Below are 72089 nucleotides of genomic sequence, written 5' to 3'. Positions count from 1 at the left end.
GAAGCCCCAATTCTAGTGGAAGCCGAATCGGCAAAGAGTTTTCATCTATAGTGACGCCTCCCTACTTGGGTTAGGTTGCGATTGATGCAAGAAGGTCGAGTTGTGGCCTATGCGTCGAGGCAATTAAAGCCACATGAGAAAAATTATCCGACCCATGATCTCGAATTGGCTGCCATCGTATTCGCCTTAAAGATATGGCGACATTACTTAGTTGGTGAGAAGTGCCATGTGTATTCGGATCACAAAAGTCTCAAATATTTGATGACTCAAAGAGACTTAAATCTGCGACAAAGACGTTGGCTCGAGCTGTTAAAGGATTATGAGCTGGTCATTGACTATCACCCGGGAAAGGCGAATGTGGTTGCGGATGCCTTAAGTCGTAAATCATTATTCGCTTTACGAGCGATGAATGTGCACTTGTCCGTTCGATCCGACAATGTGTTAGTAGCTGAATTGAAAGCCAAACCATTATTGATACATCAAATTTGTGAAGCTCAAAAAGTCGACGATGAGTTGGTTGCAAAACGGGCTGAGTGTGTTCCGAACAAGGAATCGGAGTTTCAGATCGATGATGACGATTGTTTGAGGTTCAGGGGTCGTCTGTGTGTTCCAAAGAATTCGGAACTTATTTCGATAATTCTGAACGAAGCCCATTGTAGCCGAATGGCAATCCACCCGGGGAGTACGAAGATGTACAACGATTTGAAACGCGTCGGTTTTGGTGGCATGGTATGAAACGAGACATCTCGACTTTGTTTGAGATGTTTAATATGTCAACAAGTGAAAGCGGAACATCAAGTGCCTTCGTGGATTACTTCACCGATCACGATACCCGAGTGGAAATGGGATCGAGTCACAATGGACTTTGTATCCGGACTGCCATTGTCAGCGAGTAAGAAGGATGCGGTTTGGGTCATGGTAGATAAATTGACTAAGTCGGCTCACTTTGTCCCCGTACGTACGGATTTTTCAATGGACAAACTAGCCGAATTGTACGTTTCTCAGATTGTGAGATTAAACGGGGTGCCTATCTCCATCGTGTCGGATAGGGATCCGAGATTTACCTCGCGATTTTGGAAGAAGTTGCAAGAAGCTTTGGGTACCAAGTTGCATTTCAGCACCGCCTTTCACCCCCAAACCGATGATCAATCCGAGCGGATAATTCAGATACTTGAGGATATGTTGAGATGTTGCATCCTCGAGTTCAGTGGTTCATGGGAACGGTATTTGCCTTTGATTGAATTCGCTTACAACAATAGTTTTCAATCAAGTATTAAGATGGCACCCTACGAGGCTTTGTACGGTCGTAAATTCCGTACACCATTGTTCTGGTGAGCTCCTGAAAGCAAAATTTTCGGGTGGATTTGATTAGAGATGCTGAATGTAAAGTGAAAGTAATCCGTGAGAGTCTCGAAGATAGCCTCGATCGTCGAAGTCGACGCGGATCTCAAACGTAACGACATCAGTATCGTGGGAGATAAAGTGTTTCTCAAGGTTTCGCCTTGAAAAAGATACTCGATTCGGCCGTTAGGGCAAGTTGAGCCCGAGGTTCATTGGGCCATATGAGATATCCGAGCGAGTCGGTCCGATTGCATATCGTTTGATTTTGCCCCGAACTTGAAAAGATTCACGATGTCTTTCATGTTTCGATGCTTCAACGCTATAGATCTGATCCATCGCACGTAATTAGTCCATCAGAGGTTGAAATTCAATCCGATATGAGTTATGAAGAAGAACCGATTCGTATCCTAGCTTGTGAAGTGAAGGAGTTGCGAAACAAAAGGGTTCCGTTAGTAAAAGTGTTATGGCTCAAACACGGATGGAAGAAGCTACTTGGGAACCCGAGAGCTCTATGAAAGAGCGTTACCCAAACCTATTTACCGTAAGATTTTCGGGGACAAAAATTTTTAAGTGGGGAGAGTTGTGACAGCCCAAAATTGACCCTAGTCGGAAGTGGTTTCGGACCGCTAAACCGAGTCACCAAACGTTTGAATGTAATATTTATTGTCTAGAATATGTAATTATGAATGTGTGAAAATTTCAAGTTCGATTTAGCCGATTGCATGTGAATTCAGTTAGTAGGACTTGTGTGACACTTTTGAAAAGTGAAAGGCTAATCTATAAGGACCTAATAGTGCATGTAGTCAAAGGGAGGACTTCCATGTCAAATTCCCCCCCAAGTTGTAGTGGCCGGCCATGACAAGGAATCATGGGCTAAACATGTCATGAAACATGTTTTGTTGGTGCATTAGGGAGAAACAATAAACAAATAAGTATGGGTAATAAAAAAAAATGTGTGTGTGTGAGTGAAACCCCCCATTGCCGTGCATTGTGGAAGAGAAAAGAAAAAAAATTGTTCATCCATCTTTTCATTCTCTCTTGACCGAAAATACTAGAGGAAGGAAGGAATTTTGCTTCATGTTTGTTTTGGAAGAGGATTAGGAAGAGGTTGGCTATACTTGCATCAAGATTAAGGTATGTTTGAGGTTGTGCCATGAGATTCATGCACGTTTTTAGTTGCTAGCTTGATGTTCTTGGTAGCCCATGGTTCAAATCTTTGCTATGTCATGGGAATGAAATTCGGCCAAAGTAAATGTGGTGTTAATGCCATTGCATGCTAAATATCAAGCTTGATAATGATACATGTGATGGGGATTGAGGACTCTTAGATTTTCTTTTAGCATTTTTGAATGAGATACTAAGTTCTTTGTTTAATCATGACCAAAATTATGGTGTTGTGATGTATTCGCCATGGTACATCCATAAGTGTGATTTATGCTCATTGCATGGAAAGTAAGATTTGTGTATTGAAATTTTGTTCATGTTTAGTTACAATCAACTTGAGATTCGGCTCTAGCATATATATATGTATATATGTTTGCACACGATGTATTGGTATGACATATATGCTATTTCAAGGTGTATATTTGCTTGTGATGATGTCTCGATTATGAAGTAAATGAGAGATGTGCATTGAGCTACGATATGTAATGCATTAGTAGTAAAATGTATGCCGTTTTTGTGTGGTAAGTGTATAATTGGCCTCAACATGGACATGTATATTCGGCCACATGAGGGAAATTATTGTGCATGCATTCGGTTAGAGGCAAGCTTAATGGTGCCTATTCTTGACTTAGGTAATCGGCTACCTTGTTGTGAGCTAAGGCCGAATGTGTGCGTAATTAAAGAAAATTGACTAAAGTGCTTAGTTATGTGATGTTGAGTCAATGATATGTGTATTCGGCCAAGGCTAGCAAGCGAGACTTTAATAAATTGAATTTGTTTGAATTAGCTCAAGAGCTTAGAGGGCCACAATTGGATAAGGGGAAGGAAAAAGTGATCGAATAGCCGTTGAAGCCGTTCGACAACATCCGAGGTAAGTCTTCAAGTAATGACCCTACTTGAATTATGTGAAATGAAATTATAGATGTGTAATGATTACTGATATACGTGTGTATGAGTATTTGAATGGTACCCGGGCTAAGTCCCGAAGGCAATTATGCTAGTGATTATATTTGTGTTTGAGCCTTAGTAACGAAAATGAAACATGAATGTGTAATGATTATTGATGTATGTGTGCATGAGCAATTGAATGATATTCGGGTTAAGACCCGAAGGCAATTGTGCTAGTGACTTTATCCGGGCTAAGACCCGAAGGCATTCGTGCAAGTTGTTATATCTGGGCTAATACCCGAAGGCATTTGTGCGAGTCGTTATATCCGGGCTAAGACCCGAAGGCATTCGTGCGTGTGGTTATATCCGGTTGTATTCCAAAGAAGCTTGGGTTGAAGGTGAGCGTTGGTTGCTGTAATAAATTTAATTAGTACGCTCGAAAAGCCCAAAGGATAAGGTATGTTTACATGTGCAATGGAAAAGTCGATACGTTTGAATAATATTCGTCAATCGACTAACGAATTTTCAGCTCTTGAATTGGTTGATATCTTGTGAATGTATATGTTGATGAAGTGTGAAGTAAGTATGATTATGTGAATGTGTATTAATGAAATGATTCATTTGGCTATATGAATGTAATGCTTTAGTTAAAGCCGATTTCATTGCTTGAGATTTACTAAGCATAAACATGCTTACCCCGTTGCTTTGGCTCTCTGTTTTATAGATTTTGCTCGCTAGCGATCGGATTCGGAATCATTGAAGTGAAGTCATCCACACTATCAAACCCCCTTTTTGGTACTCTTTTGGTTGAACTTTGGATATGGCATGTATAGGACTACTCTCGATTGTTTTTAAGTTCTTTGTGATGTATATGTGTACGGCCATGCGAAAATAGTTCGTAAAGGTGGAGGATAGAATTTGACCATTTGTGCTTTGTAATTATAATTGGTTTCATGATGTGATTATGGTTTGGAATGAGAGTGTTGGTCACATGATCAGCCATTGGAATGGCTAAATATGATCATAAGTGGACCTATGTATGTCAAAATTATAGTTGGCCCATGGAAACCACAAGATAGGTAAAGTTTACCTTGAAAATAGATGCTGGCAGCAGCAGTGGTGCGGATTTGAAAAATCATAAAAATTTGTAGGAATGATATTAAATAGTGAATAAGTTATGTAAACGAACCTTGACGAGTCTATTTTCATATGAAAGTAACGAAACGATCATATGAACTGTATACCAAGAGATATTAATGTTCTCGTGAGACAGGGCCAGAATGGTTTCTGGGTCCCCTGTGGCGACTTTGAAAATTTACTATAAATTATCCAGAAAGAATTAGAAGTCATGCCTTATATGTGCTGATTCCATTTTGAGTCTAGTTTCATTAGAAACAAACGGCACCGGTATTAAATCCCTGTACAGAGAGATATTCAAGTTGTAACGAGCGAAGGTCAGTGTAGTCGACCCCTGTAACATGGGTGACTTTAACTAATAAACTGTACCAATTGGCCCGACCAAAAATTCTAGAAATAAATTCATGGATGGATATGTGAGTCTAAATTCAGGGAAAATTTACGGAATCAGTTTCCAAGTTTTGAAACTCGAGATATGATTTTTAAGGCGACAGTGACGCAGTTTTCCAGCCTGTCTGGAAATGCCAAATTGGTCGGTACTTTAAGAGGATTTGTCTCGTTAACCCCTTGTGTCCGACACCGGCGATGGTCTCGGGTTCGGGGTGTTACACCAACGGAATTGAAGGAATTGAAAGCTCAGTTGCAAGAGTTAATGGATAGAGGTTTCGCTCTACCAAGTTTCTCACCTTGGGGTGCACCAGTATTGTTTGTGAAAAAGAAGGACGGAACCATGAGGTTGTGCATCGACTATCATCAGCTGAATAAGGTGACAATAAAGAATAAATATTCGATGCCACGTATTGACGATTTGTTTGATCAACTAAAGGGAGCCTCAGTGTTTTCAAAGATAGATTTGAGATCGGGTTATTACGATGTAATTCGAGATTCGGATATACCCAAAAGCGCTTCGAGCGAGATACGGTCACTATGAGTTCTTAGTGATGCCGTTTGGGCTCACTAATGCCCTGCGGTATTTATGGATTTGATGAATTGGATCTTCGACCGTATTTGGATCGGTTTGTAGTCGTGTTTATCGATGATATTTTGGTTTATTCGAGAAATGAAACCGATCATCTTTGAACACTTGGGATTAGTGTTGTAAATTTTACGGGATAAGCGGTTATATGCTAAGTTCGAGAAGTGTGAGTTCGGTTAAGAGAGGTTAGCTTCTTGGGTCATGTGGTATCCGCGATCGGTATTCGAGTTGACCCGAGCAAAATTTCAGCCATACTTAACTGGAAGCCTCAGAAATATTCTTGAGGTTCGAGCATTTTGGGACTTGCCGGTTACTACCGACGATTTGTAAAAGGTTTCTCGATGATAGCCACACCAATGACGAAGCTACTTCAAAAAGATGTTAAGTTCGAATGGACGAAAAAATGTCAGAAAAGTTTTAATCAACTGAAAACTTATTTGACTGAAGCTCCAATTCTAGTGCAACCCGAATCAGGTAAAGAGTTTGTCATTTATAGTGATGCCTCCCTACTTGGGTTGGGTTGCGTATTGATGCAAGAAGGTCGAGTTGTGGCCTATGCGTTGAGACAATTAAAGCCACATGAGAAAAATTATCCAACCCATGATCTCGAATTAGCTGCCATCGTATTCGCTTTGAAAATATGGCGACATTACTTATTTGGTGAGAAGTGCCATGTATTTTCGGATCACAAAAGTCTCAAATATTTGAGACTCAAAGAGACTTAAATCTACGACAAAGACGTTGGCTCGAGTTGTTAAAAGATTATGAGCTTGTCATTGACTATCACCCGGGAAAGGCTAATGTGGTTGCGGATGCCTTAAGTCGTAAATCACTGTTTGCTTTACGAGTGATGAATGTACACTTGTCTGTTCTATAAGACAATGTGTTAGTGGCGGAATTAAAGGCCAAACCATTGTTGATTCATCAAATTTGTGAAGCTCAGAAAGTCGATGATGAATTGGTTGCAAAACGGGCTGAATGTGTTCCGAATATGGAATCAGAGTTTCAAATTGATGATGACGATTGTTTGAGGTTCAGAAGTCGATTGTGTGTTCCAAGAAATTCAGAACTCATTTCGATGATTCTGAACGAAGCTCATTGTAGCCGAATGTCAATTCACTCGGGGAGTACGAAAATGTACAACGATCCGAGACGCCGCTTTGGTGGCATGGTATGAAACGAGACATTTCCGATTTTGTCTCGAAGTGCTTAGTATGTCAGCAAGTGAAGACGGAACATCAAGTGCCTACTGGTTTACTTCAGCCGATCATGATACCTGAATGGAAATGGGATCGAGTCATGATGGATTTTGTGTCTGGGTTGCCATTGTCGACAAGTAAGAAAGATGCGATTTGGGTTGTTGTTGATAGACTGACTAAGTCGGCTCATTTTATCCCCGTACGTACGGATTTTTCATTGGATAAACTAGCTGAATTGTATGTTTCTCAGATTGTGAGATTACACGGGGTACCGATTTTTATTGTGTCGGATAGAGATCCGAGATTCACCTCGCGATTTTGGAAGAAATTGCAAGAAGCTTTGGGTACCAAGCTGCATTTTAGCACCGCTTTTCATCCACAAACCGATGGTCAATCCGAACGGATAATTCAGATGCTTGAGGATATGTTGAGATGTTGCATCCTCGAGTTTAGTGGCTCATGGGAGCGGTATTTACCTTTGATTGAATTCACTTACAACAATAGTTTTCAATCAAGTATTAAGATGGCACCTTACGAGGCTTTGTACGGTCGTAAATGTCATACACCATTATTTTGGACCGAGCTCGGTGAAAGTAAAATTTTCGAGTTGATTTGATTAAAGATGCTTTGAAAGTAAAAGTAATCCGTGAAAGTCCGAAGGCAGCCACAGATCGTCAGAAATCGTATGCGGATTTGAAACGAAAAGACATTGAATATCAGGTGAGAGATAAAGTGTTTCTTAAAGTTTCGCCTTGGAAAAAGATACTCAGATTTGGCCGTAAGGGAAAGTTGAGTTTGAGATTCATTGGACCGTACGAAATATCCGAACGAGTTGGTCCAGTTGCGTATAGATTGATTTTTCCCCTGAACTTGAAAAGATTCACGACGTCTTTCATGTTTTGATGCTTCGACGTTATAGATCTGATCCGTCACACGTAATTAATCCATCAGAGGTTGAAATTCAATCCGACATGAGTTATGAAGAAGAGCCGATTCGTATCCTAGCTCGTGAAGTGAAAGAGTTCTGAAACAAAAGGTTCCTTTAGTAAAAGTGTTATGGCTCAAACACGGGATAGAAGAAGCTACTTGGGAACCCGAGAACTCTATGAAAGAGCGATACCCAAACCTATTTACCGGTAAGATTTTCGGGGACGAAAATTTCTTAAGTGGGGGAGAGTTGTGACAGCCCTAAAGTGACCCTAGTCGGAAAGCGGTTTTGGGACCACTAAACCGAGTCACCAAATTATTTGAATATGATATTTATTGTCTAAAATATGTGAATATGAATGTGTGAAAGTTTTAAGCTTCAATTTAGTCGATTGCATGTGAATTCAGCTAATAGGACTTATGTGTGACACTTTTGAAATGTGATAGGTTAATCTATAAGGATCTATTAGTGCATGTAATAAAAGGGTGGACTTGCATGTCAATTTCCCCCTTAATTTAGTAGTGGCCGGCCATGACAAGGAAGGAGGATAAAATGTTATGGGCAAAACATGTCATAAACATGTTATGTTAGTGATTTATGTTAGGAAAAATAAAATAAGGAGTATGGGTAATAAAATAATAATGCAAAGGGAGGAGTGATGAAAAAAAAAATTGTCTCATCCATGTTCCCCCCCTATTGCCGTGAATTGAAGAAAGAAAACAAAAAAAAAAGTGTTCATTCTTGAACATCTTTGACCGAATAGAGGAAAGAAAGGAAGGGAAAGAGCTTGGAGAAAATCGGCTATGGTGGTTTGCTAGACTAAAGTATGTTTGATGTTGTCCATGAGATTCATGCATGTTTTTAGTTGTTAGTTTGAGTTCTACCTAGCCCATGGTTTAAATCTTTGCTATAAGATGGAGATGATATTCGGCCATGGGTGTTGTCTTCTTGGTTGATGTTTGATGTTGTGGTGACGAGGCATGAAGATGAGTTAAGTTTCGGCTAAGGTGGATTTGTGTTGACGTCATTTGCATGCTAAGTGTGAAGCTTTGTAATGATACATGTGATGGCGATTGATGACTCTTGGATTTTCTTTTTGGCATTTTTGAGTTAGACATTAAGTTCTTTGTGTAACCTATGACCAAAATTGAATGGTATGGTGTCTTGATGCATTCGGCCATGGTAGAAAGTAGATGTGAAATGGTAGTAAGGTGAAGTGCAAAATGTTAGTATTTGATTACTAGTGTATATATGAGTATTAGCTGAGTTTTGAACTTGAAATAAGATGATATATAATCAATACAAGTAACCATACTTGTAGGAAGTATTAAGCATATAATCAGCCTCAACATAGACATGCATATTCGGCCATAGGAAGAAGCCATAGGAAGAAAGGATAGTGAAGTGAATAACACAAGCACCTTCAATACAAAGGCTATCACAGTTGGTCAACCTAAAATAGCTGCGGTTGAGCAACAAAGTTCTCAAAGGCAGGAGTCGGGTACAAGACAGAATTCTGAGAAGATGTAGTTCACACCTATCCCTGTGAAGTATCGTGAGCTTTATCAGAGCTTATACAATGCGTATGCTATTGCTCCTTTTCACTTGAAACCACTACAGCCCCCATATCCCAAATGGTACGACGCAAACGCCGGATGTGAATACCATGCTGAAATACCGGGACATTCGATTGAAAATTGTATCGGTTTTAAGAAGGCCATAGATAGGCTTATTAAGATAGGGGTAGTGAAGTTCGACAATACCCCTAATACTGAAAACCCATTGCCAAATCATGGCGATCAAGGAGTGAACGCCATTAGCAAAGCCAATGAGAGGAGAATGAAGGAAAATGTTGCTGAGGTAAGGATGCCTATGAAGGTGATTTGGAAGGAGATGATGAAGAAAGGTATGTTAACCTCTAAAAACGAGAGAAGAGAAACAAGGAACTATGGTGAGTTCCATGAGAAAGAAGGACATGAAGTTCAAGATTTTGAAAAATTCAAGGCCTTGGTGCAAGGCTTTATGGACAACAAAGAGCTACAAATTTTTGAAGGTAGCTCTTGCAGAAAACAAGTATGTGTGCTGGAGAATAAACAGGGCCAAGAATTATTATTTCCCTACTGGGGAATAATGAAGTGGGGGTACAAATGGTACCTAAGGTCATTATCCATAAGCCTACGCCTTTTCCTTATAAAGATAGCAAGAGGGTACTATGGAGTTATGACTGCAGTGTGACAGTGCCGGAGGAGGAGAATATAGCCAGTACGTCTAAAGATGTACAAGTTGAGGGTTCCCATACACGGAGTGGGAAGCGGTATGATACAGTGGGCATCAGAGAGGAGCCCACAAAATCAAAGAATGTTAGTGCAGAGAAGAAAAAAAGGCTGAAGTGCTTGTTAAGGAGCCAGTAAAAGAGAAGGAGGCTAAGGAATTTCTAAAGTTCCTTAAGCATAGTGAGTATAGTGTGGTCGAGCAGTTGCATAGGCAGCCGTCTCGCATATCAGTATTGGCTCTACTTCTGAGTTCTGAGGTGCATCGGAATGCATTGCTAAGGGTGCTTAACGAAACATATGTCACCCATGACATATCTGTTAACAAGCTGGACCGGTTGGTGAATAACATAAGTGCGGATAATTTCATCTACTTTAATGATGATAAAATCCCACCAGGGGGCAGGGGGTCAACAAAGGCCTTGCACATCACCACTCGATGCAAGGGGTACACACTCCCAAGCGTGCTCGTCGATAATGGATCGGCCTTGAATGTTCGACCATTGTCTACATTAAACAGATTACCCATTGACGGTTCTCACATGAAGACATGTCAAAATGTGGTAAGAGCCTTCGACGGTACAGAAAGGAAGGTGATAGGAAGGATTGACATCCCCTTGGAAATTGGGCCGAGTATATACGAAGTAGACTTCTTAGTGATGGATATCAAGCCCTCCTACAATTGCTTATTAAGGAGGCCATGGATACATTCAGCTGAGGCGGTGCCCTTATCGTTACACCAGAAATTAAAGTTAGTGACGGATAGACGGTTAGTAACCATCAATGCGGAGGAGGACATTATAGCCGCAGTCACTAGCAAGGCCTCTTATGTCGAGATGAACGAATAGTCTATTGAGTGTTCCTTTCACCTTTTAGAATTTGTGAATGCAACTTTCATTTCAGAGGGGAGTGAGCCACCAGTGCTAAAGATAGCAAGAGCCACGAGGATGGCTCTACAAATGATGGTGGGAAAGGGAGCCTTACCAGGAAGAGGGTTAGGAAAATACCTGCAGGGAGGAACTCAAATCCCAGAACTGAAAGAGAAAAGAGATCGATTTGGTTTGGGCTTCAAGCCAGACTATAAGCAAAGGAGGAAGGAAGTTGAGAAGCGCCAAGAGGGAAGAAGGGCGTGCCATAATGGAAGAGAAGTGGAGTGGGAGCCGATGACATTCCCTCCATTATCCCAAACCTTCATATCGGGAGGGTTACTTATAGAAGAAAGTCATCAGGTTAATGCTATACACCATGAAGGATCAGACCAAGGAAACCTTGAGGGCATTTGCCCTTACAAACCGGGAAGCTCTCTGAACAATTGGACTACGGACGAACTTCCTGTAGTCTTTAGGAAATTTTCAGAGTAATTTTCAAAACTTTCCTGTTACTCTAGGGCCTAGGAGTAATAGGATTACATTTGTGGGATGGGCTTACGATCATCTATTATTTTTTTAATAAAACATAACTTTTATCAATTTGAACGAGTATTGTTTTTTTTATCAACCAATATTCCGTTAAACTTTTGCAATTCTTATTCATAGCACATAAATAATCATTCTTAAATTCATTCATTCTTTTATATTCTTTATACTTCACAGGTCTCTGGATATCAATGACATGAGCATTAATATTACAAATCCTAATTTCTTTCGCGAACAAGACATGTGTTTAGAGGAATCTCAGGATTTTAAAGATGTCTAGGATTGTGATGTGTCTCCAGATCTATTGAGGATGGTAAAACAGGAGGAGAAACAAATTATGCCCCATGAGAAAGAGGCAATAGAGAATGTAGCCCTAGAGGAAGGGAAAGAGGTGAAAATTGGCACGCATATTGCTGATGACACAAGGAAAGGACTGATTGAGTTGCTATGTGATTTGAAGGATATCTTCGCGTGGTCCTATCAAGATATGCCAAGGTTAAATACTGATATTGTGGTGCATCGTTTTCCAATAAGACAGAATTGTAAGCTAGTCCAACAGAAGTTGCGAAGAATGAGACCAGATATCGTATTAAAAATAAAGGATGAAGTCAAGGAATAGTTCGATGCAGGATTCTTACAAGAGGTAAAGTATTCTGAATGGGTAGCTAACATTGTACCAGTTCCTAAGAAGGATGGGAAGGTACGAATATGTGTTGATTACAGGGATCTGAACAAAGCTAGCCCAAAAGATAATTTCCCTCTGCCTCACATAGACACTTTGGTAGACAACACAATGGGATATTCGTTGTTCTCCTTCATGGATGGTTTCTCAGGGTATAATCAGATAAAGATGTATCCTGAAGACATGGACAAAACCACCTTCATAACCTTGTGGGGGACTTTCTGTTACAAGGTAATGCCCTTTGGGCTAAAGAATGCAAGGGCAACATACCAAAGGGCTATGGTGACCTTATTTCACAATATGATGCACAAGGAAATTGAGGTGTATGTTGATGATATGATTTCCAAATCTCGAACAGAGGAAGAATATATTGAAGTTTTAAGGAAATTGTTCTTGAGATTAAGGAAGTTTCAGTTAAAACTTAATCCGGCAAAGTGCATTTTCGGAGCCAGGTTGGGGAAGTTACTAGCTTTTGTGGTCAGTGAAAAAGGAATAGAAGTTGACTCAGACAAAGTTAGAGCCATACGAGATTTGCCTTCACCGCGTACTCAGAAAGAAGTTCGGGGTTTTCTTGGAAGGTTGAATTATATTGCTCGGTTTATTTCACAATTAACGGAGAAATGTGACCCTATATTTCACCTCCTTAGAAAACACAACCAAGGTACTTGGAATAAGGAATGGCAGAATGCCTTTGATAAAGTCAAGCAATACTTGTTAAATGCTCCAGTAGTATCTCCACCTAGTCCAGATAAACCATTAATTCTGTAATTGTCAGTGTTTAGTAATTCTATGGGATGTGTGCTTAGTCAACATGACAAGTCGGGAAGAAGGGAGAAGGCGATATACTACCTCAGTAAGAAATTTACAGAGTGTGAGATGAGATATTCGCCAATTGAGAAATTGTGTTATGGTTTAATCTGGACAAGTCGAAGGTTAAGACAGTACATGCTATATCATACTACTTGGCTTATTTCAAAACTTGATCCTTTGAAGTATATGATAGAATCAACAGTGTTGAATGGGAGAATGGCAAGATGGCAAATTCTGCTTTTAGAGTTTGATATAGTCTATGTGAGCCAGAAGGCTATAAAAGGAAGCGTGATAGTGGAATTTTTGGCTAGTAGAGCTCTAGAGGATTATGAGCGTTGAATTTCAATTTCCCAAATGAGGAATTGATGTGTGTAGCAACTACAGAGGATTATTCTTGGAAGTTGAGCTTTGATGGGGCATCCAATGCAGTGGGAAATGGAATTGGGGTAGTCCTGATATCCCCAAATGGTGATTATTATCCATTCACGTGCAAGTTGGATTTTAATTGCACAAACAATATGGTCGAGTATGAAGCGTGCATCATGGGACTCCGAGCGGCTATAGAGCGAGGAATAAGAATCTTGGAAGTATATGGAGACTCTGCGTTGGTAATTTACCAGCTTAAAGGTGAATGAGAGACAAGGGATTCTAAACTGATCAACTATCGAAAGGTAGTTTTGGCGTTCCTTGAGGAGTTCGATGACATCACTTTCAATTATATCCCACGAGACAAAAACCAGATGGCAGATGCTCTAGCAACCTTGGCTTTAATGATTAGAGCGAATAAAGAGGAAGAGATGAGACCCATTCAGATGAGTATCTTTGAGGCTCCAGCTTGCTGTTGTAACATTGAGGAAGAAGAAAATGATGATAATCCTTGGTATCAGGATATATTGCGATATGTGAGAGATCATAAATATCCAGAACAGGCAATTGAAAATGATAAGTGAACTTTAAGAAGATTAGCCTGCGATTACGTTTTGGATAGGGACATCTTGTACAAAAGAAGAAAGGACCAAGTACTGTTGAGATGTGTTGACGCCGTGGGGGCTAAGTTAATCTTGGAAGAAGTTCACGAGGGTGTTTGTGGGACGCACGCTAATGGTTTCACGATGGCTAGACAAATCATGAGGTTTGGATATTATTGGTCTACTGTGGAAGGGGATTGTATCAACTACGCCAAGAAATGTCATAAATGTCAGATTTATGGAGGCAAGATTCATGTACCACCTTCACCTCTACATGTTATGACTTCTCCATGGCCTTTTTCCATGTGGGGCATGGATGTTATTGGGCCAATATCACCAAAAGCTTCATATGGGCATCGCTTTATTTTTGTGGTCATTGATTACTTCACGAAGTGGGTAGAGGCTGCTTCTTATGCAAATGTTACTAAGTCAGCTGTAAGTCGATTCTTGAAGAAAGAGATCATTTGTCAGTACGGGATGCCTGAAAAGATCATATCAGACAATGCATTGAACTTGAACAACAAAACAATAGCAGAAGTTTGCAGTCAGTTCAAGATTAAGCATCATAACTCTTCTCTGTATCGCCCAAAAATGAATGGGGCAGTAGAAGTAGCCAACAAGAACATCAAAAGGATAGTAGGGAAGATGACTGAGACTTATAGAGATTGGCATGAGAAACTACCATTTGCACTCTTAGCTTATCGAACGTCCATCAGAACTTCTACTGGGGCAACCCCTTTTTCGTTGGTATATGGAATGGAGGTAGTATTACCTATTGAAGTAGAAATACCTTCTCTCCGAATTTTTTCAGAGATAAAACTAGATGAAGCAGAATGGATTCAATCCCGGTATGACCAATTGAACTTGATCGAAGAAAAGAGGCTAAAAGCTATTCGCCATGGTCAGATGTATCAGAAGCGAATGATGCGAGCTTATGATAAGAAAGTTCGTCTAAGAGAATTCCACGAAGGGGACCTTGTATTGAAAAAGATTCTCCCCATTCAGAAGGACTTTAGAGGAAAATGGATGCCGAATTGGGAAGGGTCGTATGTCGTAAAGTAGGCCTTCTCTGGGGGTGCATTGATCTTAGTGGAAATGGATGGGAAGAGTTTACCCAATCCAGTGAATTCAGACTCAGTCAAAAAGTACTTTGTCTAAAGGAGAGAAGAATTCAGGGTGAAAACCCGCAAAGGGCGCCTTGAGTTTTCGAAAAAAAAAATGGAGAGGCCAAGGTGAAAACCCGCAAAGGGCGCCTTGTGACCAAAGGGGTTTTGAGTACCCGAAAGGGCAGCTCAAATTTTGAAGAGCACACGATAATCTTGCTATATCTGATTCAACAAAGAGTGAAGCGCGTTGCATATCGGGGCATCAACAAAGTACTTTGGATCTTTTAAATACATGTTGAACTCAAGAAAGTGTTCATGGAGCTGTAGTATAAACGCTCAAGCGGTGATATCTAGGGCATCTAACTTTTGTCCCGTTTGCTATCTTTAGATTCTCTTTCTTCTCAAAGATAGGCTTTCAGATTAATTTCCTTTGTATTTTTGACAAATTTATTCAAATCTAATTAAATTCATCTTCCATTATTCTTAAAGTGTGTTGCATTAAATAATGATAGATGAACTAAATAATTTTCACAAATGAATTTTTACTCATTACTCTGGAAATTTCTAGATAATACAAGAAACTAACACGGAACAATTGTTCGAGGAATTCACGTAAGTAAAGTTTGAAAGAACTCGAGGAAATTCTTTCTTTAGACCAAAATGATGATTGGACAAATCAAACGATTCGATCCTAAGAGAGGATCATCTTACAAACATTTTTGGTGGGTCATATCATTTGAAGAATGGTACAAACCCACAGGCTGAGTAGGAATGACAATTCGAGAGAAATAAAGTTAAACTTCAACGAAGGAATGAGTAGTGATGTCTGGAATAGGGGTCATATTCATAAACATTTTGCATTATAACAGGTTTAATTAAGAGCATTTGACTCATTTTAATCATAAGCATCCTAATCATTAGGCATAAACTCATACACATTATACAGGTTATGTCCTTCAAAGGACAATGAAGATTGATGCGCCTTAACCCCCTAAGCAGTAGGTAACAGGCTAACGCATAGCAGATCTGACTTTCAAGTGTTTACGCTGAAGCAGATCCAAGATGATTTGGTATCTCTGTATTGTCAGAGAACAAATCGAAGAAATAGATTTGTCATCTCCGTATTCGACGGAGAGCAGATCGAAGTCATAACAGATCTAACCTTTGGATGTTTCCATATCGAAGTAGATCCAAGATGATTTGGCATCCTTATTTTTACAAGGAGCAGATCGAAGACATAGCAGATTTGGCTTTCACGTGTTTATGCTGAAGCAAATCTAAGATGATTTGGCGTCTCTGTATTGTCAGAGAGCAGATCAAAGATAGCAGATTTGGTGTATCTATATTTGTCAGAGAGCAGATCGAAGATAGCAGATTTGGCGTCCCTGTATTGTCAGGGAGTAGATCGGAGACATAGCAGATTTGGCTTTCACGTATTTACGCTGAAGCAAATCTAAGATGATTTGGCATCTCTGTATTTGACAATACAGTAGATCAAAGATAGTAGATTTGGCGTCTCTGTATTTGTCAGGGAGCAGATCGAGGATAGCAGATTTGACATCTCTGTATGGTTAGAGAGCAAATCAGAGATAGTAGATTTAACATCTTTGTATTCGACGAGGAGCAAATCCAAGAAGCTGATTTGGCATCCCTGTATTGTCAAGGAGCAGATCAAAGACATCAGATTTGGCTTCTCTGTATTGTCAGAGAGCAGATCGAAGATAGCAGATTTGGCGTCTTTGTGTTCGATAGAGAGCAGATTGAAATATCAGCATGACAGTCTTAAGTTTGCAAAGAACAGATTGAAGACGAGGATCTGATAGGACCGGGTAAATTTGGTCTGTCTATAAGTCTTTGCTCGATTCCTATTACACAACAATAAGCAAAGAGGGGTAGCTATAGTAGCCTAAATCTGCCCGGGCCTTAAAACCAAAAGCAAAAAAATAAATAAATGAATGTTTATTTATTACAGTCCATTTACAATACTATAGCCCACTAACCCGTAGACCCAAATACTTAGAACCCAATTAACCTAAACTACACACTAACCCGTTTACACCCAACCCACAAACAATTACGGCCCAAATGGCCCAATTGGTTAACAAAGGACGGAAGACCTAGGGTTTCTGGATCCCTAGGCGCCGCAAACGGAAGGTTCCAGAAGCTAAGCGCTGCAACCATCCCAAGTGTCACGCCTCTTCGCCTCACCCCACAACTCTGGCCCCGAATCAAGCCGCAATCGATGCGCAAATCAGCACCAACATCATCGTCATCAGCGCCCGATTGTCATTGTTCATCGCTGGATTTTCGTCATTACCTGCAAAAAGGAAAGAGCCACAACAACAAAAGAAAAACAAGCATGGAAAGAAATCAAAGGATACTTTCCCAAAAATGTATTAGAGGGTTATAAAAACCCCTTTTCTTTAATTTGTAAACACACATTTTTTGATAGATACACACAGATTCAATAAAAAGTCATTTTTACATACATACAGAAGAGTGAACCATTGTCGATCGAGAAATACAAAGGTGAATATTTTTTTTTAAATTTATATATATATTGTGAACAATAAAAAAAGGAAAAGGGAACGTACCGTTTTGATTCACACTGGAAAAAGGAAACTTTTCAGTTTCCAACCGCCGCATGTGGCGGCATTGACGGGGGCACGTGAGCGCGTGCGAACCCCTGGACGGAGGCTCGATAGCACTCTAAGAACCCCCTTCTCAACCCTCCTTCAGAAGGTTTCCTCGTTTTTTTTAAACAGACTGCAAAAATGATTTCAAAGCTTAAAATTTGGCTTATATAGCCTTATGAAAACGGCACCGTGTTGCTTAAAACAAATAGCTTCAAAACGACGTCGTTCTAGAGCCCAGGATCCGCGTGTTAAGCCGAAACCCGAATGAGATCCGCGTGTTTTTGATAAGTGGGCAATTTGCTCAATCGATCCTTTCGCATTTTTTTAATTTTATAATTGCATTTTATTTTTATTTTAAATTAACCTTAACTTTTTATGTTTGTTTCAATTTAGTCCCTCTGGTCATTATAAGACTTATTCTGAAAATGGTGTCGTTTTGGGGATTAGGGCTAATTGCCCAGTGAGTCCCTCAGTTTTTATGTGCATTCTAATTTAACCCAAATTTTCATTTTATTTGCAATTGGCCCTAGTTTTTTTTAAAAATTCGATTTTAGTTTTTTATATTTGTTTAATTTTAAGAATTATATATATTATTTTTTATATATATAAATAGTAATTATATATATAATAATATATATATTGTTATATGTCTTTATAAATTTTATTATATGTTATATTTTTAATATATACTATTATTTATTTTACCATATTTTATATTTAAAATTATTTATAATATCATATTTATTATTTTATACTTTATCTATCATATAGTTTATATCATTATATATTGTGTTTATAAATTTTATTGCATGTTATACCATACATTATTCTATATATTACATTTACTTTATTATAAAATCTACTTTATCTTATTACCTATTAATTATATATGTTTTTCAATTTATTATTAAAGGAATATATGTAATATCAATATTTAGTACATTTTCCATTTATTAAGTTATTGTATCTTATAATATAATTTATATGTATATATCATATTAAAAAAGAGATACTCATTTATCATTCTTATATTATTCTTAATATTTTTAAATATCCTTATTATTATCTTATTTAATTTACCTTTAATAAGTTTATAATTTATTTTATTTTTTTAGTATTATTTTAGTGTGTTAAATTTTTATAGATTATTTGTTATTTTATTTGTTTTACATATTCGCATGGAAATTAATTATTTATGTTGATTTAAGTTACATTTGCATTATTGCATATATATTATGCAATTTATATTCTTGTGTTCATTATGCCTATTGTTGTATTTTGCATGTAGTGACAATGCATGTATATTTTATATTATCTATGATCATATATGTGCAAAATGATAACATATTGTGTAATTTATGTCCTTATTTGTCATCTTTATTATATTTGCATGGAATGTTAAAATAGATATCATGTGGGTTAATTTATTTAATATTAATCCTTTGTAATATGTTAAATGCATCATCACTTTAAAGAATTTTTTATATTTCATTTGATTTAAAAGATTTTTTTAAAAAGGATAAGACAATGTTTTTGGTAGTTAGGAATTCGGGAAGTAGTGCCTTAACATGCTGGGTTGCAATTTCCTGTTTGTCTAAATGCCTAAAATACCCTTTTAAACGATTTTATAAATTACGAGGTGACTTCAGTTACAAGAGTTTTAGAATATTGTGTCTTATCATGCTGGATGTAATATTCGTATTCCTTTGGAACGAAGAAATCTCGGTTTTCAACTCGAACTATTTTAATTTAAAAAAGGATCATATTTTTAAATACTTTCAAAATTCTAGCATTAAAAGTCGGAAAGTTATTCAATTTGGTACCATTTTTTTTTAGGCGTTAAAAGGGTGCTAACCCTTCTTCATACGTAACCGACTCCCGAACCCGTTTTCTTGATTTCGTAGACCAAAGAAAATGATTTCAAACAAAAAGTGGTTTGAAGGTGGTTCAATCACACTTAAACTGATTGGTGGCGACTCCTATTTTTTTCATTTTTCAAAAAGTCGAACCCGGTTTTTCTGAACTCGTTTTAAAAGGGTTTCGACAAATATACAATTCCTATTATATCATCTGATTATTCAATCTATTTACATATCTTAAACCGAGCTTATAAACTAATATTCATTATCTACCCTTAATTCTATTTCATTATACTCAATTTCTCATTTCTACAATATAATTTCATCAACCAATCATTAAATCACATATAACATCATAATTCATCTCTAATTGAACTCAATTGCACAATCATAACAATATATCATATTCAAATCTATTCAATTTAGTCCTTATCACAATAATTAATTCGAATCAGTTCAATTCAGCTCGTTCTAACATTTCCAACTTACCATATGTGATTACTATACAACACAGTTTTTGAATGTAACAATTGAAAAGATCCAAGTTATAGAAATACAAACCGTAATCTCTGAGCTATTAGTCGACAACCTTGTCTTTTCCTTTCTTTTTCGTGGAATTTGAGTCGGCGTTAGCTACGGAAATAAATAAACCATACATATCATTTATACACAAACAATTTCACATTTAATTGCTAATTTATATAACTTTTACACTTTATTCAATTTAGTCCTTAAAGCCTAAACTAACTTAACTTCCATAATTAATCCTAAATTTTAGTACAAATTTCACTCCAAGCTAAATTTAGCTCCCTATTTTCAATTCTATCATTTAATTTTGAATTTTTTAGAATTTAGTCCTTATTTCTCAAAAACAACAATTAATTCTACAATTTAGTCCTTTTTCACTTCTAACTTAAAAATCTATCAATTTAATCCGAAAAACTCTAATTAACCAAAAATGGTAACATCTTCAATCTTGAACAATACTAAAATTTATGGCATGGGTCAGGTAGCTCTAAGTATCGAGATTCCGAAACCTAGAAAATACAAGAAAATGGACTAAATTAACTAACCAATTGGAGTTTGAACCCTAAAAATTTCCTAGGTCGTGTGTGCTTTTCTCCCCCTTAAGTTTTTAAAATTGTTTGCATGTAAAAGAGAATGAAATCTTCTCTTTCTTTCCTTTTGTTATTATTATTATTATTATAACATGTATATATATATATATATATATCATAAATGCCATATTATGACCATCCACTTAGAAGAGCAATGTTATAATTGCTACTTTAGTCCCTTTAATTTATTTCAATCTATAATGTAACTTTTAACTCTTACGTAATTCAGTCCCTGTACCTTAACAACTCCTAATTTCATGAAAATTACTTATCCAAAATTAAATTAGCCTCTAATATAAATATTTATGAGTTCGGTTTACAAAAATAAGGTCCTGATACCTCAATTTCCAAAATCACCGACTTTAGAACCAATACACTTGTACTTTGTCTAACTTTCCAAATAATTAAAATTATTAGACCAAACTTCAATATAATACTATGACACCTTTGTAAATATTAATAAATAATATTCACAAATTCTATCATCAAAAAACAACATTCCAAAATCATTGTTTCCAACTCTACTGAATTTTGGGTCGTTACATCTACTTTTCCATCCAACCAAGCATACCCTAAATTCTAAATTTATAATGAGTATAGGGGGTTATGTCATATTTTAACCTATTTCTATGCTTTTCTGATTTTTCTCCAAGCATAATCGTTGTTGCTCACTATTTCAAGGAGCATAACAATTTCTTAAGCAGTTTTCGACCAAACACTTCTTCCAACCATTACGTCAAATTGATATTTTCTCTCCTAATCTAAACCTGTATAAAAATACTGTATTTGAATAATTGTGTTGATTCCACCCCCTAATGCCTTTTGTACAATTATCTTGAATTTGTCCCATGCTTGACCAAGTGTTTCAAAGGGGCTTTGTTTGAATTGCAATAGTTCTGCATTTGTCTTTAACCTTACGGGTATGGGTATGATCCTATATAAGAACCATATCAAAAAATCTTCCCATGTTGTAATAGTTTCTAGAGGTAAAACTTCTAACCTTTCTTGGATCTGGCCTCCTAGGGCAAAAGGGATCAATAGCAATTTGATTGCCTCTTCTGAAACTCCAGCATAGCTCATCGTGTTACATATTTCTTCAAACCGTTTAAGAAAAGCCATCGATTCCATGGTTGAGTCATTATTAAACTACATATTAGTTGATAACCATGTTAATAAAAAAGGATTAATCTCAAATGGAATTGTGCTCATGACAGGTCGAGTAATGTTGGGTTTTAGCCAATTTGTGTCGAATATAGTTTTCCCCATCAGAGTTGTTATAATAGTCTAAATCTACTAACAACAAAATAAAAAAATAAAAATATTGTATTTATAAGACCTAACGTTTCTACTTATCTTATTGATTGTAAAAATTTTATTTTCAAGATTTATTGCCGAAACCTCCCTGGCAACGACACCAACAACTTGATCGCTAACATGTTATTTTTTATAGTTTAAATATAACACGAAAAATATAAGAATTAAGAATGATGATGTCCACAAGTGCAAGGGTCAAATTGTAATATAGTTGTACAATAAAATACCAGAAACATTTCGAGGATCGTACCCAATGGAGGATGTAATAAATAATGAAAACTTTTTTTACAATAATAAGTCTAAGTAGTAATAGTTAATTCCAATATTACGATAAATCAGAAAATAAGTTGAAGAGATAAAAATTAATAACTAAAAGAAATAAATAATAGAAAATAAACAAATGAAATAAATCAATAAACCAATCAAGAAGATTAACTCGCTTTAGGGTTTGTAACTAACTTCATATTAGAGTTTTAGGGTGGATTAGTAATCAGTTAACTAATTATTACCTCCCAATCTCTAACTAATTAATTGATTGGTTGATACTTGCTTATCTCCTGACCTTACTTTCTCAACTAGGATAAATTACGATTTACTTTGTTCAACTTATCTCCCAACTTCGTCTAGCCTATGATAACTTATTACAGTTGTCAAACCTAATAGTTTAAAAACCCATAATTCATACCAACTAACCCCTCCTGAGAAACCCTAAATCCCCTGTTAATCACATCATCATCCACTCGTTAATTTTCTCTAAGGGATTTAGCCACTCATGTTATTCATGATCTCTCTCTTAATTGAAAAACTATGTAAAGAACATGATCATTTCGGATAAGAAAAGAGAATTGAATAATCGTGGATTAAATATCGAACAGGAATGGAGTAACAAATCTATTGATTGGAATAATGAAATAAAATGAATGCAAAGGAAAATATAAAGTAAATAATTTAATTAAATAAACAAGTTCTTGAATCAAAACTGATTAAATAAGAAAAACAAAAACGTTATGAAAAGCCGAAAAGAAAATAAATGAAAACTACTTCTAAACTACGAGGGTTTTAAAGGCGTCTAGGACGACGAGACCATTTTTAAATCGAGTTTTAGGAAAATGGGAATCGACATTAAAAAACGAAAACAAGTGTCGCCACCAATCTTTTTAGGTGTGATTGGATCACCTTTAAAACATTTTGTTTTAAAATCATTAGTTTTGGTCTACGAAATAAAAAGAACGGGTTCGGGAGTCGGTTACGTACGAGGAAGGAGTAGCACCTTCATAACGACCAAAAATTGGTACCTAACTAATTATCAAATGTCTTTAAGGTCGGAAATTTAAAAATTTTAAGATGCAATCCTCTTTAAAATATTTTGATTTTGAAAATTGGGGTTCACTTGTATCAAAATATTGACATTAAGTTAGCATTTTTGGAAATCCCTATCTCGAAACGACAAAACACCGCATCCAATAAGTTAGGACACAACACTTTGAAATTCCAAGACAGTTGCTCGTATTTTGAAAACCTTAAAAACTTAGAAGGGTACTTAACTATTGGAACTCAACGTGAAAAATTGCAACCCAATAAGTTAGGGCACTACTTTTCTCGAAGCTTTCAAACACCAACCATTGCCTTTTTATTTTTGAAAACTTTGAAGTCACGTTTTTAAAACCGGTGCATAAAGGAGCATATTAACATAACATACGAGATAACATGTTATAATAATAGGTAAATAAAAGCACAACAGCATAAATATCAATTTAAGAAGAATAGGTAAAAACTATAAACATGTAATTCAACATATATTTAAACATATAAATGATGCATGATATACAATTTTGACACATATAAAAATATGCATTTGAAAATAAATTATAAAAGTCTAAGATAATACATAACATATAAAATACATAACATAGCAATGATACATTAATTCTAAAGTAAAAGTAAATATTGCATAATAATAAAAACATAAGTTTTAAAAATATATGTGTGATATAAACAAATGACAAATAGAATGAGCATATATAAAAAAATGTGATATTTAATAATAGATTTAAAATATAATATATAATAAAAAGTATATTTATAAGAATAATAATTATATAAAAATATAAAATATATTGGTTTAGAAAAATAATGTATAAAATATCAAGTATGTAAAAGAATTCATATTTATAAAAAATAATTATATAATATATATATAAAAATATAAGTTTAGAATAATATGAAATAAGTAATTAATGATGAAATATACGTATTATACAAGTTATAATGTTATAATATCTTCAAAATATGTAATAATAGCATATAAGCAAAGTAATTATTAACATATAAATAAAAATAAGTATATAATACAAGTTAAAAACTTAAATGATAATAATATATAGATAAAAAGTTAATAGTATAAAAATGACATAATAATATAAAATAATTATAATATATAATATGAAAGTATATATGTGAATATAATATATAATACATATAAATGATTAATATAATACGAGTAAAAATATAACAATAATATAACAATAATAATATAAAATAATAATAATTTGTGAAAAATAATAAATAATAATACAAATAATATATAATAGAATAATTATATAATATAAAATATAAAAATAAGGTAAAAAGAAAAATAAAAGAAATAACAATATAAAAATTTATATATATATAGAAATAAATATATAGGGTTAGATTTGAAGTTCAATAAAATTACAGAGGCGAATTTTTTAAAAAAAATAAAGTTAAATTAAGGTCCTAATTAAAACACGCGTAAAACGAAAGGGACTCATTGGGCAAAACGCCCTATTCCCAAAACGGCAGTGTTTTAATTCTGGACTAAAAATAACTATTACAGAGACTAAATTAAAACGGAAACAAAATATTAGGGCCAAATCATCAATAAAATAAAACATAATTATAGACACAAAAAAGGTGGAAGGACCGATTGAGTAATTAACCCAATCCTCAAAACCACGCGGATCCTCCCCGGGTAATCGAGTCGACGTGCGGATCCTGGGGCCTTAAAATGTCGTCGTTTTAAGCTTATCAGACTAAGCTAAAATGGCGTCGTTCTGTTAAGGCTATATAAGCCAAACTTTAACCTAAAAAATCAATTAGCCCCTGGTTTAGAAAAAAAACGAGAAAAATCCTCTGAAAAGTCCCCCAGCCCTCTGAACTCCGGCCCTAGGCTAGTCTACTCCGTTCATCGAACCTCTGTGCCCAGCCTCACGCGCCATCACCAACTCCGCCACACACAACGGTCGGACTTCGAAAAGCTTCGCTTTTCTCGGCGAATGTAGAAGGTGCCTTTCTCTCCTTTACTTTAATGCGTTATATACAAGTTGCTTACAATAAAGTGATAAAATAAAAGTAGAAACAATAGATCACCTTCGTTTTTCTCGGAATCCTTCTGATATATTATTGCAAAATTATTTGGTGTACAATCTTTGTGGTCTGTTTCTCTCTATGTATTTTTTATTCTTATGTGCTCTTCCGTATATCTGTTTTTTTCTTATAGATTTGAGAAAAGGCTTTATAGCCTTGATCTACTGCCTATTTTGGAAAGAAATCTTTTGATTTCTTTCCTTACCCTGTTCTAATCTATTTGCTGTAGTTTTGCTTTGATTTCTTTCCTTTTCTTGCAGGTGACCGCGAGGATCTCGGTGATTCAAGGGCTGCTGGCGTTGATGGAGGCATGAAGTCTGGTGGTGAGGATTCGTGGAGACGGTGAGGCACTGATGGGATGCTGACAGACTCTGAGACAGTGCCTTGAATGGTGGCCTCGATTTGGGAGCTGGACAGACTCTCCTCGAACTTTCTAGAAGCAGTGACGTCTCGAGGAGAAAGAAGGCAGAAACCCTAGGGTTTCCTGCCTTGGTGTAATGGTTTGGGCCAGTTGGGCCACTTTAGTCCTGGGTCTGTCTAGTTTAAGTTGGGCTACGGGTGTATTTGGGTACACGGGTAGTCTAGGCTATTGGGCTGTAGCTGATCTGTTTGGGTATAACGGGTCTGAGGTATTTGGACCTGTATTTGGGCTCTTGTAAACTGGACTTTATATGGACATGTTAAATAAACAATCATTTATTTATTTATTTATTTATTTTATTTGGTTTTAAGGCCCGGTTAAATTTGGGCTATTACAGCTGCCCCTCTTTGCTCATTGCTGTGTAACAGGAATCGAACAAAGACTCCTAGAAAGACCAAATTTGACCAGTCTTATCAAATCATGGTCTTCAATCTGCCTCTTGTGAACTTGTGACTGTCATGTTGATATCTTCGATTTGCTCTCCGCCGAACACAGAGACGCCAAATCTGCTTCTTTGATTTGTTTTCTGACAATACAGATATGCCAAATCTATAAGTGCACGAAAACTAAATCAGCTATGTCTTCGATTTACTCCTTGTAAGCACAAGGATACCAAACCATCTTAGATCTGCTTCAGTCTAATCATCTGAAGGTTAGATCTGCTATGTGTCTACCCTCCGTCGAATATGGAGACGCCAAACCTCAATTTGTTTTCTGACAATACAAAGATGCCAAATCATCTTAGACTTGCTTCAACGTAAGCACGTGAAAGCCAAATCAGCTATGTCTTCGATTTGCTCATTGTAAGCACAAGGATACCAAACCATCTTGGATCTAAAACAGTATAATCATCTGAAGGTTGGATCTGCTATGTGTCTGCCCTCCGTCGAAGTAGAGATGCCAGACTTCGATTTGTTCTGTGACAATACAGAGATGCCAAATCATCTTAGATTTGCTTCAACGTAAGCACGTGAAAGCCAAATCAGTTATGTCTTCGATTTGCTCCTTGTAAGCACAAGGATGCCAAACCATCTTAGATCTGCTTCAGTGAAATCATCTGAAGGTGAGATCTGCTAGGTGTCTGCTCTCCGTCAAATATGGAGATGCCAGACTTCGATTTGTTCTCTGACAATACAGAGATGCCAAATCATCTTAGATTTACTTCGTCGTAAACACGTGAAAGCCAAATCAGCTATGTCTTCAATTTGTTCCTTGTAAGCACAAGGATGCCAAATCATCTTGGATCTACTTCAGTGAAATCATCTGAAGGTGAGATCTGCTATGTGTCTACCCTCCGTCGAATATGGAGATGCCAGACTTTGATTTGTTCTCTGACAATACAGAGATGCCAAATCATCTTAGATTTGCTTCAACGTAAGCACGTGAAAGCCAAATCAGCTATGTCTTCGATTTACTCCTTGTAAGCACAAGGATGCCAAACCATCTTGGATCTGCTTCAGCCAGATCTGCTATGCTGCGGCCTATTACCCTACTACTCAGGGGATTAAGGCGCGTCATCTTTGATAACCTGTAAAATGATTATGCCTGATAATTAGGATGCTATGATCGAAATGAGTCGAATGTTCCTAACATGTTATGATGCAAAATTTTGTGAACATGTCACCACTCATTCCTTCATTTATCTTTTCAAAGCATTATTCTTGCTCAGCCTGTAGGCCTGTACCCTTCCTCCAATGCTACGATCCATTGAGGATGTCTATAAGACAATCTTTCCTTAGAATTGAATCGTTGGTTTTGTCCATTTTCCTTTTGGACTAGAAGAAAGAAATTCCTCAAGTTCCTTCATCCCTTACTTACGTGAATTTCTCAAACAATTGTCCTGTTTTAGTTTCTTGTATTATCTAGAAATTCCAGAGTAATGCGCAAAACTTAGCTTGTGAACATATTTAGTTCATCTATCATTATTTCAATGTAACATACTTAAAGAATAGTGGAAGATAAATAAATCTCTAAGAATAATTGGATTTGAATGAATTATTGAAAAAGATACAAAGGAAATTAATCTAAAAGCCTATCTTTGAGAAGAGAGAAAAAAATCTAAAGATAGCAAACAGGCCAAAAATTAGATGCCCTAGATATCGCCGCTTGAGCGCTTATACATCAACTTTATGAAGGCATGTGTTTAGAATATTCAAAGTACTCTGTTGATGCCCTAGTATGCAACGTTCTTCGTTCTTTGTTGAGCAAGATTATCGGATGCTTTAAAATTTGAGTCGCCCTTTCGGGTTTTCAAATCAAAACCCTTTTGGTCACAAGGCGCCCTTTGCGGGTTTTCACCTTGGCCTCTCCATTTTTCTCTTTTTCCTCTTTTTTTTTTTTGAAACTCCAAAGCGCCTTTTGCGGGTTTTCACCTTGGATTCTCTTCTCCTTTAGACAAAGTATTTTTTAACTGAGTCTGAGTTCACTAGGTTGGGTAAACTTTTCCCATCCATTTCTGTTAAGATCAATGCACAGCCAGAGAAAGCTTTCTTCACGACGTACGGCCCCTCCCAATTCGGCATCTATTTCCCCCTAAAGTCTTTTTGAATAGGAATGATCTTTTTCAATACAAGGTCTCCCTCGTGGAATTCTCTTGGTCGAACTTTCTTATCATAAGCTCGCATCATTCACTTCTGATACATCTGACCATGTCGAATGGCTCTTAGCCTCTTTTCCTCAATCAAGTTCAACTGGTCATATCGGGATTGAACCCATTCAGCTTCATCTAACCTTATCTCCGTCAAAATTTGAAGAGAAGGTATTTCTACTTCAATAGGTAACACTGCTTCCATCCCATAAACTAACGAGAATGGGGTTGCCCTAGTAGAGGTTCTGACAGATATTCGATAGGCCAGAAGTGCAAACGGTAACTTCTCATGCCAATCTCTATAAGTCTCAGTCATCTTCCCCACTATTTTCTTAATGTTCTTGTTGGCAGTCTCCACTGCCCCATTCATTTTTGGAGATAGGGAGAAGAATTGTGATGCTTGATCTTGAACTGGTCGCAAACCTCTGCTATCGTTTTGTTGTTCAAGTTCAATGCATTGTCGGATATGATCTTCTCAGGCATTCCATACCGAAAAATGATCTCCTTCTTCAAGAATCGACTCACAGCTGACTTAGTAACATTTGCATAAGAAGCGACCTCTACCAATTTTGTAAAGTAGTTAATTACCACGAAGATAAACCGATGTCCATTTGAAGCTTTCGGTGATATTGGTCCAATGATTTCCATGCCCCACATGGAGAAAGGCTATGGAGAAGTCATAACATGCAAAGGAGAAAGTGGTATATAAATTTTGTCCCCATAAATCTGACACTTATGGCATTTCTTAGTATAGTTGATACAGTCCCCTTCCATAGTGGCCCAATAATAGCCAAACCTCATGATTTGCCTTGCCATCGTGAACCCATTTGCATGCGTTCCACATACACCTTCATGAACTTCTTCTAAAATTAGCTTAGCTTCCACAGCATCGACGTATCTCAAAAGTACTTGGTCTTTCCTTCTCTTGTACATGATATCCACGTCTAAGACATAGTCGCAAGCTAACCTTCTTAAAGTTCGTTTGTCATTTTCATTGGCCTGTTCAGGGTATTTACGATCTCTCACATATCATAATATATCCTGATACCCAGGGTTATCGTCCTTTTCTTCCTTCTCAATGTTACAACAATGAGCTGGAGCCTTGTAGACACTCATTTGAATTGATCTCATCTCTTCCTCTTTATTCGCCTTAATCACTGAAGCCAAGGTTGCTAAAGCATCTGCCATCTGATTTTCGTCTCGTGGGAGATAATTGAAGGTGATGTCATTGAACTCCTCAAGTAACCCCAAAGCTATCTTTCGATAATTGATCAATTTAGGGTCCCTTGTCTCCCATTCACCTCTAAGTTGATAAATTACCAACGCAGAATCTCCATATACTTCAAGGGTTTTTATACCTCGCTCTATAGCTGCTTGAAGTCCCATGATGTATGCTTCATACTCAGCCATATTATTCGTGCAATCAAAGTCCAACTTGCACGTGAACGGGTAATGATCGCTATTTGGGGATACCAAGACTGCCCCAATTCTATTTCCGACTGTATTAGAAGCCCCATCAAAATTTAGCTTCCAAGGAAAATCTTCGGTCGTTGCTATACACATTAACTCCTCATTTGGAAAATCAAAATTCAATGGCTCATAATCCTCTAGAGCCCTACTGGCCAAGAAGTCTGCTACTGCACTTCCTTTTATAGCCTTCTGACTTATGTAGACTATATCAAATTCTGAAAGCAAAATTTGCCATTTCGCCATTCTCCCATTTAGAGCTGTTGACTCCATCATGTATTTCAATGGATCAAGCTTTGAGATGAGCCAAGTGGTATGGTATAGCATGTACTGTCTTAATCTCCGAGTTGTCCAAATCAACGCACAGCACAACTTTTCAATTGGTGGATATCTCATTTCACAGTCAGTGAATTTCTTATTGAGATAATAAATTGCCTTCTCCTTTTTCCCTGACTCGTCATGCTGACCAAGCACACATCCCATAGAATTACTGAACACTGACAAGTATAGTATTAACGATTTATCTGGGTTAGGTGGAGATAATACCGGAGCATTCAACAAATACTGCTTGACCTTTTCAAAAGCATTCTGGCATTCGTCATCCCAAGTACCTTGATTGTGCTTTCTGAGGAGGCGAAAGATAGGATCACATTTCTCGGTCAGTTGTGAAATGAACCGAGCTATGTAATTCAACCTTCCTAGGAATCCTCGAACTTCTTTTTGAGTTTGTGGTGGAGGCAATTCTCGTATTGCTCTGACTTTGTCTGAATCAACTTCTATTCCCTTTTCACTGACTACGAAACCCAATAGCTTTCCCGATCTAGTTCCGAAGGTGCACTTTGCCGGATTGAGCTTTAATTGAAACTTCCTCAACCTCAAGAATAGTCTTCTTAAAACTTCAATATGCTCTTTCTCTGTTCGGGACTTAGCAATCATGTCATCAACATATACTTCAATGTCCCTATGCATCATGTCGTGCAACAAGTTCACCATGGCCCGCTGGTAGGTTGCCCCTGCGTTCTTTAATCCAAATGGCATTATTTTATAGCAAAAAGTACCCTACAAGGTTATGAAGGTGGTTTTATCCATGTCCTCTGGATGCATCTTTATCTGATTATACCTCGAGAAACCATCCATAAAAGAAAACAACGAATGTCTTGCCATGTTGTCTACCAAAGTGTCGATGTGCGGCAAAGGAAAGTTATCTTTTGGGCTAGCTTTATTCAGATCTCTGTAATCAATGCACATCCGTACCTTCCCATCCTTCTTAGGGATCGACACAATATTAGTTATCCATTCGGAGTACTTGACCTCTTGTAAGAATCCTGCATCGAACTGCTTCTTAACCTCATCTTTTATTTTTAGAACAATGTCTGGCCGCATTCTCCGCAACTTCTGTTGGACTGGTTTGCAATCCTGTCTTATCGGAAGACGATGTATTACAATATCAGTACTCAATCCAGGCATATCCTGATATGACCATACGAAGATATCCTTGAACTCTCGAAGCAACTCAACCAGACCATGCATTGTGTCCTCGGTAATCAGTGTTCCAATTTTCAACTCCTTCCCTTCCTCTAGGGCTATATTTTCTATTGCCTCTTTCTCATGCGGCATAACTCATTTTTCCTCCTGTTCTACCTTTCTTAACAGATCAGGAGACGCATCACAATCTTGAACATCTTCAAAATCCTGAGATTCCTCTAAACACATGTCTTGATCGCAAGAGAAATCAGGAGTTGCAGTATCAGTGCTCATATCATTGATATCTAGGGACCTGTGGGGGTATGAAAGAATATACAAAGAATGAATGAATCTAAGAATGATTATTTATGTGCTATGAATGAAAGAATGAGAATTGCAAAAATTGAACGAAATATTGATTGATAAAAAGAAACCATATTCGTCCAAATTGATAATAAAGTTATGTTTTATTAAAATAATAATAGATGAACATAAGCCTATTTTCACAAACGTAATCTTACTACTCCTAGGCCCTAGAGTAACAGACATGTTTCGAGAATTACTCTGAAAAATTCCTAAAGACTATAGGAAGGTCTTCCGCTGTCCAATTGTTCAGAGAGCTCCCCGATTCGTAAGGGCGAATGCCCTTGAGGCTTCCTTGCTCCAATCCCTCATTGTGTACATTATTAATTTGATGAATTTCTTTTACCAGTAACCCTCCTGACTTAAAGGATTTGGATATAGGTGGGAATGTCATCGGTTCTCACTCTGTTTCTCCTCCGTTCAAACGCGCCTTCCTTCTCGCTTGGTGCTTCTCAATCTCTTGCCTCTTATGCTTATGGTCTGGCTTGAAGCCCAAACCAAAGCGATCTTTCTTCTCAATCAGTTTTGGGATTTGAACCCCTCTTTGCAACTGTCTTCCTAGTCCTTTTCCTGGCAATGCTCCCCTCCCCATCATCATTTGCAAGGCCATCCTTGAGGCTCTGGACATTTTGGGTACCGTCATCTCATTTCCTTCCAAAATAAAGGTTGCATTGATGATTTCTAAAGAGCGGAAAGAACACTCAATAGCCTCTTCATTCGTCTCGACATAAGGGGCCTTATTAGTGACTGCTGCTATAATGTCCTCCTTCGCATTGATGGTTATTAACCGTCCATCTGTCACTAACTTTAATTTTTGGTGCAATGAGGAGGGCACCGCTCCTGCCGAGTGTATCCATGGTCTCCCCAATAAACAATTATAGGAGGGCTTGATATCCATCACCAAGAAATCAACTTCATATGTATTTGGCCCAATTTCCAAAGGGATGTCAATTCGTCCCATCACTTTTCTTTCGGTTCCATCGAAGGCTCTTACCACATTGTGACATGTTTTCATATGCGAACTGTCAATGGGTAATTTGTTTAATGTGGATAATAGAAGGACGTTCAAGGTAAACCCGTTATCAACGAGTACACTTGGAAGCGTGTATCCCTTACACTGAATAGTGATGTCCAAGGCTTTGGTTGACCCTATGCCCCCAGGTGGAATTTCATCATCATTGAAGTAGATGAAATTGTCGGCACTGATGTTATTTACCAACCGGTCCAACTTGTTAATGGATATGTCGTGGGTGACATATGTTTCGTTAAGTACCTTCAACAATGCATCCCGATGCACTTCAGAACTTAGAAGTAGGGCTAATACTGATATACGTGCTGGCTGCTTACGTAACTACTCGACCACACTATACTTGCTATGCTTAAGCAACTTTAGGAACTCCTTAGCCTCCTCCTCCTTTACCGGCTCATTGATGGGTACTTCGGTCTCTTTCTCCTTCTCAACCTCGACACCTTTTGTCTTTGCTAGCTCCACTCTGACGCCCCCTATATCATAACGTTTCCCACTCTGCGTATGGGAACCCTTATTTTGCATGCCCCTAGACGCGCTGGCTATACTCTCCCCCTTAGGTACTGTTACACTGCAGTCATAGCTCCATGGCACCCTTTTGTCATCCTTGTAAGGGAAAGGAGTGGGTTTATGGATGACGACCTTGGGCCTGGTTTGTGCCCCCACTTTATTATTCCCTGGCAAGGAAATAATAATTCTTGGTCGGCTGGTTCCCTGTCATTCATTTTCTAGCACTCATATTTGTCTTTTGCAAGAACTACCCTAAAAAATCTTTAGCTCTTTGTTAGCCATAAGGCCTTGCACCATGGCCTTGAACTCCTCACAATTTTGGATCATATAACCCATCTCTCCATGGAATTCACAATAGTTCCCCATTCTTTCTCTACCTTTTCTAGAAGTCAAAATACCTCTCTTTACCATCTCCTCCCATATTACTTTCATGGGTGTCTTCACCTTAGCAACATCATCCTTGATTCTTCCTTCCCTGGTTTCATCAATGGCATTCACTCCTTGATTTCCATGATCTGGTAACGGATTTTCAGCATTAGGGGTACTGTCGGATTTCACAACCCCCATCTTAATAAGCCTCTCCACGGCTTTCTTGAATCCGGTGCAGTTTTCAATCGAATGCCCCCGTATTCCCGCATGATATTCACATTTAGCATTTTCATCATACCATTTGGGGTACGGTGGTTATAGTGGTTTCAAGTGAAATAGAGCAATAGCATGTGCATCGTACAAGCTTTGATAAAGCTCACGATACGTGACAGGGATAGGCGTGAATTGTATCCTTTCCGAATTTTGTCTTGTGCCCGATTCCTGTCTTTGAGTCCTTTGTTGCTCGACCACAGCTGCTTTGGGTTGACCAACTGTGATTGCTCTCGAGTTGAAACTATTCATGTTATTCACCTCGTTGTCCTTTCTCCTTGGGGCCGATCTTTTAGCCGTTTCCCCCTCAATTTTATCGCCCCTTATGGCGTTCTCAATCATCTCTCCTGCCATAACTATATCCGCGAAACTTTTTGTGGTGCTTCCAATCATGTGAGTGATGAACAGTGCCTTCAAAGTGTTGATAAATAACATGGTGGTCTCCTTTTCTAACAGTGGTGGTTGTACTTGCATTGCCACTTCCCTTCATCATTGTGCGTATTGCCTAAAACTTTCATTAGGCTTTTTCTCCATGTTTTGAAGCGTGATCCTGTCTGGCGTCATGTTAGTCATATGGTTGTACTGTTGCAAAAAGGCTTGTGCAAGATCTCTCTATGAACCGATTTTTGCATGGCTCAACTGGTTGTACCACCTAGCCACTGCTCCTATTAAGCTGTCTTGAAAACAATAGATCAATAGTTGATCATTGTTCACATTCCCAGTCATTCTCCTACAAAACATTGTTATGTGTACCTCTGGGCAAGTAGTTCCGTTGTACTTTTCAAACTCCGGCATCTTGAATTTTTGAGGAAGTACCAGATCTGGGACCAAACTTAAGTCTTTGGCATCAATCCCATGATGATTGCCGGTGCCTTCCAAAGCCCTAAACTTCTCCTCCAACCACTTGCAACGATCCTCTAACTGTTTTGAGGGTTCGGTTGCCATTCTTTCCCTCTCCATCATATCCAGATCAGGAGTGATAGGGTTGATCAGGCTATCGCCCAAATTATTTCCCGACCCATATGGGAAATTCACAGGGATTCCAGAATCAACCGGCCCATGTTAAGGCCTCACCGTGACAGATGGCCTTCTAGGAGGTGCTTTGGTTTGCGGTGGCACATGAGACGGAGTAAAACTCGGAGGATGATCCTCACCCTCCTCACCAGTGATAGCCATGGGGGCCTTCTTTTTATCAGTGGCCTTTAGAAGCTGAGCCATTTCGGCCATCATATTCCTCTGAGCCTCTAACATTTGCTCCCTCATGTCATTCTGTATCTTGGCCAACTGCTCTTGCAATTGGTTTTGCATATCCTTTTGCAATTGTTCGAACCTTTGATCCATACTCTTAGTTTTAGTGCGGGTGCCGTAAGGATGTGTGATTTCCAGATTTTCTTTTCTACCTTCAGAAGTAAACTTTAACTAATTAGGGTCTTTCTATAACTTTGAATGCATATGATGTGATGTAATGTAAATGCATGAATGCAAAAAGGCATCGATCTCAATTCAATCTCATTTAGAAAACTTTATTTAGAAAAATAATATCTTTACATATAAATGGATTACATATACGCCTTTACCTTAACGCCCAAAGTTCTAACTTTATCTAATAAAAGGGCTAACTCTCGACCTTTATCAGATGCTGACTCATACATCATACTCAAAGCATCAGCTCGTACTGCTAAGTCTCGAACATATTCAGCAACCTCTCAGATCTGGGCTATAGCCTCCCCAATAATGTAATCCCTATCTCTAACTTGACCTTTAACTTGATGGAGCTCTTCTTTGAGACAATCTTCTTGCGCCTTGAGCTGCTCAATTCGCAGTTCACCATTATGCAATGCCACTTCCAAATCTTCAACCTTACTTTTTAGCTCCTCTAACTCAACTGTGGGATCATGGTTTCAGTGCCAACGAATGGATCTTCCAAGCTCAGTTACTTTAGTTTTCAATCCTTTATTCTCTTTCTCTAATGCCAAATTCTGCGACCGCATCTCTTGGCACTTCCTCTCCCAGTACTCGGCTCTCGCTTTTTCCTCTTGAACTTCTTTCTGCCACTATTCCGAAGACCTTCCTAACCCCACTCGCTTTAAAGATACTTCTACCTTCTTATACTCCTCTTTTAAATCATCTCGGTCTTCCTCAACCTTCCTCTTTTCTTTCCTAACCTTTTTAACCTCCTTCTTTTGCAGGTCGACACTAGACTCAGGTATATTTTCTCCTCCTCAAGCTTTTCTATCTTCTTTTTGAGTTCCAAATTCTTTCTCTTAAATTCTTGCTTCATGATATCAAGCTCCGAGGGTATCACTTGTAGATATTCCTCCATTGGTCGAACTTCCTCCATTTTTGTCATAGGGACATTATCGTTAATCCTTCTACTCCTCTACTCGACATATTTCGGTGTCGTAGCAGGATTAATGGCCACTCCCTTCAACCGATAAGTCTTGTTCCAAGCACTAGAAACTTTGCTAACCTTCCTCTTGTAATCGGCTCCTATGTATACAAACTCACTTTGAGCTAACCCCTAAGTCACTGGAACAAACTGCCTCAATCCATGCTGCCTCAGCACGAGCAAAGGGGCATAACCAATGACACCCCAAATTCCCAACAGAGGAACCCAATCAAAGCTGCCACATTGATAAAGTATCTCACCAGGAACCATCCATGGAGCTCTCCACTCAACATCCTCCGACTGAAGATTCCGAAGTAGTGCTATCCAATTCTCCTCTGGCACATCCACTTTTCTAGACGAGGCTACTATATCTTTCACTGGGGAGTAGTTCTCAAAGAAAACTCGACAAACAATCCTATCAATCAACCGGAAGTGACTGTAGAACCAAGCCAAAAGTATCTGAGCACATCCTATAAACCTGCCTGCACCAGCCCTCCTACATGCACCTAAGGACCTGAATGTTTCCGCCAAAATCGCAGGGACGTAAGTGACCCTTTTGCTGAGTCGATGAAAAAGATCCGTGGTTGCCTCGTCCACATATCCCAAAGCCCTAGGGAAAACCATCAGTCCATACAAACTTAAGGCAAAGATGTCTACCTTCTTCGTCTCATCAGGGTGTGTCAAAATCAAATCTTTCAAAGCGTCCCACGAAATGCACTTGCACTCACCCTTCTCTTTAATTCTGGCCGTGACCCATTGCTCGCTCATCCCCGTAATGGCCATTAATTTCTTCCAAAAGGTAGGGACACAAGCAGCTCGAGAATAGATCCTATCATTCTGAAACCTGGGACAATGAAGTAAAGCAGTGTACTCCTCCACAGTAGGTACCAAGTCTACTTCCCCAAAGGTGAAACAACTGTACACTGGGTTCCAAAACTGAGTAAGGGCTCGGAATAAGTGCTCATTTACCTGAATATCGAGCAAGTAAGGTAAATCTCTGTAATTATCGTAGAATAACTGCTTGGTCTCGTTGCCCCACTGATCCCAAATTTCCTTAAGCTCTTGGAGATTATTCTATGTGACACTTATACGAGTATAATCTGATAGCTCCTGTAACACCCCAAACCCGTGACCGTCACCGGATTTGACCACGTGGTGTTACCGGGCTTACTTCCTTATTCTCTCTTGAAATATTTAATTTACATTCGAGCGCTAGCTAATTGCGTCACTGTTACCTTAAAAATCATATCTCGACTTCCCGAACTCGAAAATCAGTTCCGTAAATTTTCCCTGAAACTAGACTCATAATCCCATCTACAAATTTTTTTCTAGAATTTTTGGTTGAGCCAATTAGTACAGTTTATTAGTTAAAGTCTCCCCTATTTCAGGGTTCAACTACACTGACCTTTGCGCATTACGACCTGGATATCATATTGTACAGAGCTCCAATACTCATGCCGTTTGTTTCTAATGAAACTAGACTCAAAAGGGAATCTATGCATATAAGGTATGACTCATAATTTTTTCTGGATAATTTATGGTAAATTTTCAAAGTCGAAACAGAGGATCCAGAAACCGTTCTGGCCCTGTCTCACGAAATCTTGAATATCTCTTAAAATACGGCTCATATGGTCGTTTCGTTTCATCCATATGAAAATAGACCCATCAAGCAATTAATTCCACTTCTACTATTTTTGGTGATTTTTCGATCTCATATCACTTCTTCTTTGTCATAGCGATTCTTTGCGATGAGACTATGCCAATTTCATGAATCTTTCCTTGGCCTTACTAATCATTCATCATACATGACACAAACTATGGCCACCTTATCAAAATTAAGGTTTCTAAGACCCGTGGCTATAGGTTCTAGCATCCCACTCAAACGACCACATAGGCCATTTTCACATGGCTTAAAGTTTACAACCCAAAATTCAACAAGACAAAATAGCCCATACATGCCAAATGTTCTCCTAGGTTGACTAAGAAGACAATACCAAAATTGCTCGCCGGTGTGATGACTTTGTTGACGGTTCCGAGCACCCAAAAGGAGATGAGTCCAAGAGACCTAAAATGGTGACAAGAAAACACCGAGTGAGTTTATAACTCAGTAAGTCATAAGCATTCCATAACCATCCATTAATAAAATTATCACCACATGAAACAATGAACGAAGCTAGGTACTCCATCCATATCGAAACTATACCATAGTTCCTTGGACCTTTCGGTTCAATCTCATACCAATTCACCCAATGACATTTTATATACTATTCAATAGAGTAATTGAGGCATTTCCATACATCATCTCATTTCCGCAACAATCATGCAATCAAATGAACTTTCATCTATTCCACTATACCTTATTTACGGGAATGCAATTGAAATCATCACATAGATTTAAAACTCACCAACTCCATCCCGAGCATGAACATAGCATCTATTAGCCATGAACTCAAGGTACTTACTCTTTCCGCTGTCCATACTTGACTCGATAAAGTCACACCTCCATATAAATATTCAATCGGAGATATATATAGAGTTCGCACACATAGTGCTTAATACTCGATCACGCACACTTAGTGCCATGTGATTTAAGCCCGCACACATAGTGCCATATAGTCCAAACTCGCACACTTAGTGCCATACATTTCAAGCTCTCACACTCAGTGCCAATCTCGTCACCGTACACATTTACTTCTCGCACACTTAGTGCCATACATTTCAAGCTCGCACACTCAGTGCCAATCTCGTCACCGTACACATTTACTTCTCGCACACTTAGTGCCGAAAGCAAACTTTCTACACATTTCACTATCTCTTTTACATTCAACAATATCATCTTGTATATATATATATTTCATCTCATTAAACCCAATTGCATAGAATTCTTACAATCATTTAAGTAATATCAAACATATGCTTAATGACTTACCTTGTGTTGGGCAAATAACTCTAAGTCGGCTACTCGTTGACCTTCGATTTCCCCTTGTTGGACGCCTCTCCTTTAGGATCTTGAGCTTAAACAAATAAATTAACTCATTCAATCGCTTTGGTACATATGTTGGTATCCACATTCTAATGATCATATAACATACGGAACGACATGGTAAAATTTTTATCTTGCTACCTTATGTTCTTGGCTATTCGGCCAATAGCCTTATGCAATTTACTATTCTATCAATAATCCAATCACACATACACATATACATATTCGTATATTAGATAACCACCCTTACTAACCACCCATTTTAGTTGATTTTATACAATCAAAGGCAATATCATAATTGGGTATACTTATATAGCCGAATGTGCTAAAATTGATCTAACATCACCTATACCCTTGATTGAATGGCCGAATACTTATACTATCAATTATAGTATCGATTTTATTCTTTCAAACACATAGTCCCCATTCGGCCCTAACCATTTACTTAACGTATGTGTACAAATTCCATCTCAAAATTAGGAGTTGCAACTACAACTAGGTTACAACAATGCTCATCAATGACCGAATGCCTAAGCACAACTCTACTAAAAATTTATCCAACATCGTTAACTTTGCCCTTCACTATTTTTTTCTAAACATCAAATACAAAGTAACTTACATGTATATATTAAACCAACCTTGCTAGCACAATATCCCTTAACCGAATATCATAAACCCAAGCCACATATATAGTTCATCAAGGCCTTTCATTGGCCACATTCGCACCCTCCCTATGAACAACCAAATTTCAACCTCCATTACAAGTATATGTACCAAGAGCTTCAACTACTTGGCCAACTACCAAACCTCCAAACACCCAAATTTAATCCATGGAATGAATAGAACTTGAACTAATCACCTCATTTATATCTAAATTTCCAAGGATTTCAAAGTGCTTACCTCTTCCTAAGCATCAACCAAGCCGAATCATGCACAAAAGAATTCCCTTCTTCTTCCTCCTTCAAGTCACGGCAATGGAGAATAGAATGAGCAAATTTTTTTTTTGTTTTCCTTGTTCAATACACGGCAATGGGGAGGGGTAACCACACACACATTTTTTTTTTGTTTCTCTTCCTACTAACACCAATATAATAACAATTCTAACATCAACCATTAGCAAAACATGTTGGAAACATGTTCCCTTGCCCATAACCTTGTCATGGCCTGCCACTCACCTTAGGAAGTGGGTTATTTGACATGCAAGGACAACCATTTTCCCACATGTATTAATAGGCCACCTTACATTTTCCTAGCACATTTCTAAATTTTCTCACATAAGTCCTATTTGATAAAATTCACTTACATTTAACAAAATCCAAACATTCAATTTTCACACAAGCATATGTACATATAATGAGCATCAACTATGACGGTTAATTATTTTTATAACTCGGTTTAGTGGTCCCGAAACCACCTTCCGACTAGGGTCAATTTAGGGCTGTCACAGCTCCGACACATATCCTATAGTTATACTGTCTCCCTTTTCTAGTTGAGTTTGCTCTGACCATCTATGAACATCGGCGTTGCCCTCCACTCTATCAAGAAGTCCGTTCTCCATAATAAAACTTCCGAACTTAGAAACTGACCGTGAATCGATACCTTTGTAAATGCAAAATGACATGCAAACAAAAGAAAAGAAATAGTCAGTATCACATGATATCAATAAATTTCAACGATATTTTATAAGGGTAATATCTAAAGTTCAACTCTAACTAAGTTGGGCTCTTACGGTTTTTCAATATGAGGTTGGTTCTAAAGTTTGAGGTACCCGAACCAGCAGATTCCTCGATTCTCACCCATTATAGGCTCATTTGAATCGAGTTCAGTTTAGAGGAATACATTTCCCTATGGCTACACGGAGACGAAAATCTCATGAAACCATAGGTACGGATGTATCACAAAAGTGATCCACTATCCTGCACGGAGGCGAAAACCTCACGAAGGCGTAGTTTCTCACTCCTACTTAAGGGTGTGACCACAATGATCATGCAAATGCAATGCGTATCAGAATATATAACATATGCAATAATACAAACACATGTAATGCAAAGAGGACTGAATTTTAAAATTTTTCAAATTTTTGACATTAAAACAAAAGGTAATCAATTATACGGCTTGACTCTCTTATTAGTCCCCAGTGGAGTCGCCAAGCTGTCGAGACCATTTTTAAATCGAGTTTTAGGAAAATGGGAATCGACTTTAAAAAATGAAAATAGGAGTTGCCACCAATCTTTTTAGGTGTGATTGGATCACCTTTAAAACATTTTCTTTTAAAATCATTAGTTTTGGTCTAGAAATAAAAAGAACGGGTTCGGGAGTCGGTTACGTACGAGGAAGGATTAGCACCCTCGTAACGCCCAAAAATTGGTACCTAACTAATTATCAAATGTCTTTAAGGTCGGAAATTTAAAAATTTTAAGATTCAATCCTCTTTAAAATATTTTGATTTTGAAATTGGGGTTCACTTGTATCAAAATATTGACATTAAGTTAGCATTTTTGGAAATCCCTATCTCGAAACGACAAAACACCGCATCCAGTAAGTTAGGACACAACGCTTTGAAATTCCAAGACAGTTGCTCGTATTTTAAAAACCTTAAAAACTTAGAAGGGTGCTTAACTATTCGAACTCAACGAGAAAAATTGCAACCCAATAAGTTAGGGCACTACTTTTCTCGAAGCTTCCAAACACCAAGCATTGCCTTTTTATTTTTGAAAACTTTGAAGTCACGTTTTTAAAATCGGTGCATAAAGAAGCATATTAACATAACATACGAGATAACATGTTATAATAATAGGTAAATAAAAGCACAACAGCATAAATATCATACACTAACCAACGATATAAGAAATAAAACATGACAAATTTTAAATAATAAAAATATACATAAAACATAATATATATTTAAGAAGAATAGGTAAAACTATAAACATGTAATTCAACATATATTTAAACATATAAATGATGCATGATATACAATTTTGACACATATAAAAATATGCATTTGAAAATAAATTATAAAAGTCTAAGATATTACATAACATATAAAATACATAACATAGCAATAATACATTAATTCTAAAGTAAAAGCAAATATTGCATAATAATAAAAACATAAGTTTTAAAAATATATGTGTGATATAAACAAATGACAAATAGAATGAGCATATATAAAAATGTGATATTTAATAATAGATTTAAAATATAATATATAATAAAAAGTATATTTATAAGAATAATAATTATATAAAAATATAAAAATATTGGTTTAGAAAAATAATGTATAAAATATCAAGTATGTAAAAGAATTCATATTTATAATAAAATAATTATATAATATATATATAAAATATAAGTTTAGAATAATATGAAATAAGTAATTAATGATGAAATATACGTATTATACAAGTTATAATGTTATAATATCTTCAAAATGTGTAATAATAGAATATAAGCAAAGTAATTATTAACATATAAATAAAAATAAGTATATAATACAAGTTAAAAACTTAAATGATAATAATATATAGAGAAAAAATAATAGTATAAAAATGACATCATAATATAAAATAATTATAATATATAATATGAAAGTATATATGTGAATATAATATATAATACATATAAATGATTAATATAATACAGTAAAAATATAACAATAATATATAAATAATAATATAAAATAATAATAATTTGTGAAAATAATAAATAATAATACAAATAATATATAATAGAATAATTATATAATATAAAATATAAAAATAAGGTAAAAAGAAAAAATAAAAGAAATAACAATATAAAAAATTTATATATATATAGAAATAAATATATAGGGTTAGATTTGAAGTTCAATAAAATTACAGAGGCGAATTTTAAAAAAAAGAAGCTAAATTAAGTTCCTAATTAAAACACGCGTAAAACGAAAGGGACTCATTGGGCAAAACGCCCTATTCCCAAAACGGCAGCGTTTTAATTCTGGACTAAAAATAGCTATTGCAGAGACTAAATTAAAACGGAAACAAAATATTAGGGCCAAATCATCAATAAAATAAAACATAATTATAGACACAAAAAATGTGGAAGGACCGATTGAGTAATTAACCCAATCCTCAAAACCACGCGGATCCTCCCCGGGTAATCGGGTTAACGCGCGGATCTTGGGGCCTTAAAATGTCGTCGTTTTAAGCTTATCAGACTAAGCTAAAACGGCGTCGTTCTGTTAAGGCTATATAAGCCAAACTTTAACCTAAAAAATCAATTAGCCCCTGGTTTAGAAAAAAACGAGAGAAATCCTCTAAAAAGTCCCCCAGCCCTCTGAACTCCGACCCTAGGCCAGTCTGTTCCGTTCATCGGACCTCCGTGCCCAGCCTCACGCGCCATCACCAACTCCGCCACACACGGCGGTCGGACTTCGAAAAGCTTCGCTTTTCTCGGCGAATCTAGAAGGTGCCTTTCTCTCATTTACTTTAATGCTTTATCTACAAGTTGCTTACAACAAAGTGATAAAATAAAAGTAGAAACAATAGATCACCTTCATTTGTCTCGGAATCCTTCTGATATATTATTGCAAAAATATTTGGTGTACAATCTTTGTGGTCTGTTTCTCTCTATGTATTTTTGATTCTTATGTGCTCCTCCGTATCTCTGTTTTTTTCTTATAGATTTGAGAAAAGGCTTTATAGCCTTGGTCTACTGCCTATTTTGGAAAGAAATCTTTCGATTTCTTTCCTTACCCTGTTCTGATCTATTTGTTGTAGTTTTGCTTTGATTTCTTTCCTTTTCTTGCAGGTGACCACGAGGATCTCGGTGATTCAAGGGCTGCTGGCGTTGGTGGAGGCATGAAGTCCGGTGGTGAGGATTAGTGGAGACGGTGAGACGCTGATGGGACGCTGACAGACTCTGAGACAGTGCCTTGAATGGTGGCCTCGATTTGGGAGCTGGACAGACGCTCCTCGAACTTTCCAGAAGCGGTGGCAGCTCGAGGAGAAAGAAGGCAGAAACCCTAGGGTTTCCTGCCTTGGTGTAATGGTTTGGGCCAGTTGGGCCACTTTAGTCCTGGGTCTGTCTAGTTTAAGTTGGGCTATGGGTGTATTTGGGTAGACGGGTAGTCTAGGCTATTGGGCTGTAGCCGATCTATTTGGGTATAACGGGTCTGAGGTATTTGGGCCTGTATTTGAGCTCTTGTAAACTGGACTTTATATGGACTGTTAAATAAACAATCATTTATTTATTTATTTATTTATTTCATTTAGTTTTAAGGCCCGGTTAAATTTGGGCTATTACAACTTAGTTACATAAATCCCCTAATGTCTTATTTATAAAGGTGTTGACAACCTAAATTAGGTCTTTGGCATGCCCTAGGTCTTCGAATAAGTTTGATTGTGCGGACAAAAATAACCTTGCTAAGCTTGGGCAGCACGTCGGCCTTGTGTTGTGCCACACCCTTTGCGTGGCGCGACACAACATGCAACTTCAGCTTAATGTTGTTCTTTTGGTGCTTTGACGTCCCAAGAAGCTTGTGCATCACTCGGTTTTTTCTTTCACATCAATTAAGCCTTTATATCTTCATCCTACATGCTCAATTAATCCAATTAACACAACCTAAGGCCTGTGCCGGCCTATTGGTTCACAACACTTATAAAATGTGTTAAAAACACTTATTTCTATTAACTTTTTATTCTAAGGTCTAATTACTGAAAAGGTAAATTAAAATCTTAAATTGCTTAGAAAACAAACTCCTTAAGTGTGTAATTGACCCGAATTGACTATTATATTTAATAACAAGTCAATAGTCCTAGAGAAGCTCACTTTATAACTTCTCCTAACTAAGGGGGAAATTGTTATACTCCTATGTCAAAATATCTCTTTTGCCCTATGAATGAAGCTTAGGCTATTACATATACTTGGGAACATTGTCACAACACTCTCAAGGAGAACCATCACATCAAGTTTAATATCATTTAATGATCCCAACTTTCAGTAATTCACCAACTCGCAACAATGTTACATTCGGCCTACACCGTAAGCTAAACCGAAAATTGGACTCTACTAGGAGGTCATAATTAATTAGACAAGTAATCACTCCAAACTTTTCTTCATCTAGAAATATCCCCTCCTCCAAGAAGAATAGGTAAGAAAAGAGAAAAATTCCATAACTCTATTCTAGCATCTCCCCAACATTCTCTAGCTATCAAATCAAGCAGCTCTCAGAACTTTACGTAGAGTGTGCCCTCAATGTAGTGACTCTTTACGTAAATCACTTTCTCGTTGAAGATACTATAAACAGTTTCTAATTTATCTAACCATATAAACGTTTTTTTTCCTATTTACTGCTTTTACTTTTACATTCGGAAATAGTATTTGAATGTATGGTCCCTAATAAATAAAACAAGTATATTGCTCAATTTCAATACAATTATAGCTTTTCACTGTTTTATTCTCGACTTCTCACATTTAAATATTAAAAAAATTCAAAAGATACATAGCTCAAGTTTAGTCATCTCATTTGAAGTTAAAAAACTTCATGGAAAATTATACAAAAAAATATGAACTTTGGATAGTTTTAATGGAAACAAGATACGGGTAATTTACAAAAAAAATGATTATATGCTTGAAAGTGAGATTAAAATAAAAGGTGGGGAAATGGCCAGGAATGATATCTTTCAGAAAAAAAGAAGCAATCATGCACGGCTCTGCTCAAATGGGCTAAGGAAGGCAACAAGAACACAAATTTTTTTTATCTAATGGCAGCTCAGTTTCAGTAACGGCAACAAAGCCCTATAGATTTGAGTGTATGTTGTAGGAAGATGTGATGAAATTCTTCCATGATTTTCATTCCCAAAGGAGTATAAGAAAACATTTATCACTTTTCTCCCAAAGTGTGAATCACGCTCTACCATTAGCCTCTTTAGGCTAATTAGTTTGATACCTTGATAGAAACCAGTTCAGTTTTATTACAGGACGTTGTCTTTACTAATTGAGTGGAAAAATACATTAAGAATAAAAGTGGAGGTGGGGGGTTTTCAAAGTTGCTTTTGAGAAGACATATGATTGTGATTGTGTAGTAAAGGAGTAAATGTTGAATGTGAAGAGGGTTGTTAAGTGGTTTTACAAGTAATTTTAGGATCGAAAGACAAAATATTTGGCATCCAAAAGAATATGTTGGGATCTTTGGAAGGGCGTAGCAGAGAAGATGGAAATCTTGAATGTATCAACAAGAGGTAGACTGACTTTGATTAAATCGGTTCTCTCTAGTCTTGTGTTGCATATATGTAGGTGTTTCAAGCCCCATTTTCCTTGGAAGATCATGGTAGGGAGGCTTGGATGTAAGATCGGCGGGGAAGGGCTTAGTCCTCCTTAAAATAAAAAATTATAATTCAATTCTCTTAAAATTTATTAAATTATAAATTTATATATAATAAAATTATACTTTAAATTTAAATTTTTTAAAAATATTTAATTTTTTTAAATGATGATATTATAAATTAATACATTATAAAATTATATTTTAATTTCTCAAAATTTATAACTTAATTACTACTATGTTAAAAGCACCTTGGATGCTAAAAGAATTTCTAGCTTTCATTACACTTGATGATTCTACCAATTTGCTTTTATTTTAAAAGTATTACCACTTAATTACTCATTTTTAAAAAAATTAATTCAGTAAAATATATTGAAGATACAATTTATTAAATTAGTATTAAAACACTTTATGCTTAATCAAATTCAACTCAACTTAATTTTTGTCTAAATCCACTCATATTTGAATCTATTTTAAGTTTATTTTTATAAAAAATTATACTAATTTTAATTTAATAATTTTATTTTTAAAAGTTAAACAAAAACAACATATTTTTTAATTGGTACATTTTAGTATTATATATTTAATTTGTATGTTATTTAAATTATATAATAATATATAAAATAAATAAATAATATATTAATAATTAAAAATAAATTGAACTTAGCCTCTAAATATTACAATTTAAGTTGAATTCATATTTTAAACGAAATCTAATATTTTTCACTAAATTTTTACATTTTAATATTTTTTAAAATTAGGAGAATAACTTACTATAATTTTTTTAGAAAGTATTACTAGTACAATTAAAAGACAATATAAATACATATCCAAGAAAACCGTAACTATTAAACTATAGTCACATAGATATAATTGAAGATTTTTATTAGTAGGGTTTCACCCACTAGAAAGCTAAACCAATTTTGCAAAAATCGACGGATGGATGCAAGCTTAGCATTGAAAATATAAAATTTGGTTGGTATTGTTTAACTTTTAATTAAATCGATAAAATTTATATAGGATGGAATGGCCGGCTGCAGGTACAAAAAGGCAAAAGGGATGCAGCAGCATGAAATGAGTTAGAGAATAGCGAGGAAGAATGGAGTTGGAAAGAGCGAAGAAATACCTGGAGAAAGGTGTGGATGGCTATGCCAATGGCAATGGAGGAATGTTCGAAAACTTCATGATGCAAGGTCTTGGTCTGCACCTCGACTCCATCGAACGTGGCCGAGTGCTTTGCTCCATGAAAGTCCCCGTTCGACTTCTGGTTGCTTTTCTCTCTCAATTCTTTTTCTTTTAATTTTGAAATTAATGGGGTTGATTGGTTTAATTGTGTTTTTTTTTAAATAAAAAAAAGAACCCAGGGAATACGTTTCATGGGGGAGCCACAACATCACTGGTGGACCTGGTTGGCTCCGCGGTTATACTCACTTATGGACTTACTGCCACCGGTGTTTCTGTGGAGATTACCCTCTCTTTACTGGATGCTGCTTTCGCTAATGTACCCCTCTCTCTCCCTAATTTAGTTTTATTTGTGTGTGTTGAATAAAAGGAAATTATAGATGCAAAAATATGCAGGAGGAAATAGAGATAGAAGGGAGGGCATTGCGCATTGGGAAGACGGTTGCGGTTGTGAATGTCGAATTTCGCAAGAAAAGCTCTGCCAAAATATTTGCACAGGCGCGTCATACTAAGTATCTCCATCTCCCACCACCAGCACCTGTTCAAACCAAAATGTAAATGCCATGCCCATCTTTCAATCATGATTGTATTTTTCATAACCATTTTAAGGCGCCTCACTTTCTAGTTCTACGACCCATGCTTGTAATAAGAGACCTTTTCCTAAATTCCTTTGCAATATATACACTACTTGCATGCTCCTTATGTTCACTGCACGCATGCATGTGATATGGTATATATATATATATATATATATATATATATATATATATTGCCTGTTTGAAATGCTCCATTATCATTAATCTTACCAATTTGTTCAGATCTCCAACACTTGAAGCTCGAGCTAAGCTCAACTAAATTCATTTTTTCTTTCTCATTCATTATGCTTTTGCATATATAATTTTGAATATTTATTAAAATTAAAATGTTTGATTAGGCTTTCAAGCTATGTGAATGAAGTATTAAAAGACCAAGTTCAACTCAATAATTATCAAATTAAATTCAAATTCTTTTCAAGTTACACTCAAGTTATTTATAAGTACAAGTTTTTCATTTATATTTCTATTAACATATATGTTTGCCTTCAAGTTTCCAAATATGCGAAAAAATATGATAAATAATTTTATCATTGTTACAAGGTAATATTCACGAATTATATTTTTGTCTACATTACACAATAAAAATTACATCTTTTATATTTCCTATAGTCTTTGGGTCAAATTCAAATAGTATCATTTAGGAACAATGTGTTTCAAGTCATTAAGATAATACCATTCAAATTCTAAACTAATAGCTACTAAATTTTTTAAAAATCAAATTTAAATTTAAAAGTTAAACAAAATTTTAAATTCAAATTAATCTGTACACTTCATGGATTATATAACATATTCTATTATCTTGTAACTAAAGGCACCTATATGTGCAACTACCATTTACCTTGGAACACAATTTCACTGATTGATCTTTTTACTAAAATAGAAATTAAAAAAAAATGTTTTCAATCTGTAAATCTTGAATCAAGACCTTCCTAAGATGGCTCATCCTCTAATAAAGTAATTACCTCAGCATTTGGGATAGAACAGGCATCTTTCGCCACAATGTTGATATATTAAACATTGGGTCACTCGTAGATATTTGGAAGGGTCTTGAGAAAAACTAGTCAATTTGCTACAAGATCAATTTGCTGTCTACACATATGTTCATACGTGAGTTTGAACAAATAACAAAAAAAAAACAAAAACAGAGAAAGTAAAGAGAGATTTGCACCCAATCGTTTATCAACGTAGTTCAGAAAGAATCTACTTTAAGATGCCTTACTCTATGAATGGTTTCATTTCACAATTGATTCAACCACCTATTGGCTAAAGTCCAATCTATTGCTCAGTGAATAGTTTCAATCCTAATAGCTAGCTCTAATTTGTTACAACAATTTACCCAGAACCTCACTTGTAAAGGTTCAATCTTTCACAAAAAAATGCTTACAAATAGAGTGTGAAATACAAAGAAAAATAACAAAGATAGCTTAATCAAATCAACACATCACTCCCTTAATCAATGCATCTTCCATGCATATTGATTGTATATTTATAGGCTTAATATGACAACCTATTCAATTAGCATAGTTCAAGATAAACTCTTCTTCTTCAATATAATAATCAAGATAAATAGCATCCAATTTATCCCAAGATATCTCCTTAAAATTAGCCTATAAATCTGTCAAGATAAGTGCAAAAGATAAGCATAAGCCTTATCCACAAAGTTAAGTCGATCTCAACCTCTTCAATAACTCCAAATTTGATCATTATTGTAAGGCACAATAAATCATGCCTATAAAACACATCTTGGAAGTCCATTTGCTTATAGAAACATCACATGAAAAAGCCCAAGTCAAATAAGCCAACAAATAAAACATCTAGGTTGTATTAGCATCTTGACTGATTAGTCATCGAGTCTTCAGTGCTTCGACAACCTTAGTCCTAACAATCTCACCCTTTAGCTTTTTGACAAAACATAAGCAAATGGTATATGATCCCTCTATCAACATGTCATCACTTCTCGATATATACCAATAAAATTGTAGCATAAATGTTTAAAATATTAGAGAGTCCAACTAAACACAAGTTTAAAAAATATCACAAAAAAATCAATAAAGCAATAGCACGTCAATATATCTCCTCTTCACACCTGTAGCCATTCTCCCCCTTTTGCCATGCCAAGATCTTCAAAAAATGACACTTAAAAGAGTGCACAACCATTAAACACAAAGGCATGTTTAATAATGAAAGAATTCATTAATAGAGGACAAAAAAAAAATAAAGATCTTCAATGTAGTAACAAAAATAAAACTTCATTATTCAAAAATAGCTCAATTCCTCTTAGAAAAAACAACAATAACAAACCAAAATTAACAACCCATAACGACCAAGAATAACAAAAAAATAATAGCTCATCAAGCTCAAAATAGGCTACAGCAACCAATATTAACCAAAAATAACAACTCATCAAATTCGAACTCCTAACATCAACACATGTCATAGTGTCCTCTTTTTTGTCAAATAGCTTAAAGCAACTCCCTATACAAGGGTATTCTCTTAGATAAGCCCAAATTTTCTTTGATGTATGTTTCTTTATAAGAAAGCAATTTTTTGAGTCTTAAGGGGAAAGAAAATTACAGAGAAGAAGTATTTCAGTCGAATAAAAGAGATTTGCGTGAAAATTTTTCCCTTTTCACCTCCAAGTGACGTATTTAATGCTACCAAAACAACCTAAATTTTTAGTTTTAAACTTAATCCCTAAAATAATTCCTAAATATAAGAATAAATATAAGATACATGTAACAACCCGATTTTGGGCCTAGTCGAAACAATGGTTTCGGAGCCACTATACTGGGGCCGGATAAATTATTTGTAATTTTATTTTATGTATTATAGCATGATTATATGAGTGCATGAAAATTTTGGTGAAATAATTTTAACGATTGCTAGCTTAATTGAGAAAAAGGACTAAATCGCATAAAGGGAAAAAGTTTTGTTTTGCTAGATAAATATGTTAAATAGCTAGAGAACCAAAATTTAGGGTCTTTAAATAGAAAATGGACCCTTAAGAAAGGCTTGGTTGGCCATAGAGATAAAGAAAGTAGAAAAGTCAAAATTAGGTGTGATTGGTAACTTAATTTTGACTAGAAATAGAATAAAATAAAACAAAAGGTATCATCTTTTCATCTTTCTTCTTCTCGATCGAAAATGGAAGCAAACAAGGGGGTTTTAAGAGCCTAAACTTTCAACCACTTAGTTCTCTTGCTAAGTGATTTTGATGACTTTTCTTGATGATTTTTACATTTTTGGGACCCCTAAAGCTTAATCTAGCTATTGAGGGGACTATTTTGCAAAATGGTTGAGAGTCTAGGGTTTTTTCATGAAATAATATGTGTTTCTAACTGAAATTTTATGGAAGAATATGAGTTATGGTTGTGAAATTAACAACTTTTGTAAAGTGATTTTCATGGAAAACACCTAAAAGGGCCATTTTATAAAAGTTATAAAATAGGTTGTAATTGTGTGAAATAGTGGAAATTTGGGGTTGTAATAAGAGTAATAAATGATCGTTTAGGCTTGGCTAATAAGGAAATTCAATAAAAATCGATTTATGGGCCTAAGGGTAAAATGATCATTTTGTGAAAGTTTAGGGGCAAAATGGTCATTTTGCCAAAAAAGTGAATTTTGATTGTCTAAATTTATTTAGTGATTAAATGAGTGAATTTCATCATGTTAGATCAAGAAAAATCGAGTTCAGGCTTAAATCGAGAAAGTACGTGGTTAAGGACAAAAAGAGAATAATTAGCCGAAATTGCATTTGAGGTAAGTCCGTGTGGTTAAATAAGTATGATATCCATGTTATTGTTAATATACTTGAAATCTATCTTGCTATGATTGTGTTGAATTTTATGTTAAAGATATTGTATATGAGAAAGTGATGCCAAATGTTAATAATATATATGTGATGATTGAATGCATTGGAAATTTGATGGAATATGGTATTCCATTGGAACGAGTAAGTTGGGTGTAAATAATGCAACTACATGGTTATTATGCGTGATTAAATTGATATAGCATAAATTGTTTAATCGTGACTATGAGTAATGGTATGATGAGACTTAACGTGATAAACTCTCGGTTGAACCTTAGGAATAGATTGGATATTTATGCCAGGACATTAGGTGATATGTGTGCTAATGTAAGACATGTCTGGGACATTCATCAACCACATTATGAGAGCTAATGTAACACATGTCTGGGACATACATCGGCCTCGAGATATATAAACCAGTGTAAGACATGTCTAGGACATGCATCAGCCTCGAGATATACAAGCTAGTGTAAGACCTATCTAGGACATGGCATTAGCTTGTTGTGTAAGACTTGTCTGGGACATGGCATCGACACCGACAGATGAGAGCTAGTGTAAGACCTGTCTGGGACATGACATCGACATTAATGCACTAGCCAGTGTAAGACCATATCTGGGACACGGTGTTGGCATTTTATCCCATGTTTGGGGCTATTGATTATCCTAGAGTATTTCAAATGGTTCAACGGGAGATGTATGGTTTATATCGAAATGATAGAGCTTATGGCTATGTTATGAGTGATACAGGTACTTACATGAAATTGATGAGATATGAATTCAATTCGTGTTGTATGATTACTAAGGAATGAATATGAGTAAGTATATGAGCATGTTGAGTAACACAGGTATGTATGCCAAACTCATGAGAAATGATTTCGGTTTATGATGTACATTTGGTGAGGATGTAAAGAGGTAAGTCATGCCTATGAGAATGATTTCATGATGACCTTGTGATTATAGGTCTATACTTATGATGTATAAACATGTATTTTTACCAATGTGGTGAAAATGAATTAATAAGATGTGATAGACTTAGTATTATTAATTTACACTAAAACAGTTTTGGGCAGCAGCAGTAGCCCAAATTTGAAAATCCATCAAAAATTGTGGAAATTGAGTTAGAGGATGAACAGAATATGAAATTAAATCTTAATAAGTCTAGTTTCACATAGAAGAAACGATGTAAGCAAAAGAGTTTCATATTATGCAATATTTAAATTGTTGTGAGACAAAGTCAGAATAATTTCGAAATCCCCTATTCTGATTTTAGAAAATCATTGAAAATTGTAAAAAAATATTTATGGGTTATATTTTATATGATTAGAATTATTAATGAGTATATTTTAAAGAGAAATAGATGGAAACATCATCCGAGTTTCGTATCATGAGATAATTAATTTTTAGTGAAGAGCGATCAGAACTGTCAGACAGCGAAAAAAGGGTAAATTTAAAGAATAAAATATACTTATTGGATAGACCAAAAAATTCTGAAAATTTCATGGTAAGAAGATACGTGAGTATAGTTTCAAGGAAAATTATTAGAAGTTAATTTAGAGTTCCATAGCTTCGGATATAAATAATTTAACAACTGTGACTCGAGAAAACAGCTTGACCTGAACATAAATAAATGTGTAAATATGGTTGTATTACCTTGAGAAGCAAGTTGATAAATTGCTTATTATTTTCATACGATCTTACTAAGGTATAAAGATTACTCCCTTCCTTTCCTTTTCTTTAGTGTTGATAGGTTAGCTCGGGGTTGGAGATCGTCGGAGACAACATCACACTATCAAGCCATCGCCTTTGAAGTATTGACCCATATTTGTTAAGCGTTTTCGTGTGAGTGGCACGTATAGGGACTTAGTTTTTATGTTAGCCATTATTATGACTAGCCAAAGGTATTGGCTAACATTAAGTTACTTATGTATGGCCATGAGGTGTGGCTCATAGTGATTATGGTTTGTAAACCTAACTATCTATGCCATGTTCTAATGCTTGTGATGTGATTATGCTTGTTGGCTATATATGGTTGGTATTATGAATTATGCGGATAAATATTCGAATACAACTAAAACAATTGTATAAAACGATACATAATTTATCATACTCGATTCTCTTAATGACCCAAACTCAAAGAAGAGTCGATGAGCCGGTTGTATGGAAATGCAAATTTGCATGCTCTAATGAGATATGTTAGAAAATTTAAGTGGCTGGTTAGGAATGGTTAGATTTCAATCCTGGTTTAGTTAGATTGGAATGAATCGCTCCATAGTGGGAGAGAAATTATTTTGATTGAGTTATGGTATTGGTCTATGGAAATTGTGCCAATGGAGTATATATATAGGTGTGCGTAGAAACAGAATTCTTCTCAATTCTGTTTACCAATATTTTTCTCTCTCAAAAGCATCATCTTCTTCAGACGCTCTAATGAAGAAGAAGATGTAGCTGAAAGAAGCTCTGCATGTCGCAATCGTCATGAGAATTGAAGTCTGGTAGTAGAGAAGTTGAGGAACTGGTGAATTTCCTTACCTTTCTGTACTTGTGGATTGAAGAGAGAAGTAGAGTAAGAACACTTAAAAGCTTCTATATAATTATGGATTCTGGATTTTTACGGTTTGAACACCTTTAGTTTAACTAATAAATGGTTGTCATGCTTAGCTTTGCATGTCGCAACCATCATGAGAATTGAAGTCTGGTAGTAGAGAAGTTGAGGAATTGGTAAACTTCCTTACCTCTCTGTACTTGCGAATTAAAGAGAGAAGTAGAGTAGGAACTCTTAAAAGCTTCTGTATAATTACGGATTATGGGTTTTTAAGGGTTGAACACCTTTATTTTAATCGATAAATGGTTGTCATGCTTAGCTATCAGGATAAATGAGGCTCTAACGTTTGGACAAGATAAGTTGTCAAGGATAAAGGAAACAAGATAAGATTTTGTAACCTATATTTGGGTGTTCTATGGTGTCATGCCTTTTTATTAAAACACCTTCATGACTAATATGTATTGTGCTTATGTGACATCCCAAAATTGACCATAGTCGGGAAGTGGTTTCGGGACCGCTAAACCGAGTCACCGACATGTTTGAACGTAATATTTATTGTCTAGAATATGTGAAAATGCATGTGTGAATTTTGAATTCTTTGATTTAGTTAATTTGATTGTGAATTGAAAGAAAAGGACTCATGTGAAAGGATTTAAATAGATGTGGCTAATTTTAGGAGATTAATAAAAGGATGAAGTAAAATAAATGGACTTGCATGTCAAATAGCCCATTCCTAAGGGTAGTGGCGGCCATGTCAAGAGTGATGGGGAAGGAAAACATGTTTCAAACATGTTTAGCTAATGGATTATGCTTGAAAGAATAAAGAAATGAAATTGAAAAAAATAGGATATGATGAAAAAAAAGAAAAAAAAGTGTTCATTCTCTCATTTTCTCCTTGCTTGGCGAATATACTAAGAAGAAAGGGGAAAAAGCTTGAGAAAATCAGCCATGGGAGCTTACTAGACTAAGGTGTTTTGATACAAGAAGGTATGTTTTATGCCACTCTTGAAAATGCATGCATGATTTGGAGGATTGGTTCAAAATTTTCCTTGAATCTCAAATCGAAACTAAGTTGTTAGGTGAGTTAAATTTGCCATGCATGTTGTCTTCCTTGGTGAGTGTTTTGATGTTGTTGTGATGAAAGCATGGAGATGAGTGAGTTCGAATGTTTAACAAAAAGGAAATTTTGTGCCATTGAGTTCTTGTTGTTATGTGTGTGTGCATGAGTATTCGGCCATGCTATAGAATTTATGTTGCAAAATGATTAATGCTTAATGAGATGTATAATAGTACTTGTGAATGAGCTTGAGAGTATTTAAACAATTAGACATGAAAAGGGTGGTAATGAGGCTGAAAAATTGTTGGATGGTTAATTGGGTAAGGAATGAAGCATTCGGCCATATGGGGTATAAATGGGCATAGGTGTTAAATACCTTGTATTGGAAACTTTGATAAATAAGTAGCAATAAATTAAGATGAGATTGAGTAAATTTTCAGCTTAGTTGTGTTAAGTATTCGCCAATAACCATAATAATGCATGTGAATGCCGTATGTTTGTGTTTGATGGAGAGGTAAATTTTTTGATTTAGCTCAAGAGCAAAGGGGAACTAGATTGGACAAAGGAAAGGAGAAAGCAAACAAGTAGCCAATTTGGAACCGTTCTACCCCAAACAAAGTAAGTCATTAAGCACATATGTTTGATATTGCTTAAATGATTGGAAAATCTATGCAATTGTGTTTAATGGAATGCTATATATGTATAAATGAAATTGTATGTGTATGGAGTGAGGATAATTGTTGAATGTAAAAGAAATAGTGGAATGTGTAGAAAGTTTGCTTTCGGCACTATGTGTCTGGGCAATACGTGTGTATGGTGACGAGATTGGCACTAAGTGTGCGTGCTGGAAATATATGGCACTAAGTGTGCGTGCTGGAAATATAAGGCACTAAGTGTGCATGCTGGAAAAATATGACACTATGTGTGCAAGCTGGAAAAATACGACCTTGGGTGTGAGAGCTCAAGGGTATGGCTTGTGTGTGCGGGCTTAAATTGCGTGGCACTAAGTGTACGAAATCGAGTGGTAAGCACTGTGTGTGCATACTCTATATATATGGAGGGTGTGTCTCCATTGAATTGAGTATGGACAGCGAATCGGGTAAGTACCTCGAGCTCATGACGAATAGAGAATACGTTCATGCTTGGGGTTGAATTTGGTAAGCCTTAAATCTATGTGATGATTGAAATTGTATGGTTGTGCTGGAAAATGAGTTAATGTGTAAAAATGCTTGATTATCTTGTTGTGTAGAATATGAAATGTGGATGTATGACTTGGTGCGAGATTGGACCGAAAGGTCCGAGGTACTATGGTATAGATTCGATATGGATGAGTACCTAGCCTCGTTTGTTGTACATGTTGTAGTAACTTTATCGGTGGATTGATGAATGCTTATGACTTCTGAGTTGTAAACTCACTCGGTGTTTTCTTGTCACCCATTTTAGGTCTCTCGGACTCGTATTGTTTGCGTGATCGGGACCGTCGTTGAAGTCATCACACCGGCTGAAATCTTGTGGTATTGTTTTCGTTGTTGAAGAACATTTGGCATGTATAGGCTATTATATTTTGTCGAATTGTGGGTTGTAAACTTTAAGCCATGTGAAAATGGCCTATGTGGTTGTCGAGTGGGATGCTAGAACCTATAGCCACGAGTCTTAGAAACTCTAATTTTGATAAGGTGGCCATAATTTGTGTCATGTATGATGGATGATTAAGGCCAAGGAAAGATTCATGAAATTGGCATAGTCTACTGCAGTAACTGTTGCAGACAGCAGCAGTGAGATGAGATTGAAAAATCACTAAAAATAGTAGAAGTAGAATTAAATAGTGAGTAAATTATGAAATTGAACCTTGATGAATCTATTTTTATATGGAAGAAACGAAATGACCATATGAGCAGTATACTGAGAATTATTAAAGTTCTCGTGAGACAGGGCCAGAACGGTTTCTGGGTCCCCTGTCGCGACTTTGAAAATTTACCATAAATTATCTAGAAATAATTAGGAGTCATGCCTTATATGTACAGATTCCATTTTGAGTCTAGTTTCATTATAAACAAACGGAACCAGTATTAAAGCCCTGTACAGAGAGATATTCAAGTTGTAACGCGCGAAGGTCAGAGCAGTCGATCCCTATAACATGGGTGACTTTAACTAATAAACTGTACCAATTGGCCCGACCAAAAATTCTAGAAATAAATCCATGGATGGGTATGTGAGTCTAAATTCAGGGAAAATTTACGAAACCAGTTTCCAAGTTTTGAAACTCGAGATATGATTTTTAAGGCGACGGTGACGCAGTTTTCCAGCATGACTGGTAATGTCAAATTGGTTGGTACCTTGAGAGGATTTGGCCGTTAACCCTCGTGTCCGATAACGGCGACGGTCACGAAGTTAGGGTGTTACAATTTTATTGGTATCAGAGCTATGGTTTAGTCGGTTCTAGGACTACCATAGGCGTGTGAGTCTAGCTATACATGCCAAATTGTTAGTGCCTAATAATGTGATGACTTGACGGTTGGAATTTTTGTTTTGATTAGCGATGGAACCGGGATAGAGAGACCCTTGGCGGATGACGTTGAAAGTGTAGCGGCTGTTCTGCGCAAGGGACACCGCTGTTGAGCCTCGGTCATCCATGAATAATCAAAATGAAGGGCGAAACAAGCCTTCTTCACCATGATGAATGAGTGGGTCGCATAATATGCCCGAACCAATCCGGCTGTCCAACCATTCCCGAATTTAAATAATCCACCCCAAGAGCCCGTAATGCCATCGATTCTTGATCTGTGAGGCTGAGTAAACCACCGTGGACTTGATTAGGAAGCGTGGGGCGAGGAGTTTAAGGCCATAGTTAAGCGATGCGAAAGGGTAGGAGTTCGCTTGATAACACCATTAGAGTGTTTGATGAACTATCATGCACACCCAATGAATGTCTTAAGTGTGCTATATCTTTGTTGCAAGACTCACCTACTATTGGTGGAGGACCTTGATTTCCATAGTCCCAAAGGAACAAGTTACTTGGGATTTCTTTCAAACGAATTTGGAAGAAATATATTAGTCAACGGTTCATCGATCGAAGCGTAAGGAGTTCTGGAACTCAAGCAAGGCCGTATGATCAGTATCGAATCTGAACATGAGTTCGTAAGACTTAGTCGGTATGCTCGGAGTGTGTGGCTGATGAGGTTGCTATGTGCAAAAGATTTGAAGAAGGATTGAATGAAGAGTTAAAGTTACTAGTGGGAATTTTGGAGATAAAGGAGTTCGTGACATTATTGAACGAGCACGCAAGGTGGAAGAACTTGGGAAGGAGAAGAAGAAGGCTGAATTTGAAGCAAGAGATTACCGTAAAAGATCAACGAGTAAAGCTCCGTTCTCATTGTAAAGAGGTTCGGGAGGACACCAATAAGTCGAGGCATTGCGGGAATTTCCATTAGAGCCAGACCATTGACGGACTCCGAGCTACATCGGTAGCTAGTGTGGGCAATAATCGTCAAGAGAGACTGAATGTCCCCAATGTGGAAGACGACACCTAGGTGAATGTTGGGGTAAGTCATTAGCAAGACTTTATTACGGATGTGGTTCGAAGGACCACTTCATTAGGGATTGCACGGAGCTAGATGAGAAGAATAAGATGCAAGGTGCGAGATCTAGTGGGCGACAGACTAGAGGTAGACCCCGAGGGTTTCGGGAGGTAGGGGTGGTAATCGAGGGGAGCCACCGTCACGGCTGTTCGATCCGAGACCCGAGCTCTGCTAGAGCATATGCCATCCGCGCGAGAGGAGGCATCCTCCCCGACGTTATCACTTGGTACTTTTACTCTCTTTGATACTAGTGTGATTGCATTGATTGACCCGGCTCTACTCATTCATATGTATGTGAAACTTTAGCATCCAGAAGACTCTACTGTTGAGTCTCTTGAGTTAAATAATTCAGTGTCAAACCCTGTGATGACCCAAAATTGACCCTAGTCGGAAGTGGTTTGGGACCGCTAAACCGAGTCACCGAAATGTTTGAGCGTAATATTTATTGTCTAGAATATGTAATTATGAATGTGTGAAAATTTCAAGCTTGATTTAGCCGATAGCATGTGAATTCAGTTAGTAGGACTTGTGTGACACTTTTGAAAAGTGATAGGCTAATCTATAAGGACCTAATAGTGCATGTAGTCAAGGGAGGACTTGCATGTCAAATTTCCCCCTAATAGTTAGTGGCCGGCCATGACAAGAGATTATGGGTAAAACATGTCATAAAACATGTTGGGACAATGGTGTATGTAAGAAAAACTAAAATAGTGAGCATGGGAATTTAATAATGAAAGGGAACAAAAAAAAAAAAAAAAAAAAAATGGTCTCATGCATGCCCATTGCCGTGAGTGTGGAGAAAGAAAGAAGAATTTTTGTTCATGATTTTTCATTTCCTTTGGGCTGAAAATTCTAAGGAAGAAGGAAGGAATTCTTGTTTCATGTTGGTTTGGAAGAGGTTTAGGAGGAGGTTTGGCCATACTTGTACCTAGATTAAGGTAAGTTTGATGTTTTGCCATGAGATTCATGTATATTTTAGTTGCTAGCTTGATGTTCTTGTTAGCCCATGGTTCAAATCTTTGTTATGTCATGGGAATGAAATTCGGCCAAAGTGAATATGGTGTTAATGCCATTGCATGCTAAATATCAAGCTTGATAATGATTCATGTGATGGTGGATTGAGGATTCTTAGATTTTCTTTTAGCATTTTTAATGAGATACTAAGCTCTTTGTTTAACCATGACCAAATTGAAACGGTATGGTGTTGTGGTATTCGCCATGTTATATCCATAAGTATGATTCATGCATGTTGCATGGTAAGTAAGATTTAAGCTTTGGATATGTGTGTATATTTGGATATAAGCCACTTGAGAATTCGCCATTGCACCTACATGAATATATGTTTGCACATGATGAATTGGTATGACATGTATACTATTTTAAGGTGTCTATTTGCTTGTGATGTTGTTTGGTTATGAAATAAATGAGAGATGTGTATAGAACTACAATATGTAATCGTTAATTAGGAAAATGTATGCTGTTTTTTTGTGTAGTATTAAGTGTAAAATTGGCCTCCACATAGACATGCATATTCGGCCAAAGGAAGTAGATTGGTGTGCATGTATTCGGTTAGAGGCAACCATATTGAAGCCTTATCTTGGCTTAGATTGTTGACCAAATGGGTAATAAGTGAGGATGGTTGCGAATATACAAACATACATATGCATGTGTAATTGAATTATGAATGTTTAGCAAGAGGTTAAACTAGTTGATTTATTGATTAAGCTCAAGGAGTTAAAGAAGGAGAATCAAGCAAGGGAAAGACGAAGGTCATCGAGTAGCCGACTTGGACTGTTTTACCCAACACAAGGTAAGTCATTAAGCGTATATTTGGTGTTGATTTAAATGATCAATATATATATGCAAATGTGTTTAAATGAGTTGGTGTGTAAATGGAAATGTATGTGTATGGAATGATGCCATTGTTGAATGTATAAAGGCAGCAAAATACATAAGGTATTGGTCTCGGCACTAAGTGTGCGGGTATAAATGGACACGGTGACAAGATTGGCACTAAGTGTGCGGGTTTAAAATTGTACAGCACTAAGTGTGCGAGTTTGATTATATAGCACTAAGTGTGCGAGTTGAATACATATAGCACTAAGTGTGCGGATTCACTATATGCTCTTGCATTACAATTGGCACTGAGTGTGCGACATTTATCGAGCTAATCCGGACAGCGGATCGGGTAAGTACCTCGAGCTCATGACGAATAGAAAATATGTTCATGCTCGGGGTTGAATTTGGTAAGCCTTAAATCTATGTGATGATTGAAATTGTATGGTTGTGCTGGAAAATGAGTTAATGTGTAAAAATGCTTGATTATCTTGTTGTGTAGAATATGAAATGTGGATGTATGAATTAGTGCGAGATTGGACCGGAAGGTCCAAGGTATTATGGTATAGATTCGATATGGACGAGTACCTAGCCTCATTTGTTGTACATGTAGTAGTAACTTTATCGGTGGATTGACGAATGCTTATGACTTACTGAGTTGTAAACTCACTCGGTGTTTTCTTGTCACCCATTTTAGGTCTCTTGGACTCGTATTGTTGCGTGCTCGGAACCGTCGTTGAAGTCATCACACGGCTGAAATCTTGTGGTATTGTTTTTTTGTTGTTGAAGAACATTTGGCATGTATAGGCTATTATATTTTGTCGAATTGTGGGTTGTAAACTTTAAGCCATGTGAAAATGGCCTATGTGGTCGTCGAGTGGGATGCTAGAACCTATAGCCACGAGTCTTAGAAACTCAAATTTTGTTAAGGTGGCCATAATTTGTGTCATGTATGATGGATGATTAAGGCCAAGGAAAAATTCATGAAATTGGCATAGTCTACTGCAGTAACTGTTGCGGACAGCAGCAGTGAGATGAGATTGAAAAATCACTAAAAATAGTAGAAGTAGAATTAAATAGTGAGTAAATTATGGAACTGAACCTTGATGAATCTATTTTTATATGGACGAAACGAAACGACCATATGAGCAGTATACTGGGAAATATTAAAGTTCTCGTGAGACAGGGCCAGAACGGTTTCTGGGTCCCCTGTCGCAACTTTGAAAATTTACCATAAATTATCCAGAAAGAATTAGGAGTCATGCCTTATATGTACAGATTCCATTTTGAGTCTAGTTTCATTAGAAACAAACGGCACCAGTATTAAAGCCCTGTACAGAAAGATATTCAAGTTGTAACGCACGGAGGTCAGAGCAGTCGATCCCTGTAACATGGGTGACTTTAACTAATAAACTGTACCAATTGGCCCAACCAAAAATTCTAAAAATAAATCCATGGATGGATATATGAGTCTAAATTCAGGGAAAATTTACAAAACCAGTTTCCGAGTTTTGGAACTCGAGATATGATTTTTAAGGCGATGGTGACGCAGTTTTCCAGGCTGTCCAGAAATGCCAAATTGGTCGGTACTTTAAGAGGATTTGTCTCGTTAACCCCTCGTGTCCGACACCGGCGTCGGTCACAAGTTAGGGGTGTTACAATTTTATTGGTATCAGAGCTATGGTTTAGTCGGTTCTAGGACTACCATAGCGCGTGTGATTCTAGCTATACATGCCAAATTGTTAGCGCTTAATAATGTGATGACTTGACGGTTGGAATTTTTGTTTTGATTAGCAATGGAACCCGGGTAGAGAGACCCTTGGCGGATGGCGTTGAAAGTGTAGCGGCTGCTCTGCGCAAGGGACACCGCCCGTTGAGCCTCGATCATCCATGAATAATCAAAATGAAGGCGAAACAAGCCTTCTTCACCATGATGAATGAGTGGGTCGCATAATATGCCCGAACCAACCCGGCTGTCCAACCATTCCCGAATTTAAATACTCCACCCAAGAGCCATAATGCCTCCGATTCTTGATCCTGTGAGGCTGAGTAAACCACCGTGGACTTGATTAGGAAGCGTGGGGCCGAGGAGTTCAAGGCCATAGTTCTTGATGATGCCGAAAAGGCGAGTTACGCTCGATAACACCATTAGAGTGTTAGATGAGTATCATGCACACCGACGAATGTCTTAAGTGTGCTATATCCTTGTTCGAGACTCGACTTACTATTGGTGGAGGACTTTAATTTCCATAGTCCCAAATGAGCGAGTTACTTGGGATTTCTTCCAATCCGAATTTTGAAAGAAATACATTAGTCAACGGTTCATCGATCGAAGCGTAAGGAATTCTTGGAACTCAAGCAATTTGGATGGCCAGTATCGAATCTGAACATGAGTTCGTAAGACTTAGTCAATATGCTCGGGAGTGTGTGGTTGATGAGGTTGCGATGTGCAAAAGATTTGAAGAAGGATTGAATGAAGAGTTAAAGTTACTAGTGGGAATTTTGGAGATAAAGGAGTTCGTGACACTAGTCGAGCGAGCACGCAAAGCGAAAGAACTTGGGAAGGAGAAGAAGAAGGCTGAATTTGAAGCAAGAGATTACCGTAAAAGATCGTGAGTAAAGCTCCGTTCTCGGCTGTAAAGAGGTTCGGGGAGGACACCGATGAAGTCGAGGATGATGCGGGAATTTCCATTAGAGCCGACCATTGGCGGACTCGAGCTACTTTAGTAGCTAGTGTGGGCAATAATCGTCAAGAGAGACTGAATGCCCCAATGTGGAAGGCGACACCTAGGTGAATGTTGGGGTAAGTCATTAATAGAGCACATTATGGATGCGGTTCGAAGGACCACTTCATTAGAGATTGCACGGAGCTAGATGAGAGGAATAAGGCGCAAGGTGCAAGACCTAGTGGAGCGACGGTGGAGGTAGGCCCCGAGAATCTCTGGAGGTAGGGGTGGTAATCGAGAGGAGCCTCTATCTGGCTGTCCGATCCGAGACCCGTACTCTGCTAGAGCATATGCCATCCAGCGCACGAGAGGAGGCATCCTCCCCGACGTTATCTTTGGTACTTTTACTCTCTTTGATACTATTGTGATTGCATTGATTGACCCGGCTCTACTCACTCATATGTATGTGAAACCTTAGCATCGATAAGACTCTACTTGTTGAGTCTCTTGAGTTCGTAATTCAGTGTCAAACCCTTTGGGTCAATACGTGCTCGTTGATAAAGTGTGCAAGAGATGCCCCTAATAATTCGAGAATCACTTTTCCGCCGATCGATGCTTCTACCATTTAATGAATTCGATGTTATTCTTGGTATGGATTGGTGACCGTACATGATGCGATGGTGGACTGCAAAGGAAAACCATTGATTTGAGGAGTGCAAATAATGAGGTAGTCCGAGTCGAGTCTCTTGATTTAAAAGGAGCGCCGATAATATCTTCTATGACCGCTCGGAGGTATGTGAAAAAGGGTGTGAAACATACCTTGCGTATGTGTTTGGAAGTAAAGAGGCGGAAAGGAAACTCGAATCGGTACCAGTGGTTTGTGAGTATTGGATGTTTTCCACGAGGAGTTACGGATTGCCACCGGTTCGAGAAGTGGAATTGACATCGAAGTTGTACGGGTACTACGCCGATTTCAATAGCCCGTATCGTATGGCATTAACGGAATTAAAGGAATTGAAGGTTCAATTGCAAGAATTGACGGATAGAGGTTTCGCTCGACCGAGTTTTTCTCCATGGGGCGCTTTTGTATTGTTTGTGAAGAAGAAGGACGGAACCATGAGGTTGTGCATCGACTATCGTCAACTCAATAAAGTGACGATAAAGAATAAATATCCATTGCCACGAATTGACGATTTGTTTGATCAATTAAAGGGAGCCTTGGTGTTTTCAAAGATAGATTTGAGGTCGGGTACTATCGGTTGAGGGTCCGAGAATCGGACATACCAAAACCGCTTTTAGAGCGAGGTACGGTCACTCTGAATTCTTGGTGATGCCGTTTGGGCTCACTAATGCCCTACGGTGTTTATGGATTTAATGAATAGAATTTTCAGGCCATACTTGGATCGGTTCGTAGTTGTATTTATCGATGACATTTTGGTCTATTCGAGATGATGGCCGAGCATCTTGAACACCGAGGCTAGTGTTGCAAATCTTACGAGATAAGCGATTATACACAAAGTTGATAAATGTGAATTTTGGTTGAAAGAGGTTAGCTTTTTGGGGCACGTGGTGTCGCGTCGGTGTCGGTGGACCCGAACAAAATTTCAGCCATAGTCGATTGGAAACCACCAAGGAATGTTACCAAAGTTAGGAGCTTTTGGGGCTTGCCGATTATTACCGACGATTTGTAAAGGTTTCTCGACGATACGCCAATGACGGCTTACTCCAAAAGGATGTTAAGTTGAATGGACGGAGAAATGTCGAAAAGTTTCGATCAATGAAAGCTTATTTGGTGAAGCCCCAATTCTAGTGCAACCCGAATCGGGCAAAGAGTTTGTCATTTATAGTGACGCATCCCTACTTGGGTTGGGTTGCGTATTGATGCAAGAAGCGCGAGTTGTGGCCTATCGTCGAGGCAATTAAAGCCACATGAGAAAAATTATCCAACCCATGATCTCGAATTGGTCGCCATCGTATTCGCCTTAAAGATATGGCGACATTATTTATTTGGTGAGAAGTGCCATGTGTATTCGGATCACAAAAGTCTCAAATATTTGATGACCCAAAGAGACTTAAATCTGCGACAAAGCGATGGCTCGAGTTGTTAAAAGATTATGAGCTCGTCATTGATTATCACCGGGAAGGGCTAATGTGGTTGCGGATGCCTTAAGCGAAATCACTATTTGCCTTATGACGATGAATGTACACTTGTCTATCCTACCCGACAATGTGTTAGTAGCTGAATTGAAAGCCAAACCATTATTGATCGTCAAATTCGTGAAGCTCGAGAAAGTCGACGATGAGTTGGTTGCAAAGCGGGATGAGTGTGTTCGAACAAGGACTCGAATTTCAAATCGATGATGACGATTGTTTGAGGTTCGAAGTCGTCTGTGTGTCCCAAAGAATTGGAACTTATTCCAATAATTTTGAGCGAAGCCCATTGTAGCCGAATGGCAATCCACCGGGAGTCGAAGATGTACAACGATTTGAAGCGTCGGTTTTGGTGGCATGGTATGAAGCGGGACATCTCAGACTTTGTTTGAGATGTTTAATATGTCAACAAGTGAAAGCGGAACATCAAGTGCCTTGAGATTGCTTCACCGATCACGATACCAGTGGAAATGGGATCGAGTCACAATGGACTTTGTGTCCGGGCTACCATTGTCGACTAGTAAGAAGGATGCGATTTGGGTTGTTGTTGATAGACCGACTAAGTCGGCTCACTTTATCCCGCGTCTGGATTTTCATTGGATAAACTAGCGAATTATGCGTTTCTCGATTGTGAGATTACGGGTCCGATTTCTATTGTGTCGGATAGAGATCCGAGATTTACCTCGCGATTTTGGAAGAAATTTCAAGAAGCTTTGGGTACCAAGTTGCATTTCAGACCGCCTTTCACCCCAAACCGATGGTCAATCCGAGCGGATAATTCAAATACTCGAAGATATGTTGAGATGTTGTATCCTTGAGTTTAGTGGTTCATGGGAGCGGTATCGCCTTTGATTGAATTAAACACAACAATAGCTTTCAATCAAGTATTAAGATGGCGCCTTACGAGGCTTTATACGATCGTAAATGCCGTACCCATTATTCTCGGGTGAACTTAGTGAAGGTAAATTCTTGAGGTTGATTTGGTTAAGGATGCCGAGCAAAGAGTTCGAGTAATTCGTGAAAGTTTGAAAGCTGCCGGATCGCCAAAAGTCGTATCGGATTTGAAAAGAAAAGATATTGAATATCGGGTTGGAGACAAGGTCTTTCTCAAAGTTTCACCTTGGAAGAAGGTGCTTAGATTTGGCCGTAAGGAAAATTGAGCCGAGGTTTATCGGGCCATATGAAATATCTGAACGAGTCGGTCGATCGCGTATCGTTTGATTTTGCCCCCGAACTTGAAAGGATTCACAATGTCTTCCATGTTTCGATGCTTGACGTTATAGATCGACCCGTCACACGTAATTAGTCCATCAGAGGTTAAAATTCAAGCCGATATGAGTTATGAAGAAGAACCGATTCGTATCCTAGCTCGTGAAGTGAAGGAGTTGCGAAACAAAAGAGTTCCATTAGTAAAAGTGTTATGGCTCAAACACGGGATGGAAGAAGCTACTTGGGAACCCGAGAACTCTATGAAAGAGCGTTACCCAAACCTATTTACCGGTAAGATTTTTGGGACGAAAATTTCTTAAGTGGGGGAGAGTTGTGACAGCCCAAAATTGACCCTAGTCGGGAAGTGGTTTTGGGACCGCTAAACCGAGTCACCGAAATGTTTGAGCGTAATATTTATTGTCTAGAATATGTAATTATGAATGTGTGAAAATTTCAAGCTTGATTTAGCCGATAGCATGTGAATTGAGTTAGTAGGACTTGTGTGACACTTTTGAAAAGTGATAGGCTAATCTATAAGGACCTAATAGTGCATGTAGTCAAAGGGAGGACTTGCATGTCAAATTTCCCCCTAATAGTTAGTGGCGGCCATGACAAGAGATTATGGGTAAAACATGTCATAAAACATGTTGGGACAATGGTGTATGTAAGAAAAAATAAAATAGTGAGCATGGGAATTTAATAATGAAAGGAACAAAAAAAAAAAAAAGAAAAAATGGTCTCATGCATGCCCATTGCCGTGAGTGTGGAGAAAGAAAGAAGAATTTTGTTCATGATTTTCATTTCCTTTGGGCTGAAAATTCTAAGGAAGAAGGAAGGAATTCTTGTTTCATGTTGGTTTGGAAGAGGTTTAGGAGGAGGTTTGGCCATACTTGTACCTAGATTAAGGTAAGTTTGATGTTTTGCCATGAGATTCATGTATATTTTAGTTGCTAGCTTGATGTTCTTGTTAGCCCATGGTTCAAATCTTTGTTATGTCATGGGAATGAAATTCGCCAAAGTGAATATGGTGTTAATGCCATTGCATGCTAAATATCAAGCTTGATAATGATTCATGTGATGGTGGATTGAGGATTCTTAGATTTTCTTTTAGCATTTTGAATGAGATACTAAGCTCTTTGTTTAACCATGACCAAATTGAAGCGGTATGGTGTTGTGGTATTCGACCATGTTATATCCATAAGTATGATTCATGCATGTTGCATGGTAAGTAAGATTTAAGCTTTGGATATGTGTGTATATTTGGATATAAGCCACTTGAGAATTGACCATTGCACCTACATGAATATATGTTTGCACATGATGAATTGGTATGACATGTATACTATTTTAAGGTGTCTATTTGCTTGTGATGTTGTTTGGTTATGAAATAAATGAGAGATGTGTATAGAACTACAATATGTAATCGTTAATTAGGAAAATGTATGCTGTTTTTTTGTGTAGTATTAAGTGTAAAATTGGCCTCCACATAGACATGCATATTCGGCCAAAGGAAGTAGATTGGTGTGCATGTATTCGGTTAGAGGCAACCATATTGAAGCCTTATCTTGGCTTAGATTGTTGACCAAATGGGTAATAAGTGAGGATGGTTGCGAATATACAAACATACATATGCATGTGTAATTGAATTATGAATGTTTAGCAAGAGGGTTAAACTAGTTGATTTATTGATTAAGCTCAAGGAGTTAAAGAAGGAGAATCAAGCAAGGGAAAGGCGAAGGTCATCGAGTAGCCGACTTGGACTGTTTTACCCAACACAAGGTAAGTCATTAAGCGTATATTTGGTGTTGATTTAAATGATCAATATATATATGCAAATGTGTTTAAATGAGTTGGTGTGTAAATGGAAATGTATGTGTATGGAATGATGCCATTGTTGAATGTATAAAGGCAGCAAAATACATAAGGTATTGGTCTCGGCACTAAGTGTGCGGGTATAAATGGACACGGTGACAAGATTGGCACTAAGTGTGCGGGTTTAAAATTGTACAGCACTAAGTGTGCGAGTTTGATTATATAGCACTAAGTGTGCGAGTTGAATACATATAGCACTAAGTGTGCGGATTCACTATATGCTCTTGCATTACAATTGGCACTGAGTGTGCGACATTTATCAAGCTAATCCGGACAGCGGATCGGGTAAGTACCTCGAGCTCATGACGAATAGAAAATATGTTCATGCTCGGGGTTGAATTTAGTAAGCCTTAAATCTATGTGATGATTGAAATTGTATGGTTGTGCTGGAAAATGAGTTAATGTGTAAAAATGCTTGATTATCTTGTTGTGTAGAATATGAAATGTGGATGTATGAATTGGTGCGAGATTGGACCGGAAGGTCCGAGGTATTATGGTATAGATTCGATATGGACGAGTACCTAGCCTCATTTGTTGTACATGTAGTAGTAACTTTATCGGTGGATTGACGAATGCTTATGACTTACTGAGTTGTAAACTCACTCGGTGTTTTCTTGTCACCCATTTTAGGTCTCTTGGACTCGTATTGTTGCGTGCTCGGAACCGTCGTTGAAGTCATCACACCGGCTGAAATCTTGTGGTATTGTTTTTTGTTGTTGAAGAACATTTGGCATGTATAGGCTATTATATTTTGTCGAATTGTGGGTTGTAAACTTTAAGCCATGTGAAAATGGCCTATGTGGTCGTCGAGTGGGATGCTAGAACCTATAGCCACGAGTCTTAGAAACTCAAATTTTGTTAAGGTGGCCATAATTTGTGTCATGTATGATGGATGATTAAGGCCAAGGAAAAATTCATGAAATTGGCATAGTCTACTGCAGTAACTGTTGCGGACAGCAGCAGTGAGATGAGATTGAAAAATCACTAAAAATAGTAGAAGTAGAATTAAATAGTGAGTAAATTATGGAACTGAACCTTGATGAATCTATTTTTATATGGACGAAACGAAACGACCATATGAGCAGTATACTGGGAAATATTAAAGTTCTCGTGAGACAGGGCCAGAACGGTTTCTGGGTCCCCTGTCGCGAATTTGAAAATTTACCATAAATTATCCAGAAAGAATTAGGAGTCATTCCTTATATGTACAGATTCCATTTTGAGTCTAGTTTCATTAGAAACAAACGGCACCAGTATTAAAGCCCTGTACAGAAAGATATTCAAGTTGTAACGCGCGGAGGTCAGAGCAGTCGATCCCTGTAACATGGGTGACTTTAACTAATAAACTGTACCAATTGGCCCAACCAAAAATTCTAAAAATAAATTCATGGATGGGTATATGAGTCTAAATTCAGGGAAAATTTACGAAACCAGTTTCCGAGTTTTGGAACTCGAGATATGATTTTTAAGACGACGGTGACGCAGTTTTCCAGCCTGTCCAGAAATGCCAAATTGGTCGGTACTTTAAGAGGATTTGTCTCGTTAACCCCTCGTGTCCGACACCGGCGTCGGTCACAAGTTAGGGGTGTTACAAACCCTTTGGGTCAATACGTACTCGTTGATAAAGTGTGCAAGAGATGCCCCCTAATAATTCGAGAATCCTGTTTTCCGGCCGATCTGATGCTTCTACCATTTGATGAATTCGATGTTATTCTTGGTATGGATTGGCTGACCGTACATGATGCAGTGGTGGACTGCAAAAGGAAAACCATTGATTTGAGGAGTGCAAATAATGAGGTAGTCCGAGTCGAGTCTACTGATTTAAAAGGAGTGCCAGCGATAATATCTTCTATGACCGCTCGGAGATATGTGAAAAAGGGGTGTGAAACATACCTTGCGTATGTGTTGGGAAGTAAAGAGACAGAAAAGAAACTCGAATCGGTATCAGTGGTTTGTGAGTATTCAGATGTTTTTCCGGAGGAGTTACCGGGATTGCCACCGGTTCGAGAAGTGGAATTCGGCATCAAAGTTGTACCGGGCACTACGCCGATCTCAATAGCTCCGTATCGTATGGCATTAACGGAGTTAAAGGAATTGAAGGTTCAATTGCAAGAATTGACGGATAGAGGTTTCGCTCGACTGAGTTTTTCTCCATGGGGCGCACCAGTATTGTTTGTGAAAAAGAAGGACGGAAGCATGAGGTTGTGCATCGACTACCGTCAACTCAATAAAGTGACGATAAAGAATAAATATCCGTTGCCACGAATTGACGATTTGTTTGATCAATTAAAGGGAGCCTCGGTGTTTTCAAAGATAGATTTGAGGTCGGGATACTATCAGTTGAGGGTCCGAGAATCGGACATACCAAAACCGCTTTTAGAACAAGGTACGGTCTCTACGAATTCTTGGTGATGCCGTTTGGGCTCACTAATGCCCCTGCGGTGTTTATGGATTTAATGAATAGAATTTTCAGGCCATACTTGGATCGGTTCGTAGTTGTATTTATCGATGACATTTTGGTCTATTCGAGAGATGAAACTGAACATGCTGAACACCTAAGGCTAGTGTTGCAAATCTTACGAGATAGCGAGTTATACGCATAAAGTTCAATAAATGCAATTTTGGTTGAAAGAGGTTAGCTTTTGGGGCACGTGGTGTCCGCACGGTGTCGGGGTGGGCCGAACAAAATTTGACCATAGTCAATTGGAAACCTCAAGGAATGTTACCGAAGTTAGGAGCTTTTGGGGCTTGCGGTTACTACCGCGTTTGTAAAAGGATTCTCGATGATAGCCACACCCATGACAAAGCGCTTGAAAGATGTCAAATTTGAATGGACGGAAAAGTGTCGGAAAAGTTTCGACCAATTGAAAACCCATTTGACGAAAGCTCGGTTCTAGTACAGCCGAATCGGCAAAGAGTTTGTCATCTATAGTGATGCCTCCCTACTTGGGTTAGGTTGCGTATTGATGCAAGAAGGTCGAGTTGTGGCCTATCGTCGAGACAATTAAAGCCACATGAGAAAAATTATCCAACCCATGATCTCGAATTGGTCGCCATCGTATTCGCCTTAAAGATATGGCGACATTACTTATTTGGTGAGAAGTGCCATGTGTATTCGGATCACAAAAGTCTCAAATATTTGATGACTCGAGAGAGACTTAAATCTGCGACAAAGACGATGGCTCGAGTTGTTAAAAGATTATGAACTCGTCATTGATTATCACCGGAAAGGCTAATGTGG

General features: G+C 37.3%; 1 protein-coding gene across 1 annotated transcript; it reads left to right on the top strand.

Moving 5' to 3' along the window:
- Positions 1–47395: 47395 nt before the first annotated feature.
- On the top strand, positions 47396–48091 carry LOC108465819 (uncharacterized). Its single transcript, XM_017766199.2, has 3 exons — positions 47396–47618; positions 47709–47852; positions 47930–48091. Exons 1-3 carry the CDS (start codon positions 47451–47453, stop codon positions 48089–48091), a joined length of 474 nt encoding a protein of 157 aa, XP_017621688.1. The 5' UTR covers positions 47396–47450.
- The last annotated feature ends 23998 nt before the right edge of the window (positions 48092–72089 follow it).

The sequence above is a fragment of the Gossypium arboreum genome, chromosome 10 (assembly GCF_025698485.1).
Source record: "Gossypium arboreum isolate Shixiya-1 chromosome 10, ASM2569848v2, whole genome shotgun sequence".
Classification (NCBI taxonomy): Eukaryota; Viridiplantae; Streptophyta; class Magnoliopsida; order Malvales; family Malvaceae; genus Gossypium; species Gossypium arboreum.
Note: the sequence above shows the minus strand (reverse complement) of the source record. Positions and strands in the feature narration are given on the sequence as shown.

Coding starts and splice junctions, on each gene's coding strand:
- LOC108465819 (XM_017766199.2), top strand. CDS start 47,451: ATGGAGTTGGAAAGAGCGAAGAAATACCTGGAGAAAGGTGTGGATGGC. Junction 47,619..47,708: donor AAGTCCCCGTTCGACTTCTG/GTTGCTTTTCTC, acceptor AATAAAAAAAAG/AACCCAGGGAATACGTTTCA. Junction 47,853..47,929: donor TGGATGCTGCTTTCGCTAAT/GTACCCCTCTCT, acceptor AAAAATATGCAG/GAGGAAATAGAGATAGAAGG.